Genomic DNA, 72,089 nt, shown 5'->3' with positions numbered 1-72,089 from the left:
GTGGACACACCTCAACACAACTGAGAGACTGAAGAGGTAAGATACAAGCATCTGACTGAGCTGAGGCATCATATACAGTACAGCATAAGACTTTCATTGCTTGACAACCTTGGATTATCCAGCTTGTTTTGGACCTTCAGCATCTACGCACCTCAGGATCTACAAATGTTTTGCTGTACACTGTTTTGGATTTTCATCTTCCGCTTGCTTGCTTGTTTTTATCTTTACCTCAGCATTTCACAGAGGCCATTTCGGTGAGATGGCTTTAGTCTGCTTCCTCATCCTGAACTCCTTTTGGATTGCGGGCCGAGAGGCCCTTACTCTAACTGATTGCGGAATGTTTGGTAGGAGACCAGGTAAAGGACTAACATTTATTCTCATAACATGAAGCGGTTATTTATTTATTTTTACCTTTACTTAAGATAAGCTAATATGTTATTATGTTCTAATTTACTTGGGTCATATTTTTATTAATTGTAAAGTCCACTTGAATGTCATCATCTACAATACTAATAATATTAATATTAATATTTATAAATGCATTCACACACACACACACACACACACACACACACACACACACACACGCGCAAGCCACACACACACACGCACGCACGCACGCACACACACACACAAACACACACACAATTAGTTATTAATATACCGGTAATTATTATGCAATATAATACTCACCCTCAGCATGTCATTGAAATGACCTCACCTGAATGTCATCCTCTCCTAAAGTTATGTTGCATAGCAAATGATCTGATGATGCACTCAGTAACATTACTGTCTGATCCTCTTCAACAGAATATACTGATATATCAGTGTCTTGTGGTACCAACACCATTGAACTGGCCATTCAAATCTGCCCAGCTGTCTACACTGGGTACAATTCGAGCTTGCTGGTGCTGAACCATATTATGGATAACGCGGGCTGCAAAGGAACGCTGGACACTTCAGTGGCTCCTCCGGTGCTGAGATTTCGCTTCCCCATCAGAGAAGGAAATGCCTGTGGTAGTAGGTTCATGGTAAGTCCTGGGGGCATGGCAATGATGTCTCATTGCCATGTTGGGTCTGTCTGTCTGTCTGTCTGTCTGTCTGTCTGTCTGTCTGTCTGTCTTGTGCACACTGCCAGTAGGCCATGGAAGTATCTCCATGCATTTCTTTCCCAGATTTATAGGCTACTTTTTGAAATATTTCTATTTAATAATAATAATAATAATAAAAAAGAAAAAAATGAATGGCAGTCGGATATTCAGGCTGAAACCTTACTCAAATATGGAGTCAAATGTCACAGAAGACTGATATCATAGAATAGCCGCATGAAGTGTGAGATCCACAGAGCCATTCCATTATTAGACCACATCTTGTGCAGTTGAAAATAGTTTAAAATAATGTGACTTCTCCTGTCTCTATTCTGAGGTGAATATTCTGTGACATATAGCTTGTGCAGTTTCCTTGCAGTGAGATTTGGTGTGGAGGGGAAAAAGGTGTGGGCCAAGTATAGAGCCCTGAGGGATCCCGATCAACAAAGTATACAGGCTATAGGGTTTTAGTGCTTAAGAACTTGAATGTGTACTGTTGCTAAGCAGGTACGATGCACATCACTGCACAGTGTCCACTTGGTGTCAGTCTGATGTTCCAGAACTGCATTAACAATCTGTTGTTAATTTCTCAGACCACAAGTGCACCAGGGTCGGGGATTTTCTCGGACTTCTCCAACATCCAGAAAGTCAACGTGAGTGGAGTGGTCAGGTCTTGGGATCCTACCATTGGAAAGATCACCTACAATGCAGAGCTCAAGTACTATTACTCTTGTGCCTACCCACTTGAGTATCTCATTAACAACACCCAGGTGGATGTGTAAGTGTTTTGTTTTGTCTTAATGCATGATATAGAGGGATTGCATATTACGATGCGTTAAGCATGCATACAGTAAATGTCTATCATACTTCCTCAGCATATTTTACTCTCCTATTGAGAGCAGGATATTCATAATGGATTTAATGGCTTGGTTTATAGTGTTGAGATGGATGCATCAGTGTTTTGCTTGATTCATACTTGGTTACGCGACACTGGCACACAACTAAGCCTAAATCACTCTTCTGTCTGCTCTGTATGGACCTTCGCTCACGGTTGCTTCTCTATTCCCTCTCAGGTCAGCCTCCTCCATTGCTTTGAAAGACAACAATGGGAGCTTCATCAGTACTCTGAGCATGGCCTTGTTCGAGGTGAGAAAACACATTCACAGTAGTGCTATCTCAAATGCATGCGCTGACACATAGATTTCTGAGCTGCACAAATTGGCAAACGCCAACGGGTAAGCACCATGAAGAGGAACGTGCTCATATATCTCAGATATTAGGCTCTATCCACTGTTAAGCCTAGAAGTTTTAACATCTGCAAGGGCATTTCAATTACTTTCATATTAATTGCCATGCCTTCTTTGTTTGCCAGGATCTGAATTATACTTCGCCCCTCATAATACCACCTCGGGGTCTTGAACTGCGAACTAAAATCTACGTACAGGTGAAAGCCGCCAATCTGACATCCCAGTAAGAAACGATTCTTTCATGACAGCAATGCATATTTTCATAGGATGATTAGGAAATTGATTTGTAGGTACTTTGCTTGCATGTCTGTATGTGTGTATATAATGTGCATCTATGTCTGTATGAATGCATGTACTGTATGCACCGTATGTATACATCAATATTGTATGTATGCATGCTTGCTTGCACATGCTAGCATTGTATGGACATACACGCATACACTGATACATACTGTAGATATATCAATAGATCATTATTTCAGCATATTGTTGGTTAGTGTGTCCGACAATTAGTTATAGACTTTGATTAGAGGACTCCACCTGTGACCTGGAGTCTCTGACTCGGTGCTGTGGACCTCACTTTTTCTGCACAGGTACCATGTTCTGCTGGACCGGTGCTATGCTTCAGTCTCTCCTCAACCCAACAATTCTACTTTCTTCAATCTCTTTGTCTCGTAAGTCAAACAGCACAGTTGTATAATCACTGTTCTACAAAAGTAACTTATTTCCTCTCGCTTGATCAAGGCTAGATGGCGGTTTCTGCCCGATGGTCACCAGAATTCCACATTAAATTCAAACACTTCCATATCTGTACAGGCTTTGCACTTTTCGTGCAGTAAATACACAGCCACCTCAAGTCAGGGGAGCCTTTATTCTTAAATTCACCTCACTTATTTTCAATCATTAATATACTTTCTGTATCTATCTGTGTGCAAATGAGCACTTGAGGTGAGGTTCGCCTTTTTCCAAAAGGTGCTCCATAGATCAGATGACAACCATGTTGGAGAACGGGGACAGCCAGAGGGCCCGCTTCTTTTTCCCTGCATTCCGCTTCATTGAGCAGCAGAACCAAACGGTCTCCACCTACTACCTTCACTGCATCACCCGACTCTGTGAGCGCACCACCTGTGACACCTTTAAAGTAAGCATGAAACCTTTCACACCAATAACACAGTCAAATCAGTGTTCATTTAACTCAGATTGTACAAATGAATGTCACTGAGGATTTTACCGTGAACCAATCTGTCTCTTTGGCTCTGATTCCACAGCAGTGCAACAACAGGAGGAGAAGGAGGGATGCTGAGACCACTATCATCCACGATGGTATCACTGAGCCATCTTTACTCACGGTACCCATTGCAACCCAGGCAGAGAACAGTATGTCTCCCATCTAAAATTAAACACTACACATCTTCTATTCTGTCCATGTCTGTCTCTCATTTCACTTCACGCCTTTTCTCACTTTCTCTAAATAAAAATAGAGAAATAATCAAATATATTTCAGACTATTTTACAATAATTCAAAAGTAATCATGGATACTGACTTTGAGTATTTCTCACATTTCTTTCTTCTAGCCGCTGTAATCCAGGTTAACGGTAAGTCTATTTTGCATCAATATTATTATTTTAATTATTGTCTCAGCCTGGCCGGATGGCCGAAGGCCATAGGGTCGTGGTTGTTTTCGTGGTAGTGATCCGGGCACCTAGGCATCTGACATCGAATCGAATCCCGATACCGACGACTTTTGCTGCGTGTCACCCTCTATCTCCCTCTCCCCATTTCCTGTCAGCCTGCTGTCCTATCAATAAAGGCATAAAAGACCCAAGAGCCAAAAGCATCCCCCCCCCCGCCCCCCCGCCCCCCAAACAGTATTATTAACTTAATTATTAATGAATGTATTGTCTTCACAAGACATTGGGTGCTTTGTTGCCCTATGTGTGTGATTTTTTTGTCATTCTCCTTTGTGTGCAGACCCCTCTGCTGCCCAGCGTATTCGCAATGGTCAGGCAGTCGGCCTGGGGATCTCAGTGGCTGTCCTCGGTGTGATAGGGCTGATTGCTGTACTGTTGGCTGCAGCCTTCTATCATAAGCTCAAGCGGCTAAGTTAGCATTACTAACATGTCACTAACATGACATGATGAAATATCATGACATGATGAGACAGGGCCACATTTCCATACTGGTGGAGGTATGAATGGGTTTCTCTGAATCAATGTATATGGTTGGTTTTGTATTTTCTCTCTCTCGTTTATTTTGTTGGCTCTCGTTTTTGGAAAGCTAAACCTTTTCACCGCTTGAACATGAAGTTTGAACATTCCACATAAAATATCTAATATAGATATAAAGAAAGAAATGACATTTCAAATCCAGACAGGATGGTCAAGGAGACCAAAAGATGGCTACATACTCCAGTCTAAATGACCTAACTAGCTGCTTTCATCTAAAGAAAAACCAGTGGGTTTGTCAGTGTGTGAGTATTCCAGGAGTATGTCAGGTGCTCATGCTTTTCGCTTGTATATGTAATACAATACATATGAAAAAGCCTGCACTTCTGTGTATGAACCGTGAAGCAGACCGTGAAACAGCTTCACACAGGTGAAGCAGACAGCAGACTACCATTGGCCTACCAACTACTGACTAAAAGTCATAGATTTGCTTTGCCATTTTGAAGGACTTTTGTTCAACCCAGCGCTTTCTTACTTGAATGTTACTGTACATTTTTTGTTTTGTTGTTGCATGTTGTAGTAAGCATGTATTATTAAATTCAAGGTGAAAACTTTTGTAGGCCAATAGCCAATATTCTGTACCTCACATAAGGCACAAAAATGTACAAACCAAAATTCAAACATACAGTATAACCATAATGTCAAGAAGACAATTGGCTACATTTGTTTATTTATTTGCAGAAAGCATCCCAAGCATATTTTGGTCTGATAATTTGACTTGACTTGAAGTTGAACCAATGTATCCAAGTCTGAGATCAACACATTCAGACTTTTAAGAAGTCTCAGGGGATATTTTCATTATATTAAACATTACTTGCAATAATGTATAATTCTATTATGTGGCAATTAACTGTTATGAGAAAGAAATTATATATTTGTCAAGAATGAATGGTTGCTGTTGTTTCTGTTCATGTCTGCATGCATTACCATTATTAAAGCTGGCAGGTTATGGATGGAATATGTTATGTCTATTCATATCTATTCTATTCATCAATAGAAATTCCCCTGCAATATACACTACCTAAATCAATGATATCAATATTCAGACTATCCCACCTTATTACACATTTCACACATGAAAATATCTCAAATTAGATGCTTCCTATAAGAGGAATTATGTTGGTTTTGATTCCAATTAATTACTTTAATGAATTAATTAAATTATTATATTTAATTAAAATTTCAGGAAATTGAACAGAGATGGCAGACCATTTATTCAACTATTCTTACATGAAGAATATAGACTAACTGCATGAATCTATAGGCCTACTGTAAGTACAAGAAAGAAAGAAAGAAAGAACTGAAATGGTCCATGAAAGTGATGTTTTTATTTTTACTCTCCACTAGAGGGTACCTAATCACCATTTTCAATTATGGCTCTTAATGTACATGTATGGTGACTGCATCATGTACAATTCCAAACACCAATCTATCTGCAAAGATGATCAAAATAAGTGACTGACATCACAAACAAGGGAATGAATCAGGAATACATTTGGCCTTCCAATTAGGCCCTTCATAATTGTAAAATAGATGGTAAATACCGGTACATCACATATTCATAAACACATTCACACCCATGGTGGAAACAACCATGCCGGGCACCATCTTGCTCATTGGGAGCAAGGTCATAAGCATGGATCCATGGGGCACCACCCTAATAATCTTTTTACAAAATATGTTCTCTGTACAATTTCTAAGTAAATTTAGTTTAGCTTTCCGAAGAGTAAGACAGCACGTTTTCAAGATTCATGTTACATGTATTCCAAGTGAAGTATAAGAGAGTAAAATCATTGGATTTCGGCTCCTCGACATTAGACCCCATCACCACGACCTGCATGGTGTCGACCTGACTGGAAGTCCATGGATCCAGCCGCGGCGTTGATTCCCCCAGGTCCTGGAGTTTGGTGTCGAGTCTGCAGGAGGGGACTTAGCTAGAGGAGACTATGGTGATGAATACTGAATGGTGTATGAACAGCATCCTCATAATATGAGGATGCTGTTCATGCACAGTTATATTATATAGAGTTCCTCTTCTCCAGGTGGGTGAGGGTGGTTTTGAGTATTGTGGCTATGATGACATCGTCCGTGGATCTCTGTTTATACTGGTAAGCACATTTGGGAGGGTCCGGTCAGGGTGGGAGGTAACATGCTACAGATTAGTCAAGAAAAGCATGCTTTATTTTATTTCATCGTACATGAACAGTGTCGTGCGCTGAAAATAGCAGATCTACAAGCTGACAGGTGCATTCTGCATGACCCAAAGGGAAGTGACATGTCTTCCCCTACCTAAACCCAGTGGCAATCTTTCTTCCCAGCTATTAAAAACAACCTACTTAAAAAAAAGGGATGAAATAATGAACCATAAGGTGGCTCTTCATTATGGTTGTTGTAATTGTATGTTAGATCTCCCCTATTTTATAAGGGCTCTCTCTAATTTAATTAAAACAACAAGGATACGTGTGTGCTCTCATTCTCTCTAATGGACAGTAACCTTTAGATACAGATGGTGGGGCCTCTAAAATGTTAATAGCCTGGACTCTGGAGGAATAGAAGTGAGGCGGGGCTGGGACTCAGTCACTATACTCTCTTTGCATATTTAGGACAACATGTGGGGGACATCATATAAAGTCACATCCTGTAGGTGTTAAGTATCGCATAGTGTAAAACATTTCTGAGGATCCCTTATTAGTAAGTTATTAACTTATTAGTACATTACTAACACTTGGGATTTTATTGTAAATAATATTACTGCTAATATTACTCATATTGATTGATCTTCAATCTATTATACTAAGCATCGTTATTACTGACAGAAAAGAAAACTTTGTCATTCTGTGCAAAATAAATAAAAAACAATCTGCTAGGATGAAATGTTGCTTCAAAGAATATATTTTTTGTCCTCAGTTGAAAGAATGATTGATGATGGAATATTCTTTTTGATCCAAGGTATTTTCATATTAATTTGCATTTAATCCACCTGCAGGCTATACGTTCAATTTAGCAGACGGGACAGTAATTAAATATTCATGGCCCTCTTTTCTGTAATTTAGGTCACAGTGTCTATCATGATACATGTGAATAAACAAAAGATTTGTTTTTTTCTGTCCCCTAGATTATACACGGGCCAATCATAGTAGGTAAACGGCTCTGTCATACATACCTGTAGATAAGATGTGAAGCCATGCCATGTCACATGACAGTTTGCTGTGTGTGTGTGTGTGTGTGTGTGTGTGTGTGTGTGTGTGTGTGTGTGTGTGTGTGCACGCAGTGGTGGAAAGTAACTAAGTAGGCCTAGGCTATATAGGCTACTAAAGTACTGTACTTCTTTGGTATTTGTATTTGAAAATAGACGATTTACAAGCTCACAATGCATGATGCAAGTAACGCATTGTGGTTGATTGTAGATCTGCTATTTTCAAAAGATTTCAAAACATTTGAAAACTTGAAAGGGGACATTCTGCATAATGAGTACTTTTAGTACTTCAAGTGCATTTTGATACCAATACTTTTGTACTTTTACTCAAGTACATTTTTAATTCTGGACTTTTACTTGTAACAGAGTATTTCTATATTGCAGTACTGATATTTTTACTTAAGTAAATGTAGGCTAAGCTTACGACACCCCCTATTGTTTATTTCATTATAATTAATTCCTACTCATGTTCATAGTAGAGTTCATGGGATTACAAGTTAAATAGTTAAAAGGATAAAAGTTCCTGCATGAGTGTATTTAATTTTGTCATTGCTTTATGTAATGTTAGTCTTTTACTACTATAATAGTCAGACAACACATACAGAGCTATAGCTCCACTGCACCATAAGGGGGCACACTCCAGTGAGCGCTACAGGATTCTGTCAGTCAATGAGTAAGGCAATTCATCCTGTATTGTGATGTGAATGAGGATGCAGAAACATGTTTTAATACATTTTGTACCGAACGCTTTTAAGAGGATTTATTCTTTGTTTTGTAATTGTTCTTTTTGGTAGTTAGTTTTAGGATATTTTAGATTAATAAACATTGTATTTTATGGCATTTTAGTAGCCCCTGTACCAGGACAATAAACCCATGTTATATTTTGATCCATGATTCAGTGTCAGTCTCTCTCCGCTTATTTATGGTTTTTGCTCTCTTGCCTGCCTGGTAAAACGTGAACCTGTGTGAGTCATTGAACAAACCGAAGCTAAGAATAATAATGATAAGAGTTTCCGTTTCTCTTCAATTAAATAACGGATGGCGTAGTCCCAGGTTTATTCACTTAATAGGGTTTTACAACATTGATATCTTTCGCACTTTAAACTGTGCAACTCAAATAATTAATGGTTGTATGTCTTACAAAGTAATAACAATAAAGAGTATTCTATTGCCAAAGTACTATGTGACTGATTCGGCCTTGGTCACATTTGTAAAGATGAATGGTAACAACTGAGGAGGTACTTAAAAAACTGAGTGCCCTTCAACCCCACAAGGCCACTGGCCATGACAATATTCCCTCCAAATTTCCCAGAGACTCTGCCATCTCTATAGCTCCTAAACCTCTCCATCAAACAGGGACATGTCCCCCAAGATTTCAAACTGGGCATAGTAACCCCTGCACAAGAAAAGGAGCAAATTAGACCCTGGCAATTACCGCCCTATTTCTATTCTTAGCTCCATCTCGAAAGTGATGGAAAAAATAGTCTATGCACAGGTTGAAAAGTATCTTGCCACAAAATAAATTAATGTATGAATTTCAATCCAGCTTCAGAACATCCCACTCCACTGACACATGCCTCCTCTATTTGAGTGACCACATCAAACACGAGGTGGATGCTGGCAAATACTATGGCATGGTCATGCTGGACCTCCAAAAGGCTTTTGAGCTATGGTGTTCCACAAGGATGCATACTAGGGACTTTACTGTTCCTAATATATGTAAACGACATGACATCAGCTTGTGACTGCAACTTGTTCCTGTTCGCAGATGACTCAGCACTGCTGGTCTCGGACAGGAACAAAACTGCAGGTTGAAAAGGACCTCAGCTCTGAACTCGGTAGAATCTGCACCTGGCTCGCTGATAACAAATTATCTTTACACCTGGGAAAAACTGAATCCATTCTTTTTGGATCAAACAGTAATCTCAGCAAGGCAGATGGCTTCTTGGTTAGAGTGGGTGAAAATATTATCACACGAAAAGATGGGTTCCACCCTGGAGGCAAATCTTTCCGGTGATAAAATGGCCACCAACAGAATCAAAAAAGTCAACCAAATAACAAGATTCCTATACAGGATCTCCTCACTGGTCAACAAAAACACCTTGAAGACCCTAACAGGAGCCCTCGTACAAGGTTTCTTCGACTATGCTGCATGCACCTCTTACCACAGCACCTCAAAGGCCCATAAAACAAAGGCTCCAGACTTCCCAAAACATCCTGGTCAGGTTACTACTGGGCCTCAACCCCCGAACCCACTTTGACAGGCTGGAAAGGCTTAGGGTTGACGACAGAGTACAACATATTGCAATGGGTCTGGTCCACAAGATTCGATATACCACCAAGATACCCATGTACCTGTCTAAATACTTCCTTAATGTCAATTAAGTCCACACCCACAACACCAGAGGGAGTTCAACAAACCATGTGCAACCCAGATCAAACAAGGGACTCAATTTCGCTCCTATGCGACAAAAATGTCGAACGCCCTACCAACTGTCATTAAGACATGTGAATCCCTTGACCCCCGTAAAATCTGAATTCCCCACCGACCCCCTTTTCCCCTCACTGTATATATTTTTTCCCCTTTTTACCTCCTTTATGATGTTATGATGAATTGAAAACAAGAGTAATGCTTTATGGTGTCGTCCACTCACAGTTAACAGTTTTTGTATTGAGTTGTGCTTTAAAAGTACTGTAATTCTGCAAACTGTTAATACTTCAATCAATCAAACCATCCCGTCTCTAGTGGCAATGGTTTTGTCCTCGGTGTTGACTGTCATTACCTTTGTTTTCTTGGCATTGAGCTTGAGGCCGATTGTTCTGCCCTTACTATACGTTTGGTGTACAGTCTGTATGGCTTGGCAGACAGCTAACAAAGTTCCCAATAAAGCTCCAAAAAGCAGTGACTTGGTTTAGGTTCTTTACTGGTGATAACTTAAATTTGTAAAACTGCAATACAGAAAAACAGAAAACACAGACATTTGTGTCAAATACATGCAGTACAATCATAAACCAAAACATTAGTCCTTTTTATGCATCACTTTTAGAAATGATCAAACCAACTTACAAGCATATTGTTTTAAGAGCTAAGAAGTTTAACACAAACTTACAGACTTATCCTGTCCAAGGCCTGAGAGAAAGGGTTAACTCAACATGCAGTGAGTGAGCTCTTGACAGTGTGCTGGCTTGAACTGAACTGACTCTGACCAAACTAATCATCTCATTAACTACCCTGGTGAGGCTGACCAGGTGAGGAGAATTACTAATTAGGCAAAGGAACATTGGTCTCCATTACACCAGAGCCTATATGGCTCTGCATTACACATAAGGCTTAAAGGTAAACTACATAGAAAGTAAACAGCACACCGATCTTCTTGCACTCCTTTTCTACTGCCAGTAGTAGCTCCCTTCCTTTCTCGACTCTATCCGAGATTAGGGCGATGTCGTCCTGTAAAATGAACAAATCAAACCACACTGACATGGACTCGATCATTAAAAAAAAGTACTTTTTCCACCACTGTGTGCACGCACTCACACCAACAGGATATACTGATAGGACAAATATGTTTTTCTTTTAGGCTTTTGCCCCCTGCACACAGTGGTGAAGCTAGCAAGAATGTGAAATCCCTCTAAAAGGATAAGTAATCCTTCCGTGGATGAGCGGCCCCATTCGGCCTGTGTCCCAACACTTGAAATCCTCTCCCTGGGGCTGTTTTCTAGGATTTCTAGATTATCAAAAGTGACCCTTGCAGCTAGCACCAAGTGCAGAAAATCCCACTGGAATTTTTAGATGAAAAGAGCTGACCATCTGAAAGACAGGTATTAAGTGCCATAAATATGTTTCCACCTTCAGTCTGTGCAGAAATTCTTTCCCCGATTTTGGTTTAAGCCTCTCTGAGAGACATGTTATTGTCTCCGCCAGGCGATAGCATGAAACTGTGCACACACACTCCCTGGATGCCATTTCCGAACCCCAAATATTCGGCCGACTTTTGTAAAACACGATTCTGTCCAAAACTCCCGCAAATGCATACAGTATATCTATAGTCATGTGTTCAAGACGGATCTGTCCGATATTTCATATTCCATCCTAATTGGCTAACATTGGCTTCCAAAGTTGGCTTCCGGTTTCGAACAAAATGCCTCAAATCATGAACGCAGAGCATACCTATTTACACGCACCTCGACAGTGGGTGCAGGGCCAATAAGGCAATCATGGAAGGAGCTAGGGCCCGCACACCATTGTTTTGGTAAAGAATTACTTTATTGAATAAACGACAATGTTTCGATCTTAGCAGATCTTCGTCAGGTCAGGTCAGCATACTGCACTGACGAAGATCTATAAGATCGAAACGTTGTCGTTTATTCAATAAAGTAATTCTTTACCAAAAGAATGGTGTGCGGGCCCTACCTCCTTCCTCAAATCATGAAATTTATGTGAATACATCCCACCCTTTTCACATTGGCCTGTTATAGCGCCACCAACAGGTGGATTTTTACTAAATGGAACAAAATGCTGCTGAATAATGAATTTGAACGTCCATCCAAGGTGTAAGAAGAAAATGGCACCTTTTCACATTGGCCTATTATAGCACCACCAGGAGGCACAATAACCTACCTGACCTGGCGGAGACCTGTAGGCCTACTCTGAGGAGCACTTTTTATAGTAATTTTATTTCCAGTCAGGAACTTTTCTCTGCATCTGGGTATTCTTATGTTGTGTCTTGAATAAATTGTCTGGAAAGTGAATAAGGCCATCATCACCTTGTCCCACTTCATCTGGACTTATTTGTCAAGCTGTCTGTCATTCTTTCAACAGGAGGCTACTTGTTAATGATTAATGCGGCACCTCTTAATGTGATGGATGAATCGCCTTCTGCATGATGGGATGGGGTGCATCACCCCATCGCAGCCCTTCCCCCAATGCCCCTACGACTATGCATGGGGATTGGGGAGACCCCGTTTTTACTACCCGATGTCGCACCAATGAGGGGTGGGAGGGGCTGGAAAAAAGAACATCTGGACAAAGAAATACAATTTACAATTTACAATTTAGGCATTTAGCTTAATCCAGAGCGACTTACATTAAGCAAGAACAAAAAAGCATGGGAATACATCACATATATAAAAGCATTTATCATGAAACATGCGTTTTACAAGCTAAGAACGTAACAGTGGAATATCTATATAATGAAACTATACATATAAAGTATACATATATACTATACTATGTTATACATATGTACTATGAAGTGCTATGACTACATACAATGCAATTATAGTGCTGTCTACATAACATGCTATAAGTCTGTATCAAATGCTATCTAAGTCTCCAAAAGTGCTATCTAAGGGGGTAGGGTATAAGTGCTATGGGCCATGATGGAGTCTGAAAAGGTGGTTACGGCGGAAGATTGGGAGTGATGCTGCAGTTCTGACTGCAACGGGAAGTGCATTCCACAGTTTTGGAGCCAGAAGGGAGAAGAGTTTGGGACGTGTGGAGCGTTGTCCTGGAAATACTATTTGAAAAATGGTTGTATAATATGATTGTGGATGTCCTTAAATAAAGAAGAATATAATTAAATGAAAACTTTGGCGAAAACTGAAACGCAACTCGCAACACGAGGATAAAGGAAATGTCCAGTTTCCTAATTCACAACAACTATCACTACTTTGGTGTTGAAACTTAATTTGAATTTCTCTAACTATAAACTTTCACGACAGCAGACTGAGAGCCTACGTACAAATATAATTTATGTAAAGGCTACTACAGTGAAGTTGTTCACGGAAGTTATTGTAGGCTATGTGGGGATTATCTGACAAGGTACCATTTGAGTGGGCAAAACCTTGCATAGGCCTAAATTATACTAAATTGTTTATAGAGTCAATATACCGGTAAGTAAAATAATATAGCCTTTCCATGAGTATCTTTTTATATTTTTCCAAAAAGAATACAAACAGCCAATAGCATATTACAAGTTAATATTAATCTTGAACCTAAAGGCAACTAAAACAATTGTAAAGGTGTTTAAATCTGCATACAGGGCTCTGTAACCCTCTCAACCCTCACTGGTGCGAAATCGGGTAGGAAAAACGGGGACGCTGGGGGCGTAGACACACGGCTTGTGGCCATCCTTGGTAGAACCTAGAACAAAGGCACATTCAATTTAAGCCCCATCAATAATGTACAGGCAGGAGGAGCCCTGTTGCTAAAGTGGCTCTGTTTTCATTGAGGCATAGTGGTGGGATGGCATTGGTTTGGGCTCCTATAGGTTCCCAGGGTGGGACTCTGAATACATTATGGAGTCTCATTATATACCATCCTATAATCATTGAAAAGTAAATCCCTTTGAGAAACATTATTACAGCAAAGTGACAGTAAAGTGTAGGCCTACAGTAACCGTACTCTGGATTTTACAGTGTAGGCCTATAGGCTACATTTATTATACGTTGCATTGCAAGCTTTGCGAAGATGTAACTATCATGTAATATTATGTAAATATCAATAAAATAAGACAGCTGAATTGCCAACTCAATAGGCTAGATATAAAGTTTTCACTGGAGTTTAGATTTTGTTTTTCTCCAAGGCAGCAACAACACAATAGCCATTCTAATGCTGGATTGTCAAGTCAAAAGATGGCAGAGCATAAAGTATTCTGTAGATTCTGTACCATGGGTAAGGGATCAAAATAGCTATCCTTTATTGTGAAGCAATGCTTAGCCCGTCTTGTATCATACGCTAATAGTCTACAGGGGTCACTGAGAACTCAAACAAATTCACAGTCAGCCAGATCCAACCACAATACAAATGCCCTTTGACATCATGACTGAGATGGACAGCTTTGCACCAATCCATCTGTGGCCACTGGGGGACCTGCTGTACGGATCATGTTTCATAATTCATGGAGGAAACCAGACATCCAGAAAGAAGAAACAGACAACCCCAGGCAGAGTGTGGATCGGGTGGAGAGGTACTGTCAGGAAGAACCAACACTTATGTATTAGGTCTTTGACCCAAACAATCCAGGCCACCATACTCTGTGATTTGGCAAAACATCTCAACAGAGTAAAGTACAGTGTCACAAAGTAACAATTAAACAACATACTCTAGAAATAATGCAAAATGAACTCAAAACAATACACTGTAAATTGTAAAACATAACAGAGAACCTGACATGCACTTATGAATCAGCACTGAACTCAGAATCACACACAGTTTACTCTAAATAGTCTCAGGAGCTCAAGACCCAACCAGGCTCAGCTGGTCCTCACAGGTGACTACACTCAATCAGACTCTTGGCCTCAGGTAGAAGGGAGTAGGAGATTGGCTGAGGGGGGATATCATAGAATAGGAGCAAGGCAAGGCAAGGTAGGGGCAGAAGCACACTCAGTGGTAGCCCTAATGCCCTTAATTGGTGCCGTTGCATTAAAGGGGGGAGCAGAGCAGGGACCTTTCCTTTAAAAAATAATGATGCATATCTATCAAAGACCCCCTAAAGATGTCCAAAATGACCTAAAGCAGTATAGAACATGGTGGACCCTATTGTAAACAAGTATGGTGTCGTCCACAGTTAACAGTTTTGTATTGAGTTGTGCTTGAAATGTACTGTAATTCTCCAATCTGTTAATACATCTTTCAATCAATCAATCAATCAAAGCAACCCCCACTACACTATGTACAGTAGGCCTACTTTTTGGCCAGAAAGGGATTTATCTTTTACCGGACGAAAAATACTTTTAGTTACTCCACTGCGCCCTCTACCAATATTGCCAAGAGAAAACCTCATAGACAAGATTTTTCCTTCCGGTGAAAATAAATCCCTTTCTGGCCAAAAGGTACATTTTATACGTGTGGTGGGGGGCTCAGAGTGCGTCCACTGAGGAAAGTATAGGCTTTGTAATGACACAGCCCGTCTGAGGCTGGTCTGCATTTCATGCGAGAGCAGGAAGCAAAGAGTGGCATGCCTTAATGCAGCGGCAGCAAGGGCATTAGGGCTATGGACCAGAGCTAACTCTGTAGTTATGAGTTACATGCAAATATACATGTAGATATGCTGTGACCCGAAACAGACCTCAATAGTTTTTGTTTAGAGTTGTTGAATGCTGGCCGCCCTGTTCTTAACAATGCTGTAAAATATCAGCACTGTTATTAAGACAATTTCCCTGCGGGATAATATAGATATCTATTTATCCATCTATTGTAGTGTAGAATAAAAGAGCCATACTAATCAGCAAACCACATCCATGGATTGGATCCACCCATTCTCACCTAATCACTCTCACCTATGGCTGTGTGTGATACATAATGTTCATTAACTTCTTCATATTTGTACTTTAGTCACTGTGCTTGACCAACATGTATACATACTGGTGAATGCCACAGACGAAAAACAGTCTAAGTCCACACTATTGATCCATAATGTATAAATGATAGATAGGGGTTCAGGACAACGAGGCCTTTTCGTGGAGGGGTCAGAATGAAATGACTGTTTTTCGTCTGTGGTACTCAATATTATCACATTACCTTTTTGAGACTTGGCCTACTACAGATTGTGCCAAAACTGTTTTATTATACTGAATTCCTAGTACAATTATGGCATCGTTTCATACTATGCTTTGCCATGAATTGCATACTCCACAGCATCATCCTGAATACTCTGAATGTGTAAAATAAATAGTCCCATAAGAGTCTGGATTTCGCTGTACATGCTCTATATTTGTTCAATTATTGTGTTGCTCACTACAGTGTAGAATGTCAGTGAACTGTTTTAAAGTATTTTTTTATTTCTCTTTCGGAAAGTGTGATAGCCTACCTCATTTTTAAAGTGAGAACATATGACTTCTTTTCATCACGATTATTCTTAGGTTCTTGTCTTACCCATAAGCTAGAGTTAGATCTCTGGCTAGTGGCTAAACCACAGCCAGGTCATGGTATTACACAGTAACACCTCTGGAGGGCAGGAATGGAATCCTTTGAATAACCAATGAGAAGGGCGTGGGAGAAGGGAGAAGGGAGAAATGTCGTGTGCGTGTGTGTGCGCGCGTGTGTGCATGCGTGCGCAAGCATTCTACAATGAGTTCAATTAGCACTGAGGATTTTATTGTCTACAGTAAATCTATAAGGTGACTCCCTTACTGTGCACATTTGCCAAATATAGCCTGCTCCAAAGGGCTATATGGGTGAATGCTGAAAACCCCCAACCCCAAATTGTGACCCAAGGGGACACAATCATTATTATTCAAATAAAGTGCCAAATGACCTAATGAGAACTAGACAAACTGTTATCATCAAGGACGAATGTAAGACAATTTATGTTCTTCATATTTTCCTTTGCTATACATGCTTGAGCTCAAAATAAATCAATACATCAAATCTGTACTAATCCCACTTAATTTTCTAGTTTGCAATTTTGTTACTAATCTTGGTTGCTAAATGAATGAATAAATCTCACTGCTTGAATGTTTATGGGAGGGCTCCATCTAACCAGAGGCAAAATGATTATTAAAAATGTCTTTCCTTGCTTCCTGTCACATACCCAATTTAAATGCAGCAGGAGTATGAGGTCCCTTTGGGAGTGTAGAAAAGCGAACCCAAAACATATCAGCTCCAGTGCACAGGGATCTCCCATGATGAATTTGTTTGCGAAAAAGGGGTTCATCCTGTTTGGGGGAGTAACATCAGGGATCATCCTGCCATCTTCTTTCCAGCTAAGCTCTCAGAGTGCTGGAGGCAAGGTACATCCCCACTGTTTGATTAATGATTCATAACCTTTTCAGATGTATTTCTCATTTTTGGGGAGCCGTATGTGCACTGTGTTTTGCTCAGAGCTGTTTGGGATGAACAAGGGCATCCTTACAGTCTTCAGTGACTGGGACAACAGTGGTTTGGCTCATTTGGATGATTTATTTAAGGGCAATACCCTACAGCAAATCCATCACATAATTCCTATGTAATGCACTTCTGCATGTAGGAATATATGGGAATAAATATATGGGAATGCTTGACCCTCTGCTTGACACTCACAAGACCAGTCCAAGTCAATTAGGAATGATGCAAGTCGGAAATGAAGCCAGTTATGCAATTCCCATTGTAGGCCTACTTGTTGTACTGTCTGCCTTTTATGCCCATATATGGATATTTCAGTATCTGTGTGTCCCCTATGAGTGCATGGTCAGATAAGCAGTTGTCCAGAACAGTGGATTCGGTTGATATGCCCACAAAGTAGCCTATATTCAATATACTTCAAAATGAGTCATGATGTCATCGTGTTGTTATGATGCTTGGATTCTCCAGCGGCCCGTGGAAAACCATGCATGCGTAGTAAGGGTGTAGCTGTGGCAACCACACATGCGTAGTAAGGGTGAAGCTGTGGCAACCACACATGCGTAGTAAGGGTGAAGCTGTGGCAACCACACATAATAATTGTAATAATAATAATAATAATAGCCTAATTATAATCACAAACCCCCAGAGCAGAGCATAAGATAAAGACATTTCATGAACAACATAACAACTTTCAATGCATGCCATGGCGTTCAAATTCATATATAAGTGTCAGCTAGCATGATGTAGAGTGAACACAGAGAATAGTGACTGCTGGGGAGTCTTAACAGCCCATGTTAAATATTGAAATGATTTAACAGATTGTTTTATGAGGGACACAGTGAAAATGTGTAGAGAAAAAACTAACATCACTGCTCAAAGAGAAACATTTGGCGTTTGTCTGGCATCTGGTTTCTGATGGGGAGGAGATCAAAGGGGGGTGTAGGTGTACACTATACGGCAGTGCAGCCCAGAGCCTTCATGGCTCTGGTGCAGCCCTGCCTAAAGTTCTGACGCCTGATATGTGCTATGGCCAGGGGGGCATAGATGTTTGGTGTCCCATGCGGGAGACCGAGATTCACATCCAACTGGTATACATAATGTGTACACAGTGAGTGACTGTGGCAGATAGACGTTCACCACTTAAAGGTTGATGGACTCACTCACTTCATTCTTGCTCCCAGACCTCAATAAAGTCAACAAAGTTGGCCTTGGCTTATGGGAAGAGACTTGCCATATAGGCTACTGGCCCTTCATTATACCTAAACTTATTTGCCATTTTTTACTATTTGAAAAACATTTTTTCAACTATAGCCGATCTGTACCGACACGTTGTTGAGCTTGTAGATCGGTTATTTGAACTATTTTAAAAGGTTATTCAAAATAGTAAATAAAAATAATAGTAAATAAATAAATAAAAAATTGCAAATAAGTTTAGTGGTGGCGTTTTCCTTTGCCCTGTTTCGCTCTGGTTCTAATCTGTTTGTTTCTGATGTACAGTATCTGATTGCAGGGAAAGAAGCTTTTTTGCAGTCTATTTCCAGTACTGCGAAACCGCTTTCAATGCGGCAGCATCTCAAACGTTCATCGTACAGGGCTTGGATGGGGGAGAGCACATCTGCTGATGCGTTCGGCTGTCCGCACACCCTCTGCAATGCCTTGCGGTGTAGGTCGGTGCAGCTGCCATACCAGGCCGTGAAACAGCCAGTCAGGATGCTCTCTGTGGTGCCTCTGTAGAAAGCTCTTAGAACTTTTGGACCCATGCCAGCTTTCTTCAGTTTTCTGAGAAAGAAGAGGCGTTGTTGTGCTTTCTTCACCACCCACTCTGTACTGCCCAGGTGAGGTCCTCAGTGATGTGCACCCCCAGGAATTTAAACTCTCTGACCCTCTCTACTGCAGCACCTCCAATCTGGATGGGAGAGTGATCTCTGGGAGGCCTCCTGTAGTCGAAGATCAGCTCTTTAGTTTTGTCAATGTTGAGAGCCAGGTTGTTCTCCACTTCTCTCCTGTAGGCTGTTTCAACATCTTTCATGATCAAGCCTGGTGTTGTCTGCCAACTTGACCTCTTGGTTTGAGCTGAAGCCACGCAGTCGTGGGTGTACACTACAGGGAGTAGAGAAGGGGGCTCAGAACACATCCCTGAGGGGCATTCAAACAAGTGGCTAAAATTACTATAGTCCTACTAGACCTATAGTAAATAAGAATAAAGAACCATACAATTATGTAAAAAAAATAGCTAAAATCTATAAAACAAAGAAAGCGGCAAATGGGGGAAAATAATGAATTAACACTCATGTTTTGCTTTCTCTAATAACCTAAAACATGAACCTTGGTTGAAGAAACCAAAGTTTCAACTCTCTCTCTCTCTCTCTCTCTCTCTCTCTCAGCTAAGGGGTCCTATTTATTATTGTTACCAGAAAAGCACTGCTGTAATCATTATGCAAGCGAACATTTGGTGAGAAAAAGGGGTGACGGGGTCCATGCATCACCTGCTGTCTACTGTTGAATTGCACAGAAAACAGATTGCCAATTTGCTGTAGGCTATTTCATCAATGTAACAGGTGCATGTCCAAATAGATCTGCATTTAATACAAACAGGGACTTGTTTTCAATACACATACATTAGCAAGTTTGACTCACTTTATCTATCTATATAAGTGTTTTAATTCTGTGCCCACAAAGGGGTATAGTTACAGAGTTTTTTCTGACCTGCTATGTTTACACCGAGCACAATGCCTACTCCCACACATTGCCCTTGAAATAAATCAATATTTGTTATCGCCATTGCAACGTCTATCCTCCATTGTTCCATTGTTGTTGGGGCCATCTTTTGCCTTGCGAACATTCTGACTCGATATACGTCATTCTTTGGCACCACAGATCTACAAGCTAACAACGCTAACATCTTCTCTGTTTTTCCAGTGTCACTTCCGGGACCCGGTCATATGCCTTCTCCAAATCCACAAAACACACATAGACCGGATATAAATACTCCCAGGCCTTCTCCAAGATCCCTGCAAGAGTTAGCCTCGGTCACAGCCTTACTGCAAGAGTAGTCTTGTGTTACGTTGCCTCTCGCAGCAAATACTTTCGTCATGGCTATGTGAGACTACAGCAAGAGTACAGAGCTGGTCAGTTGTTCCACGACCAGGAAACCATTGACCAAAACTTATGGTGTGATGACAGTTTACACCGGTCAACCACGTCCGGGCGGGATTCAAAACTGCACTACATGTCTGAATGAAGTGAGCTATATAATAACATACACACTAATAGGATGCTACTATCATGATATCATGGACATGGGATTTAGTTTTTATTTAGTTTTCATGGGCATGCTTCCATTTGACCTCCCACGTTGGATAAATAAATTAGACCCTCTAAAATTAATCTCTGTAAATATGTCTCGCTATAGGACTTTAAACTCCCGGTCACAGACAGTGTCCGGACATCTGATACAAATACTGGACTGACAAACTTAATGGAAAAAAGAAAAAAGAAAAACACCCAAATGAAGCGAGGTGAAACGCAAACAAAAGCATTTCTTTCTCCAAAGTCAACATGACAGAATTAACTGCTGGTCTTTGGAACTGCAGGTTTCTGACCATATTTTCCTCACACACACACACACACACACACACATGCACGCACAACGTTGTGCCATCATCGTCACTTAATGTAGCTGGAGCGCTGAAACAGCAGCACACTTACCACACGCTTAATGGTGACAACAGTGTGTAATTTACTTACTATTACTGCGTTTATTAATGTAGTTTGTTTAACAAGTTAGATTGGAGACGTGGCGTCTGACTGGTACAGAATTATATGCCAATAACACATTGAAGCACTTTGGCTTTCTAGGGCAGTAGGCCTATCTTACTTTACAGTGGTATTTCTGCATTAATTAACTGAAGTGTCCTATACCTATTCTGAAGAAAATCCTGGGCACTGACAAGTGACAAGTCTGCCACTGTACACTGGCTCTAGTGTTTTTATTTTTTAAATCAAAGATTTGCTGCGGACACTTTGTCCGTGTACGGACACATTGATGATCCCTGCACACACATGCTTTAAGAACGCTGGTCCGGTCTGGGCCCACAGCCCAGTATTTGTCAGAATTGTATTGAGGGGATGGCCCCTTGAGATATGGACATATAGGTATACACAGTCGGTACAAGTAAAACATTGTATACAGACAGTACAAATACACGATTAATTAATTATATATAGGCTACAGTACAAATACACACAGGCACAGACGTTTCACACGTTTGAAGGTTTTGCGTACACCGCCCTACGTCCTTCGAGATGGTCAAAGGGCTGGCCCCCTCAGATGGTGCAGCTAATGGCTGGTTGATGTAGGTGCTGTTCGTCTCCTCAGGTGATGTTGTGGGTGGAGTTGATATCAAACCGGTTGTATAAGGCATTCAGGTTGTTTGGGAGGGTGGCAGGGGTTTCTCTGTGTATCTGGTTTTTGCTGTAGTGCCTGCCTCGTAATTTGTCACGTTAATTGACAGGACATGAAACTGACACCAGAATGCAGTGTTTTGAGGTTTAGAACAAAGGACTGTAATGAAGACATTTCTCTCCAAGTAACTGCATACAAAGATGGTGATGGAGCTCGGATGTGTCGAAACCAAATGGGCGTGTGAACACCAAATTACATCCCAAATGGAAGTGTGGACACCAATAGCTGATAAAAAATGTACAATGTGCATTTTGTATAGGGTGACAGAAAGTGTTATTGAAAGTGTTAAAAGCAAGTCTTTAAAGACCCTGTAAAGCATTAATAATTTGCATTCTCTGTCACACCACGAATGTGGTATAATCAACCCAGCCAAATTATAATGATACAAATATATTGTGAAAGAAAATGTAAAAATCCCACCCGTGTGAGCCAGATTTTAGTGTTTGTGTTTACACCAACACTCAAAACTGGCCTTTCATTATCAATGGCTTTTATGTTTGTGTTAGTATACAAAGTTTGTGTTTACAAATTACACGCACACGCCCCTCAGTAAAAATAAAAGCGGAATTGCTCTGACCCTGGGGGCTTGTCTCCTGCAGGCACTGAAACCATGCCCATTCATGGGAGAACAGGGATAACATGCTGGTGTGACCCTCCCCCACCCAGTGAAACTGACTGATGACTCATTTGAAAATGGGGTCATCAAGCCATGATTTAGCCCGCCCAAAAATCATAAACTGAAAAATGGTTTAAAACTGTTTAAAGGCCAATTAAGGGTCTAACTCCAATAGCCATTATGCTTCGTATGCATCTTTTTTTTACATACCAGAGCCATTAGCTACTTTTAAACATGAATAATGTGTTTAGATACTTTCCCCTCTAGCATTTAGGGTCTTAACTCTTAATAGAATTAAGAACCAGTCTTGTGGTCAGAGCGTCCGCCCTGAAACTGGAAGGTCAGGGTTCGATCCCATTGTTTGTTTGTTTGTTTGTTTGTTTATTCCCCCGAATGAATCGCGTTTAGTTGCGAAACTTTGCACACACATCACAAGTGGTGAAAAATTAAGTATTTTAATCGTCTCAAAAATGGCCTAATGGCTCAACAGCACCCCCTACAAAACGTTGTGCTTCAAGCCCCACAATAGGGTTTCACCTACATGTATGAAAATCGGTACCCACCTGTATCGTGTCCCAACTTACAAAAAAGTATCTTGACCTTAACCGAACCGGAAGTCGGCCATTTTGAATGTATTGTGGCGTTTTGGCGCAATTTATGCCATTTCCACATTTTCAGCATACACAAAAGACCTTAACAATGAAAAGTTATCAAAATCATGAGTTTGCGGTCTTCACAGATAACTGGTTTAGATGGATTGCTCATGTTTCTACCATAAGACCTGATTTTGTATAAATTCAGTTAAACCTGTTTAACCTGTATATGCACCTGTTTGAGGTACTTATGTATTATGAATGATCATCAATAGAGAAGAGAGGCAGATATCTCCCCTTGTGTGTATTGTACGTATATTGTCTTGTTTTGTTTTCGGTTGTATGTATTGTCAATTGTCAGTCGTTTCGTTTTCATGTATGTTTGATTCAAATTCAATAAAACGTACAAAATCATGAGTTTTCGTAAAATTAGATAGATAGATAGATAGATAGATAGATAGATAGATAGATAGATAGATAGATAGATAGATAGATAGATAGATAGATAGATAGATAGATAGATAGATTCATTGATTCATTGATTCATTGATTCATTGATTCATTGATTGATTTTCAGCTAATTGTCAATAGCCATGGTCACTTTGTTGAGCCAGTCAGTCATTCACTGGTTGTGATTTTCCTTGCTGGAAAATAAATTCACTTGTTTGACAAACATTACATTTACTTACTGTACCTGTTTTAATTGATCAGGGATTTTGTTAATGTTATGTTGCACTTTAACATTATTTAAATAACTATCATGGAATTCAGAAAGCTCTTTCGGTCTGAATTGAATGGCACAGCTTCCTAATCTCCATATGAAATGTATGCAACAAAGGAGAAAATTAGTCCCAAAGAGTAATTGTCTAAAAGATGGGCCATGTCAAATTAGGCACAAGAGAGTGAAAGCGCTAGTTTTAGCATGAGCATATCAGCACCAGTCAAGTGTTGAATTATTCTTATACTTCTCTCACACTAAAACCTTTTTTGACTCAAAGTAATTATAATATGCAGTAACTGCTTATCAAAAATGAATCCCACCGCATTTTCTTAAACGGGGTTGAATCAGCTTCAGCTAGGTATTTCGGGCGCAGCTAGTCCTCTTTGTCATGGGGACACAAAAACGTTGTCAAAGAACAAGAAACTAAATTCTAGTGAATTCATTCCTCTGAGTCAATAGCTATGTTTGAAACTGTACATTTCATTATCAGCCAACGTCAACTTAATGTAACTCTAGTTGAACCATAAACTTGTTGTCCTAGCATACTGTAAAACTGAACATGTAAACATTAGAGACCATCTACAGTTCAAAACATGCCATGGCATTGCTCAACTTTCATGGCACTTACTCTGACCTTGAAATCCAAGAAATTACTTCAAGGAAGTTTCAAGATGGTTTACATTCTTCAGTATTGAGTCCACAATTGTGACAACAAAACTTTAATCCATATTTAACACATATAGGAGGAAAGGAGACAACCGTTTCACTGAAATAACACTGGGCTTTTTATAACATCCCAAGTACTAGTCATCTTTGCAGCTACCACTCAACCGACCCCGTGGTGCACATGATTAGTCGGGATATTTGGCTCAAAAACAGTATTGATTAGGATGCTAACATTAGTTTGTTTGGAGTTGTGCTGCAATGCAGGTGTGGCTAATTAGGTTCTTGTAGGTCACACGTGAAATTAATTCTGTAGCAATCACATTGTTGTTCAGCGCCCAAGGCATTGTGTAGATAGCGTCAGCCTGGTCATTTGAACTAAGCTGCTCCTTCACACTCAAACTGGTATTTCCACAAGAAAAAACCCTGTGGGCTTGAGATACCAAAATCCCCCCAGATTCAAATGTCGCACAACTCCCCTCTCCAGGCTCTCCTCTCCTCCTCCTGCTCTTTCTTGGTGGTATACACCCACCACAACTCCCTATATGTTTAAACACTTGTAATCAGATCTATCTGAGGGAACCGTTGACAGAAGGCTGAACTGGATCCATGCTGTTACCTTGAACAATGACAGGGCTTATGGTGGCATGCAGTCTGGGCCGGCAAGCTAGCTATTCTGCTCACACAGCGACAATAAAAGGATTAAACAAATACCAAACTTTAAAATCATTATTGTGACACACTTTGAGATTGTAGATTGGCTATTTTCAACCAAGAGATGATGTAGAGGTGATAAAGGAGCAGACCAAGTACAGAGTCTGCACCCTGTGGTTCCCGCTAAAGCACTTTGAATGAATGTGCTATATAAATGCACCATTTACTATTTCTTAAGTGGTTATGTGTTGCCAAACTCTTATACTTTCCAAGGTATTCACTTGGGATGTAGGCCTATGAAGAAATCATGTAGCAATTAAAAAAGTGGAACAATTCTGAGTCAGTGTAGTCATCCATGCATAGACTTGGAGCAAAAGTAATATACCGGTATAGTCATTCCTCAAATTTTGTACAAAATGTCAATCCGCTAGAATTACATTTTGGACATTGTCCCAATGTACAGGTATAGTATTTGTATTTGCCTAGTTACCTAACGGTCAACATACTTAACTGAAGGCCATAGCTGAACAACACATCACTAGTTTTGGGACATTCAGGTTTCTATTTTATTTTCTTGCCAATTATTTTTGACAATCAGGCTTTTGATTCAATACATTGTCTCTCTTAGCTGTTTATCATATTATAATAAAATACTGTTCCCAAAACTGAAGATATCATTCTTATGCTCGCAAATCTCTTAAACCCCTCTCTGTTGATAGATTCTTAGAAAAGCACAAGAGAGGAAGTGTTCAAATGTAGTATGCCAAGGATAAAACGGGAAAAGCACAGGTCTAAACTGGTTCTAAGCAATTGCTTTTCAGAAGCTACTTTTTGATGTAATGAGTATGACTCACTCAGACCATAAACGGCACCTGTTAGTTAGTTAGTTAGTTAACATTCCCATCATTTAAATCTGATTCTGGCATCTCTTTGATATTCTTGAGATTTAACTCAAAAAGCTACATCAGGAGATTGTATCTTTCTTTGTCTGATCTATCTTTTTCTCTTTAAAGATTAGGTGGCAAATAGAATGTCAAGAATGCTTTTCACCACTGTGTTGTTGGAAAAACTATATAGAGATAGAATATTTTAACATTCGCCTTTGAAATCAAACACAACTATACATAGACAAGTATTACCGCAACAAGAAAGATTTACTTTCGTATTTGATCATCACAAATACTGTCAAATTATGCTAAAATGTACACCATAATATTAAGCTGTTTGTTGGGGAATCTGGGTAGTGAAACTACATTAATCTAAGCAGACATAAGAATCTACCATTTGTGTTCAATGTGTAAACCTTCACCAGAAGACGCTTAAGTACAATTTAATGCCACACACATTATCATATTAGGTCATAAATAGCTGATGAATGAAATGTTTCAGGCATGGCTGAGGTACAAGATACTAACCACTGACAGATGCGTAGGTTCTTGCCAGTTTATACATAACTTTATGAACACACATATGCCATATATGTTGCAGTGGTAAAGTACCTGCCCACCTCCACAGAGTCTAGTAGTTTGAATCCACCGTGGTGCATCTTGCAGAGTGTCTAAAACAAACACAATTGTCTATGTTTGGGGAGGGAAGCCGGGCGGGGAGGGTGATGTTTGTCACTGCACTTACTCCTACAGGCTGAGGCGTCGCCTGTCAGAGGGGAATGTTGAACGGGAGGGGTAGCTACGTTTTATCAGTGGGGGCACCTCACTGGCAGGTATAAGCCAGTTGTATACAACTGCAGTTGTATACAGCCTGGGAGGAATTAATTAGCATAACGACTAAAATGCTACTCTAAATGTATTTTAATATACATTCATAATAATAATAATAATAATAATAATGATGATGATATCTATCAGCACCTACCAATCAGTCTTGTAGGGAAGTGTCAAATTCTGGATCAATCAGGATGGAGTGCTGAAGGGCCCCTTACTTATGTAATGTAATGTAATGCCATGACAAACAATATCAACCTTGACGAAATAAATGGCATTTGTCTGCCTAATGGTTTGATGATAACTCAACAGAGTTCTATTGACTCACTCAATAAAAGACACCTGAGACCATGGCTGAACGCCAAAAATGAGATCTACCGTGTTGTTCCTGTAAGTGTAAGGATTATAGTTGAGGGGCTATACAGAGAAATTTTAAATCAATAAAACATGCACTTCACAGAAAGAATGGTAACCTCGCATTGAATACATGCTGCTTGCACAATCAATCAGATTAACTAATGAAAGAGTTATTGATCGAAAGTGTGGCTGCTGCGCGACACTGTTGAGGCTGACCATTAAAAGTGGTACTTCTTCTCTCTTTGCCACTTTGAAAATGTCACGGTCATTCTGCTCACTGCTCCTTATTGGTGGACTAACAAAGTCTGCAGGAGACAATCCATTCAGCCATCCCCTATGTGCAACTCAAGGGAACGGGGATCTTATTTTCTATCAAACCTGGAGAAGAGCCATATTCACCTGCTGTCGTTTAAATACAATGGGGAAAAATGGAAATACAAAATGCACTGTTGTGGTGTGGACACCCTTGTTATGAACTGCTGAATGGTCAATTCTCGTTATGCATGTAGACAATTGTGTAAAAATCACACCCGTGTGAAGTGAGGGGCACTCTTATCTTTGCTCAGACACATATGACGCAAATTCTCCATTCATAGCTGATTTGCTCGTCCACATATGACGTAAATTCTCCATTCATTGTCAATGGGAATTTAATGTTTGTGTAAGACAAAAATCTACACTAATCGCTGAAGCGCCCCTCAAAAATTGGCTTAAGGTAGGACTGGCGGGTGGGCGGCACATAGTCACCATTATGTCACTATGACTCGTCCATAACCATATAAGGACTTCCCAATGCAGCTACGCCCAAATATGGAGTGTGTTGTCTAAACTCAATGTGTTGCCAATGGCATCAGACGCAAACAAATGAGTCAGCTATGTGGGCACAAAATGAGGCATGTACTGTGGGTATATACTGACGACATCAGAGATCTCCATATATGGGCATAAAAGTGAGAAAGACTGACAGATACAGAGATCTCCATATATGAGAATATTGGTCAGATCGGCGGTGCGTAGAACTCTATGCCCAGGGCTTTTTTTTCTCCGCCCTGTGGCAGATTCGTCTGGTTTCCAGGCTAAATCATTCTGACATGCACTGAATATTAAGTGGTGAATATTTCTATATGCATTCTGGGATGTCACTATGTGTGCTTTTATTTCCCCAAATCCACAGCAATATAAAGGTTGTTTGTATCTATCCTCAGCTGTAGCAGTGTCACAGTCTCACAAGATGTCAAAATAAGAAAAAAAATTATTTCATCAAAGAAAAGACTGTGGGAGCTGTACAGCACCACGATATGACATGTTACTTGTATTATTCCTTCTGTGTTCGCTTCCCCCAGAAATGGGAGCTGACTGCTCTCCAATGAATACCACATCCACCTAATATGACTTTATACAGTCTTGTTCTGAAGGAAAACATAATAGTTACTTCTCTACATTTACCTATCAAAGGAATAACCTGTTCGAACAGTTTAATATAGATAGTAAGCTAAGAATTGGTTTTGATATCACATCAGTGAGCTGGATGCAATATAAATAATATATGTAAACGACATGACATCAGCTTGTGACTGCAACTTGTTCCTGTTCGCAGATGACTCAGCTCTGGTCTCAGACAGGAACAAACTGCAGGTTGAAAAAGCCCTCAGCTCTGAACTCGGTAGAATCTGCACCTGGCTCGCTGATAACAAACTATCTATCTTTACACCTGGGAAAAACTGAATCCATTCTGTTTGGATCAAATAGTAATCTCAGCAGGGCAGATGGCTTCTTGGTTAGAGTGGGTGACAATATTATCACACGAAAAGATGAAATTACCTACCTAGGTTCCATCCTGGAGGCAAATCTTTCCGGTGATAAAATGGCCACCAACATAATCAAAAAGTCAACCAAAGAACAAGATTCCTTTACAGGATCTCCTCACTGGTCAACAAAAACACCTTGAAAACCCTAACAGGAGCCCTTGTACAAGGTTTCTTCGACTATGCATGCACCTCTTGGTACCACAGCACCTCAAAGGCCCTTAAAACAAGTCTCCAGACTTCCCAAAACAAACTGGCCAGGCTACTACTGGGCCTCACCCCCCGAACCCACCTCACCCCTGCTCACTTTGACAGGCTGGAATGGCTTAGGGTTAACGACAGAGTACAGCATCTTGCAATGGGTCTGGTCCACAAGAACCTAACACACACACAAACACACACACACGCACATATTAACTGTATATATGGTGATTTCGGGTGTGCCAGTACAGTACAGTGACAGTACAGTACAGTAAAGTAGAAGGTACAGTAGAGGGACCCCCACACAGTAACTCTGTAATTTCTCAACCGTTTCGGGCGCAGGCGGCTTGCCGGAATCGGGCCTGCACCATGGGTGTGTTCCTGATGATCTTGAATTATCTGCTGATCCAAGCTAACACTCTTATTAGCAGAATGTTTTTGAGTGGTGTAAACCACTCCTACAACTGGCTTTTGTGTGCAGAAAAAAATGAGCATGGTTGCTATGTTCAAAATAATTTCTGACGTAATTAAATCACACCCGGGTGAACTGGATGACCGTAGCAACCATGGTCATTTTCTCTGCACAAAAAAAGCCAGTTGTGAAATCACATCCGGGTGTGATTTCATTACGTCAGACCACAGCTGATCATGCTATATAAAACCTTACACCACTCAGTTCACACGGGTGTGATTTTTGTTTTGTAATTGAATACCAAACTCTAAGACTTGGTCGCCATTCTGTCTCAATAATTTTGACCCACATGCAATTCTTATCAAATCAAAATGTATTGATAGTTTTCACAGATCTGACATCAAATCAAAGTCTGTTTTCCAAGTGTATTAACAGACAGCTGTATGTTGAAATGCTTGACATGTTCTATGAGTCAATAGTAATTATACCTGGTGTCAAAGTGTTGCACTGTGTTCAATTTGAGTCACTGACATGTCCCTGTGTGTGCTATGATGATGAGTATCATTATCACAGCACACACAGGGACATGTGTCAGTGACTCAAATGAGTGATACACAATTTCAAAAGTGAGTGTACAAACCTGTTTTAAGGGAACATGAAGGACTTCGGCCTCCTGTTTGTCTTTGCACAATAGGTCAGTGACATAAAAACACAGACAAAAAAAATAACTTTATGGGAGACGAAGTGCATGTTGTTCTTACAGTAGGCTTACGGTATTTGGTCTACATACAGTGTGCGTGTGTGTGTGTGTGTGTGTGTGTGTGTGTGTGTGTGTGTGTGTGTGTGTGTGTGTGTGTGTGTGTGTGTGTGTGTGTGTGTGTGTGTGTGTGTGTGTACACATGTGCGTGTGCGTGTGCGTGCGATGGACAGACCGAGAGAGAATGACAAAGCAAGACAGACAGAATAATGTGGTGACGAGTGTGTTAGTGGGGGGGCAACATAGAAGAGCCAATGGTGCATAGAAGGGGGTTTACAAAAGACGGGGGGTGGATGTTGGGCGGAGTTGCGGAGAGTTGCCTACGCCCTCGTTCGCTGGTGGTGCCCCTCTCTCTCATCTACCTGTTCACTCACTGCCACAGACTACAACACAGACTGTGAAGCACGTTGCCTAAGGAGAACCAAAAGATAACTAACTGAATTCGTTCCACCGAGATATTAAAGTTCGAAGGAACGGTAAAGTATATTAAAGACAACAACAACTAAAAGGATCGCTGCTCCAACGTCTGCTGAAAATCATTTAAACTGAGAGAAGCATCTGAGACACTTGCGAGGATGCACTTGTTGTCTGCCAGCTGCGTGGGTGCCCTCATCATCGCTGTTATCTGCCAAGGTAGGCTTTGTCTTCATAACCATTCTGAATCATATTTATTTTGTTTTAATTGTGTGTAGGCTACTTTTGTGCAAAAATATAACGGTTTTGCTGCAAAACAATACATTTATGAAACTTAATTGCGTGCCATTCTGTAACCATGTTCATTTATTTAGAGCATTTTGTTTTAGTTTTTTGTGTGTTTTTTTGTATAGAAAAACAATCAATATATGGTACGAAACCACTCATGGGTGTGTATCTCGTTAATTAGCTTAAAGTAACGGTACGAGACGAGATGAGTTATAGCCTAATTATTCCATTTCCCACTATAAAAAAACGCAAGCGGAGTTTGAACATTCACAACGAGTGTTTATAAATCGAATATTTAACACGAGATAAAATATGTTACTCGTGCCACCTGTCTGTCTCTGGCCCCCAGAGAGAAGACAGGTTTCCTTTCGATAGTCATCACACGTGCTATGCTGTGATTCTGTACGGTGGTTCTTTTCTGACTTTAAATGGAGCACAGATTGAGAGGGAACTGCGGGAGAGATTCAGTTGGGGGTTTCAGTTTCCATTTGGAATATAAGACTTTAGCCTGAGGTATAGGCCTACTTCTAAGTTCGTATAGTGTTTAGCTGTTAGTAATAGCTGTTTTTCCCCATAGTAATATGCCTATATCTATCAGACCTCTATAATGGCTGATGGCTCTCTAGAGTTTGTATGATTTGTGACTTGAAAATAGGTCTGTGATGATTTCTAATCATTGGTATTTAAATGTATTTTGCATGGACTGTGCATTGCTGTTGCAGTCACGAAAACATTATTTTCAGGCCAATGTGTAAGAGTAGCCTATACCTATGCTACTTAGCTCGACCATTGAGCTGCTCACCACTCCCATTAGAATGCTCTTATTTATTTTAGAGCATCACTTGTCCCCTGACTGACACCTCATTATATGACAGTGGTGCCTGTCATTGTAAATGAACACAGTGCCTGCCACACCTGTCACTCAAGCTCAGACATTGTAATAGGAAACAAGAATGTAATTTTTATGAGTTTTACGGTGCTGTTATGCTGGAGTGTTGCCCTGTGAGATGGTAGAAATTCAGTAGGATAATGAGGACAGATTTTACGGCCTTAACACCAGCACACGAGTAGGCTATTCAGGGTGTGCTTGCTTACAAAAGAGATGGCCAGTTACAGTCACCAGCCCTCATATTTGAGTCACCATTGCTTATCTAATTAAGTTGCTGAAAACAATAACACAAACATTATGTTTTTTTTAATTCAATTGAATAGTGCTGTCTTGTGTGGTTTATTGGTGGAGATTCACAATGTAAGCTGTATCACATGGTTAAAAAAGAAGAAGATGCCTTTTATCTCATTCTCTAAAAAGCAACAGCTCCTCAGGCTTTAAACACTGAAGACTGACCCTTGGGCAAGCCTGATAGTATTGAAAAACCAGGCCTTGGCTGAAAGGCTTTGAGAACAAATAGTCTGGAAAGATGCATCTGGTTTTTGTTCCCTCCTTACTCCCCTCCCCCACCATCACCCCTCCTGAATAGACAGCACTCAGTGTCACAGCTGGTATTTCCCGTCAAGTGAGCGCGGGGCTCTCTCCTTCTGCTAATGGATTAAACTGGCCTCCGTGCTCTGATGAGGGCAGGGTCACCCGCGTTCACCTGAGATAGATTGAGCATCCCTTCTTTTCATCTGTAACTAGCTCCTGTCCAGGCTTGACATGTGGTTGTTGTTGTAATAATAATGCACAGGATGGAAGGGCTTATTTGTATGCTTGGTTTGCATGTGGGATTTGTACGATGGTGTGTGCCTGCGCATGCCTTGTCTTGTCTTGTTTGTAGTCATGCTTCTCTTGATGTTTTAAAGATGTTTGTGGTTGTCATGACACAACAAAAACATGATTGATTTCTTTTCACTTTGAAAGTATTGTATCTCTGCATGCAATATAGCCGCATCCCAATGCAAAGCACGAAATGCTGCATCCGTGTTTGGGGCTGTCAAGTAAATTCTACATCATGAAAACAGAACAAAATGTCTGTATTTTCAGTTGTTAGCAGACAAGCAGCCTATTCTTGTTCTAGGTAATTCAGATGCTTTTAATAAATGGCCAGGTGCAATTTCAAATAAATCAGTGAAATTACATTAAGATATCTGTAAACACACAGAAGTGCGTATGAAGGTCAATAGGTCAAGTTCATTATAGATTATGTTATCATACACCTATGGTTATTGATTAGATTGTATTGTATTTTGATTCTAAGTCTCATTTTTGGGTCTTTTAGGGTCCCTTCTTATTATCAACAAGGATATAACACCCATACAAACTGGAAATAATTGCACTTCACTTTGCCTAAACACTTTTGACAAACGTCAGGGACAACAACATTCCACCGAGTTCAGTGTCAGTGACTTATATTATTTAATTATATATTGAATGTTGATTAGGTTGATCAGCTGATTAGGACAGAGAGTGAGCTTTAGGTGAATGAGCCCACATTTTGTGTGCTGTTCAAGGCTTAATCAGACTAAATCAGACTAAATCAGACTAATATATAGACTTCAAGACTTGATATAAAACATTAAACTATAAAAGTAAAAGTGTCTGTGGTAGAAAATATGAGTTTGATTTATATCTGCCCCACAAAGTGGCAAAAATAAATCAACAAACAAATCTGGTATGCAGATACTTATTGGCTTTATCTATTGTAACATTTAAAAACGTAAGAACTTGAGTTCTTATCTCCAGTATTTACACTGTCCTGCCATGTATTTACATTGTAATATCTGACTGGGAAAAAAAATCAAAAAATAGCCTAGCCTAGCCTAACTGGGCCAATCTCTGAAGGAACAAATGGTACAAATCAACATAGTGCTGGTTGAGCAATATAACAGGCTAGATTTAGAAAGAGCCTAACGTTATAGACTGCTTTATTAGGTATTCCATGCCTTTACCCCTGGGGTTAAGATTAATGGTGTCATATGGGGTAATGGTCCCAGCATGAGACAGGAACAGGTGGATATAGTGGTGCCTTTCTCGAGCCTTGTGATGAGGGACAGTGTTAATGATTCCTATCTGTTTTCAGTTATTAGCAGACAAGAAGTATGTTCTTGTTCTATGCAATTAAGATAAGTGCTGCTAGAAGGGACATGATATATTCAACCTTTTCATAGCGCTTTTTTTTTACACAATATTGCTATTACCACGAGTCACGGGTAAGAGCGACAATGTCTGCCTCCGATAACACAATAAATCATCCAAGATTAGTTAACCATGGTCTAATATCACTATATACATCTTTAACTGGATTACTTTAATGAATAATAATAAATAAAATGTGGGAGAATATAATTGATTAAAACTATATATATGTTTTGAGCTTATTGTGTCTTTGCTAAGATCAGTGAAACAGCAGTAAGGGAATTAATATTCCCATGATATGCACATACAGTGCATAGATTTGATTTGCTGTTCCAAGAGAAAATACAATTTCTCGTGTCGTGAAATATCTTTTTGTCCACATCATCATGTGACAATGCGTTACTCTGGGAATCAGTGTAATTGCAGCAATTAAACACCCTACATTTCACTTGAATTTTGGTGATTGGCTTGTCCTGCTATCAAGTAAGGCTGGGAGATAGCTAGGCTACATATGTCTTTATAATCACGACTAGAATTGCCTGTTCTATCATTACAATTTTCATTCATGTTAAGATATGCATCTGGTATGACTTTCTGCTCATTTGAAATTACTTTCTTGACTAAAGATTCTAGCTTCTGGCTTTCTCTTCCCCATTGTTTGTTTCCCTCCATTTCTCTCTTATTCAAATACAGCATCTTTGCAATGCCATGCAAAATAAGGCTTTGTCATCCAAAGGGTGGACCCCCAAAAAGTTGCAATGTATCAACGAAGTGAAAGGCATGACAACAGGGTAGAGTTGGCCGTGCCCTATGCAGTAGCAATCCCTTTTTTATGCGGAAATTCCCCCATTGAAATGCATGAACATATCTTTAGTTTTGGTGAAATCGGTCAACCCTTGTATTTGGGACAACAGTGAGGTTGTTTCTCTCTTTTGTCATTAATACAACCCCTGGCTTTCACTGGGTTCCTGGGGACTGTATTGTGAAGCAAGTTCTTTTTAAACAAATGTCTTTAGATAGTGATTTCTTCTTTCTGCTCTTCTCTTTGTCATGAATATGGAGGAGCATGCACCCCTAGGAGAGGGCATAATATATCCACTGCTTGTCCTCACACTTAACATGCGCAACCCTACAGTAGCAGAAGTGTCTCTCCCATGAGAAAAACTAACAGTCACACCTATCTTCCTCTATCTTTGTTAGATTTTTTTCAATTGTAGTAGTCGTTACTCTGCTTTAATTAATAGTGTGACAGCAAGCCATTAATTGTGGTGGCAATATGACCCCTGGGACTTCTATTCCAGTGGAAAAATGCTTTGTGACACATGCGCATGAAAATAAAAAGAGAAGAGGGGCGGATGCTTAAGTTGGTCTTTGTTCTTATGAGTCATAGTAATGAATTTCTCTTTTCATTACAATGAGCCATCTATTTGAAAAGAGACAATACAGTAATGGGGTCCCATCACTGGGAGCCCATATTACCCCATGGGAGCCTCAGTGGCAAGGTCTCTTTCTGACCAATAAAAAGGTCAACTGTCACACCCATAAAATTTAAGCCTACACTCCCCATAAAGCCATTATTTCTACCTATTTACAAGAGCAGAATAGGTTTGGCTTGCTATTTTGTCAGCCCCCTTTTTTTAACTTGGCTTTTTAATTTATGGTAGACTGTTGAATTGACATGGCTTTTGTTCAAAAGGTGAGAAATTCAAACCTTATGAAACGATATGCAATTTCTTCATTCCATTGATTCCTGAATGGACCTCTGTTAGGCCAAAGGGTGTTTGACTGGAATCTCTATTCACTGAAACCCTGTTTTGCAATGCTTCCGTCATCAGTCTTCTTTCTGTAGCCGTTTGCCTTCAGGGCTCAACAGAACAGTTTTGTGTCTGCATTTGACCTCAGTATCCTCTGGTCATTTTAAAAGCTGCTTCTTTGTGTTCTACTGATGCCCCTCATCCATCCTTTGGACAATGCAGCAGGCTGCGCTCAGTGGTGCCTGAAGCCATCTATGATTCCTTGCTTCGACTGTTGAACTTGTTGGAGGAGACACAAGTTCTCATTCAGAGAGTGCTTGACTCACTTTCATAAGGCACACTCAATCTTATACATTTTTGCTGTTATGTCATACTCAGGTCTATTTGCTCTTATGTCATACCGTAAGAGTAAAATGCCTGCCATCGTACCATGTAAATAAGTATGGTCAATTTCTGAAGTTAAAGTTGTATGAAGCATGTTCATAGATGGACAATCTTTGGCCGAATTGGTTTGGGAGGTGGTGGTTTAGAAACTAACCTTGAAGCGTTCTGAGAGGTTCAAAAGTTACTTCTGAGGAAACAGGTGCCATGTCTCATACCTCAGAGACCTTCTGATGTTTTCTAAAGAGGTAGATTTATTACCTTGATTTAAAGGTGTCCCTGACTGGAGTTCAAAAAGCTGCATAATGTTTAGATTTTGCCCGTTGCATATTCACAGAGGCCATGAACCCAGAGACTGGAATGTACAGTATGATAATAACAGGTTAAAGAAGACTTTTGCCATTCTTTGAAGCTGTTCTGAATTTTTCTTACTAAATGATATACTTCATACAAAACAGTTGTCCTTTTGAGCTCAAAACATTGTCACGTTACATCTCAGAGCAGCTAGGTATGAAGGACATACCCCATAATGGGATGAATACATTGTAATGTATAGTGCTATTTGTAGCAAAAGGCCGATGCACACCTCAAAAGGCTAGTGACAGGTGCGTAGGGCAATAGAGCATATATTGAAAAGGGTATCTTTGAAAAACAAAGAAGAGCTCCCGCACACTGTCAGACACGTTTGCCAAAAATGTTGCTCTTTATTGGGTCAACGTTTCTGTCGCTTAGACCTTCATCAGGACAGACCAGGACAGGTCTCTGACAGTGTGCGGGACCTCTTCTTTGTTTTTCAAAGATACCCTTTTTAATGTAGTGCTCTTAAAAATGTCTTACAGGGCCGTCACTGATTAGGAAGAATTTAAGAAATGTAATTCTCACAACTTAATATGGTATTGTATTATTATTAACAACTACTAAGGTGTCTGCACTGGTATCTATGTGGAATCTATTCATATTCAAAGACGTCATTTTACACTGTAATTATGCTGCTGGAAACATCTCCAGGCGTAGCCAAAGCTGATCAGAGACACTCACCACCCCAGCCACAACCTGATCATGCTGATGCGGTCAGGCAGGCAATACCGCTATATCAAAAAACAAACTTAACGACAAAAAGAACAGCTTCCATGACAAGACCATTAAGCAACTCAACTGGTCCTGAATGTCACCATGACAGTCTTGGTGTCACATGTCCATCCATGTATGATTGTAAATACGGTATATAACCGTGAAGTGTGAACACATAATATACTCCTTTCCGCTCACATTATGATATCTGATGAGTGATATATCTTACTTTCACAAGAGACTGTGTGCAATATCTAGTTTATTTGATTAAACACAATATGTATATTAAATATAGCCTACTATAAGTTATATTATAGTAAGTATACATTTACCATAACAATACTTTTATACAGTGATATTGTTTTGTTATTTTCTGCAGTGGAAGCTTGAATGGAAAATAATTTCACACCTGTACTGTAAACTTGTGATGTGACAATACATGACAGTAAGTTAAAGATGATTATTAGCTTGTGGATGTGTGAGGTATTTATCACCAGTTGGTGATCTGCTAACTATTCTACTGTTCCACTGTCAGGCTTGTAATTAGGGTGAGACTCTCAAGTAGCCCTGAAATGACATTTTCCCTCCATTTCTTTTAAGCAGAATCTCTTGGCATCATCAGATAATGGAGTGGTAATAAAACAGAGCAGGAATGCCATTTTATAGTAGACTCATAAACACATTCTGCTACCTGGGCACTTGTAAAATAAATGTTGGTATTATCTTTTTTAATGCAAGCCTAGTGTATAGATGGGTGTGTTACAGTATATGCGCCAACCATTTTTATTTGGAGTGATTTCCATTATCCATGATTAGATTATTCAGTTTTCACTGCTCATTTTTATCACACAACAAATATAATATAAAATATAATTTCTTAATATAGTGATTGTGATTTAATTGAACTCACTGCAAGAAATGTCACAGATAAATGTAAGATTGGTTTTGTCTCTGTGGGGGGTAAAATTAATGATGGTAACGTTATGGCATTTCCAGGCATTTTCTTAGGACATCTTAAGATGACTTATCTGGTGCTTGAGGGCAGGCTGAAGCATGTTCACCTATAAACCCAGCTGGCACCACACAAATGCTAATGACTTCTCCAGTAATCTCTTTCAGCCATCAGACATCACTCAGTGTATTGCTTAATGTGTGTTTTTTTTTAAATTATTTTAAATATATGTATTTCTATTTACAGACACTACTCAGCCACACGCATGCACGCACGCACGCACGTACGTGCATGCACACACACATGCATGCACGCACGCGCGCGCACGCACGTGCGCGCACGCGCGCGCGCACGCACGCACGCACGCACGCACGCACGCACGCACGCACGCACGCACACACACACACACACACATTATTATGTAATGCATTTATTGTATTGTATCAGCAGTTATGAAATAGATCATTCCTTCATTGAAAGTGTCAAGTGATGACAACAGTGTCAGCACATTTCTTTAGAAGTTACTCTGAAAAGTTTGCTGACTGTCTGGTAATGATGAAGGCGGTATTCTGCACAGAATGTTCCTGTGGAACATTTTGGTCCCAAGATCACTATGGCCACATCCAATTTGGCAGTATAAAAAAGATTGTTCTGATACATATTCATGCAAGCTCTTTCTTTACACAAATTCATCTTTCAAAATCTTAAACAATGCCTGTGGTGAGAGTTCAGGCTAGTTAAAGCTAGGAAAAGAAAAGGGGGAAAAAAAGTTCACAGATCGTATTCAATAATATGAAGTTATGCAGAATATGTTGTTTAAACAGGACATACATCATTATTTGTGTTTGTCCTTGATTTATTACCAACAACAATCACAGCCTCTTGATAATACAAACCACGGTGTTAGCCTTATTGGAATGGGAGAACCAAGGCCTATCCTGTCTCACAGTGAAGGGGTTAGAAGGTCAGCCTTGTTATGACTGCACAAGCAGCACAACAACAAACTGATCTCTTTGCACAACTAATGTGAAAACATCAGTGCAAGACTATGGTAATTACTGGAGATGGAAGCAATGCCATCTGTTGGACAAATGAGGATTTGTCCCTATTTGTCTAGGCATACATTATGTAGACAGTAAAGAGTAAAGTAGTCCATTATTATTTTGGATTGGGAAAATATTAGTCAGCTTCAGTTCATACACCATTTAATGAAGCACTTTCAGATCAATAGAAGGACGCTGTTTTGTTTACCCACAGAAAAAAACGATGAGACTCAGACCACTACATAATTTCTCTCTCCACATTGTTGGTCACGATTGCAGGCTGCTTGCCCATTATGTACTAAAGGCTCCATTTACCCTAAACAGAGTCGTGTGTTATGGCAAGTTTGATTGGTATCTGTCTGCAACCACAATATAACTATACAGATAGGATAAAAGTGGGCCCTCTGGGACCTGCGGAATGCAATGTTCAAAGCTTTTGTTTTGTGGGAGTTTAAAGTGGGGGTAGGGATAACAATGCAGGGCGCATCTACAGGGAGGGAATGCCTCAAGTTGTGACCCAGAGGCAGATCAGGTACTTCAAACCAAGGGTTGAAGTTGTAAATAGCAAAATCAAATCATTAGTCATCATCTCGGCTGTTTTAAAGCACAATTATGTGTGTGTGTGTGTGTGTATGTGTGTATGTGTGTGTGTGTGTGTGTGTGTGTGTGTGTGTGTGTGTGCGCGCGTGCTTACATGCGTGCGTGAGTGTGCGTGCGTGCGTGCGTGCGTGCGTGCGTGCGTGCGTGTGTGCGTGCGTGCGTGTGTGTGTTGTACCTGTCACGTTTCTCTCCTTGGAGCCGGCATGCTTTGAAGGGCCCTCGTAACAAACCTGAACTGAATGGGAAAACAATTTCCAGTCTACCATCAGTGGGATGACACTGACTGACCTCAGAAATTGTTCAATTTCTGCTTTGCTTGCATGTTTGGCGGCTCCTTGGACAAGGGAGGACAGGTAGTTTTATGGGTAAAGACAAACGGACACCTCCTGTCTGATGCAATTCCTTTTGGAGAGACATGTCGAAAAGAGTAATGCTTTGATGTCAAGAATGTATTGTAGCCTATACTTCAGGGACATTCTGAAGCTGCTTCACAATTCTGATGAACAGGCACAAATATATTGGTGACATGTAGATTAGACACTTATAAACTTAAAAATGCTATGGCCTTATCTGCCTGCCTGCCTGCCTGCCTGCTTGCCTGCCTGTCTGTCTGTCTGTCTGTCTGTCTGTTACTAGGATATCTCGAGCAGTTATGAACAGATTTGCACCAAACCTGTTGGAGATGTTCGCCCTGGGTGAAACAAGAGATTATTAACTTGTCATGCCAATTGTCCGAACGGGGGAGTGACAGTGGGCAGACAAACCTTAATTTGAATACATTGACTTACAGTAAATGTGTTAAAAGCACAGGTTGTACATTTTAAGTTCAAACTATATCATTTTCACCAGCAAGCTCTACCCCTCAAGAATCAATGTTTAGGAATCATTCAGGTACTTTATTTATTTTAAGAAAAATACCTGACATCCCAGGTGTAAATGAAACAAAATGTAACCTACTGTTGAACTTCAGAATCTCCAGAATATTGGAAACTGGAACAGAGACTGCAGGATGGTATTTATAGAATACAAGCTGTCATTCATGGGAACCCTGCCTGCATTTGTCCTCAAATATATTCTTGAGTAGTCTCCAACAGAGTTGTAGTATAAACACACTCAAGTTGCTAGTGTAAAAAAAAGTTAAAAAAAAACATAAATATATTTCATTTAAAAGTCCAGATACTGTACATTTTTTATTCCACCATAATATTTACAGCAGAAAATAATTTACCTTTTTGGTCTTAATCTTAAGTAATGGCAATGGCATGAACTCCAGTTGTGTTACATGTATTACATGTGTGTTATTTACACCAATTAGGTTAATTTGTGTAATGTCTGTGTAGCATGGTAATCACTGTGGAATCAATGCAAAGCTTTGCCACTTTCAATAGGCAGGAATTATTCACCCAGTACGGTGCTGCCCCCCCCCCCCCCCCCCCCCCCCTAGTACTTTTTTGTATGTTTTAAAATAGTAAAAAAAATATAATTTTGGGGCTAAATTAAGTATAGGCTAAGTATGTCCTATTGAAATGTATGTATCTGAATAACATGGTCAAGACAACATTAGGCTTGCATAGCCTTTAGGATATATGTTGAGTTTTGCGAAAGTACATTTAATTGCTTCCTGTACAATACTGTGCATAACCCACATAGACCACTGTGTGAGGTAATCCAGGCTCTTACGGAGGCAGCAGGCAGGGTGAAGTCACTGCCAAAGCCAGGAGCTTTGAATTTGATTAGGAGTTAATGGACCAATGGGGAGCAGTATGGCCGTGCTTTGTTAATGGCCTAATGTTAGGCTTAATGGCAGGCCGTTAATGGGAGATGCTGGTAGATATCATTGCTGTTGGAAGAAACCTTGTATCTCATATTTTAACAGTTTTAATGTTTTTTTTTCATAAATGAATGCCCCAAAAAATTACAATCTACAAGCTCTCAATGCGTCGCAATGTTTTGCGCTGTGAGTCTTGTGAAAAAATAGCCACGATGCTGAAAGTTTATTTAAGAAACCAACGTTTTGACCTGTAAGGTCTTCTTCAGGGAATCAAGTGAGTCTTGTGACCTGCTATTTTCACTATTTTTGAAACATCTGAATAAATTTGAATAAATGTATTCTGTTTTGGGGTTTTGTAGATATTTAACAAATAATAACTCCATTGGAGCCATTGGATCGCAGGTTATTTTTTTTCCATTTCCTGAAAAGTTAATGTTTTGGACATACATGGTTTCTGCTGGACAGCGGCGATATATAGGCTCAGGACTGTATGTTCTCTCCCAACTTGCTTACAGGCATTTCTTAACCACTCCTCCCCTAGGGTCGCCTGGCCTACGCCCCTCAAATACATAATTCACAACATAATGGACGTGATTTCTGAGTGCACTTATAGCCACTATCCCTCCAGAAGGCTGCTGTCTGTAAAAGCAGTCGGTTGCCGTACCCTTACATCGGCTGAAGCAATTTATGACATTTTAAGAGGTTTTCAGGGAAGTAATTTGTTTGAATGTATAGAAGAGCAGATTTGAAAGACTAATGATCATGCCACAAGATCAATTTCAGGCTAACCTTATGACCAGTCAATTTAGAGTTACCATTACTGTCCTCATAATATATGCATCATCTCTTCCTGACTGCTAATGACATTTGCATAACAAACTCACCTTCTAATATTTTCCACCATGTCCACTTTAAAGTGAACACATTGTGGTGTCAGTGTCAGCAGCTTTAAAGTAAACCCTATGTTTTGTGATGAAGTGCAGAATGCAAAGAAAGACAGTAGAATATCATTTATTAAAATAAATTGCTTGGCCATTAAAATCTTATCTTAATGAGATATTAAATATATTGGTAAAATTACTGCATCTTTGTACTGCTCTGTGTTATTTCAGAGCTTCGGTGTTGTTGGGAGCAGTTAACAGCAAATTTTGTTTATTTTGTTCTTATGTTCTATCATTGAATGTGACTGTGTGCATGGCTTTCTCGGCAGAAAGCGGTAGAATGAATTACAAACAAACTGCACAGACTGCTGTGTTGTTTTCTTCATTAAGAAATGTTCTTGGAGTCTGGACCCTGTGGAAGGTTTATGTCTATACTTTTCTGCAGTCAGACGAGTTTTCTTTTTTAAATGCATAGGTTTGTTGTGAATCAGAATAAACTTTATTGTTATATTACAGTTTTACAGGTGTAAAACAGTAGGTGCAATTAGTTTTTTTAATTGAGTGAAACAAAGCAGTTGAAGTGGTACACTCATATCTCTGATGCAACTGTGTTGACATACCAATGTTTAATACCAAACTTGCAAATTGGCTTCACTGTTCATTCAGACACCTAATTCGTCCAAGTGTGCCCCTTTGTATCAGTTTGAATCCCCCTGAGACAAAACAATTGAACAGTCTCGTCGCTCTGTCCTTGTTGAGTCCTGCTCTCCTTTGTTTCCTGAGTCTCGCACATCCCCTGAAAGAGCGGTAGAAACAGAAATCTAATCCTAAATCTACAAGCCTGAACAGGTATGGAAGCCTCTTCAGGACATGTCTTACATCAAGGAACACTGAGCCACTATTTCCGCCATGAGGCCACAATAGAAGTCTGACAGGTGGGACTGCAGGCTATGTTTTAACTACTGCTGTTGTCTGGAGGAGGAGTGGCTGTGGGAGCAGTTAAGAGCAGGTTTATATTTGCGGATGTGTTTGGCTGTGTTTTACCACTTTACCATTCCTGTAAAATATAAAAATGAAGAAAAAGAGGCGGTAAAAGGAATTCATATTGAATATTGATTTGAATTCAGAGCTCAGGGTGGGTTTTCATTATGGGAAGAAAAATAACTCTCTTCCATCAGTGATGGAAGAGTGTGTTAATATACCACATGAAGACTCTATTTTCTATTTTGACATAATGGAAAAGAGGAAGAGCCATTGTGCATAATTATATCCACTTAAAAATATGGTTTCAACACTATAGTTAGCTTTCACTCTTTTAGCTTTCATCCTCCACAGACTAATTAACCAAACCCTTGGCTCAGAGTAGTTTTAGAAAAAGTAAGTTTAAGCCTATGTTTTCCTGCCCATTTGGGTTGTCTTTGCTCTGGAGTGTTTAATTATTGACTTAGCTGCACTGACAAAGTCCACACAGCTGGGGCACAATTCCAACCGCAGAGAAAGACTAGCCAGATAAATTTGCCTACATCTCCAATTCAGATGTGATTTATTTGTGCACAACAAGTTCAGTCCATGGCTACCATTTATACTGGCATAATGGAGTGTGATCATATTAATGCATGTTCTCATTATTATTATTATTTTATGTCACACAATCTTTCTAACATTTCACTTTCATGCTGTGACAAAACGTACAATTTATTGCACACAGATCATGCAAGATAATGGGCTGTCTCTAACCTTAGGGGTGCACACGCTTATCCGACATGCGCAAATCACCCGTTGCTCCCGACATGCGTTGATCTGACATGCGTTGCTCCTCTAAAGTTCTATTGCTCGTCAACATTTCGATCTTATTCGATCTTCATCAGGACAAATGTCATCATCTCTGAGTTTCTTGTCATGCTACTATCCTATTTAAAGTGAAAACTGACCAAAAGATAAATAAATAAGCACCATTAATAATAATAAACTACTGTGTTAATGAATTAATTTATACAGAACTGTAGAATATGAAGCCATGGGGAGTGAAGCTTGCATAGAAATAAATTATACTCAGATCTGTCATATGCATATTGGCAGGTGGGGACTGCATTCAGCGAGAAATGAAGAGCAAAAATTATCAGCTGGGAGATGGTGCTCCCATGGCATAGCCTTGGTGGATTGCAGAACAGAAAGACTCCTGTCTGAAACGGATGTTGTAATTATGCTCTCAGTTATCCATCAGTGAGATGATTATAGGCCCTCCCAAGAGAGAAAGACAGATAGACATAGTTAGGTATAGGCACAGAGACAGGCAATCGGCCAGAGAGACAGAGAGATAGACAGGCAATCAGCCAGAGAGACAGAGAGATAGACAGGCAATCAGCCAGAGAGACAGAGAGACATAGACAGGCAATCAGCCAGAGACACAGAGAGATAGACAGGCAATCGGACAGAGAGACAGAGAGACATAGACAGGCAATCAGCCAGAGACACAGAGAGATAGACAGGCAATCGGCCAGAGAGACAGAGAGATAGACAGGCAATCAGCCAGAGACACAGAGAGAGAGACAGGCAATCAGCCAGAGAGCCAGAGAGACATAGACAGGCAATCACCCAAGAGACAGAGACAGATCCCAAGAGACAGAGACAGATCCCAAGAGACAGAGACAGATCCCAAGAGACAGAGACAAACACACAGAGAAATGGAGAGACATAGACGGGAAACGGCGATGATAGACAGGAGAAATGTGTCTGTATAAGCCTTGCCCTTGATTGTGACCTTGGCCTTTTACCTTTTCAACCCATAAGTTAATAACCACCAATTTTCATGAAAAGCCCTTCCATTCCAACCCAGTCTAATGAAATTCTGCCAGACACATATTTTGCTAACAGACAAGCGGAATTGGGTGACATAACCTCCATCCAACTCCATTGTCGGACTAGCAGTTCCAAACACCCCAGTTCTCAACAACAACTTGTATTGAAATGGAAATATGGTCTCAAATGTCAAGCAGTGTGAGTTATAGGCTTATGCACATTGCCATGGCAATATCTTAAATTAACACCATTCAAACTTACAAATTGTATTAGCTTGTGTCTCTAGTTTCTATGCTAATCAAGCCTCTCGCCTATCTGCACCTGGCTGGACCCATCACCAATCTTTTGCATATGAACTGACCAAATAATTCTGCCAAAGCAAAGGAACCTAACTGAAATGTATTTATGCAGACATATTTCCTAAATCTCAACATACCTAGGAGGAAGTAAGTTTGCAAATGAAACACAGCCATACATTGTAAATATCCAGGTATTTGCATTAGATTATTTGTATTATCTTCTTTCTTGTATCATGGGGATTGGGGTCCACCATGTATTGCACAGCCTTTACTTTTATATTTAATCATGGAAATGGGTGTGTTGCACAGAGACAGGAGAGAGAAAGAGAACACAGATGATTTCCCCTGTGGGCTTTGGAGCTGTTTTCTCCCATCCCTCCTTGGGGATACAAGGTACCTTAATCAGGAACATGAAGTGATCTTCTTTGGTGCTTTAGCCTTTCCCACTCTCCTATTAAGTAATGCCATAGCAAGCTGGAAGCAGTACAAGCTCATTTTGCATGCATTTCGAGGATTTGACTTTGACTATAGTTGATGACATCACACCAAACATTCATCACCTGAGCCTAAAGGGTCTATTTGTAACGCTGTAGATGTAACACAAAGTGTGTGTACTACATAGCTGTGTGCCAATGTGTTGTGAGCTTGTAGATCTGCTATATTTCATGTGTTGTCTTTTCTTATCTTGCTCAACATCCTCAACAGACTGTGTAATCATTGGTTCTCAATTTGATATAGCCTACAATAGATTACCAGAGAAAGACCTGATTGGTACACAGGAGACTGAGCACTGTTCAGTGCTCAGTCTCCTGTGTACCAATCAGGTCTGAAGTATTCTCATTTGTCTGTATATGACATTTAAGTAAAAATTAAGTGACGGTAAAGTCAGAAGTTGTCAAAAGTATGGTTAGGTGATATCAAGCAATCTCTATACTGATATTACAGAAAACAATAGTAAAAGAAAATTGTGCACTTCCATTTAAACAAGATTTATATTTATGGCACAGGCACACAGAGCAGATAAATGAACCTCTCATCTTCTGCTCACTCTAATAACCTCATGACAGCCATTTTAATGCTGATGAACTATCATGAAGAGAGAGTATACAAGCGCTCAAACTTTATTCTTTCCTACCATGATCTCCTGCCATGATCTCCTGCTATGACCCCCCCCCCCCCACCCCTCTCTCTACTTCTCTTTCTTGTATTTCTTGGGGAAAAAATGACACGATGGGAACTATGCACACAAACATTCTATATTGTCACTATAGAAGCATTATAGGTTGCTGCCGTTGGTTTGGGTGGTTTGTATTACTTATTAGACTTCAGGTTTGAATACAAAGAGACCAATTTAGTGTCCTCCTCGCTACTGTGCTTCTCTGCAAGCCTTTATTTGCTGTTTTGTTCAATATATTATAACCATAATTTATGGATTACACACTCGGACTGCTGATGAGCTTTGCTTGGATAGGACCACAGTTATGTTACTTTGCAGTATCTTAATCCAGCCAGGTGTTCTCAACCTTTCTGGCTGAGGACCTGTAAATGCTTTGGCCATGTCTCGAGTCCCTGACCAGGGGCTTCTTGAAAGGTTACAGTTTGCGGTTCTATTTACAGTATTCTTTAACGTCAGGCTAATGCCTGGCCGCACTCACACATTAGCTCGCAGCATGTGTCCGCCCCATACACACCCATTAATCTCCCCCTCCCATGAATGGGTGTGTATTGGGCGGACGCGCGCTGCACACAAATGTGTGGCCTCAGACATGTACAAGAGCGCATTCAGTGGAAAAGTCAGTGTTAAACGTGTATTTTTGAGTCAGAAGGTTGTCATGGCTATGGTTAACAGGCTGAGCCCCAGTGACAACGTCAATTTGGTTTTAATTTATCTTTTTTCCTCTCACTTTCAGTGACCAGTTTGGAAACTGTCATCGGCGAATATGGGGAAACACTTGAGGTGCTATGCAACAATGGAGATGCAAATCCAACTGGCCTTTTGATCACTAAATGGAAATACGTAAGTTATTAATTTCTTCATTAATTTATTTGGGGCGAGACAGGTGGTAACTGATACAGTATACCTTGCTATACCTTGTCTGAAACATACAGTCTCTATCTATCTACAATAGAAAATGCAACTGTTCTTACTCATTAACCTACAGTTTAGACTCGAGTTTGCCACTATACTTTTACAGTTTTTCGAACTTAGCCAGCCGAAGAGTAACAAAATGTACAAACTTGATTATTCCACAGGACAAAGGAGAGGGTGTTTCAGGTGACCTAATTGTCAAGCCACAAGACCAGAATGCCTCAGTCATCGCCACTGACAGCTACAAAAGCCGTGTGAGCTTGTCCGGAAACGCCAGTCTACTCATCTCTGAAGTCACCCTCGATGACCAGAAGACTTTCACCTGCATGCTGGTTTCTGGAGAGAATATCAGAGAATACCCTGTTTCTGTGCAGATCCACAGTGAGTAAACAGAACATTAACATATTCTATATTAATTTCTACTCTTAATTTTATTGTCTCCACCAGGCCGAAAGCATGGGGAGAGAGTATGTTTTGCACTCCGTCCGTGTGTGAGTCTGTGTGTGTCCGTCCGTCTGTTAACAGCTAATCTCCGGCACCGTTAACCCGGTCGATGCACACACACTCCCTGGATGCCAACGATGAACCTCTGCCCCAAATTTTCCAGAACGGCCTGTTATAGCACAACCAGGAGGCCGACTTTTGTAAAACACATTTTTTGATATTACTCCTCCAGATTGCAGCATGCAATTTACTTGAAATCTTTCACAGACTTTTCTACTAGGCTGAGGAATATATCCCACCCTTTTCACATTGGCCTGTTATAGCGCCACCAACAGGTGGAGTTTTGCAAAACACATTTTTGGAACAAAATGCCTCAAATCATCCAATTGTCATCGAAGGCATAAGAAGAAATGGCACCTTTTTCACATTGTCCTATTATAGCGCCACCAACCTCACCTGCCCTGGTGGAGACCTGTGCCCCGATGGGCAACAGTTGTTACTGTTTTTTTTGTTTTTTTTTGTCATGAATGTAATTGCACGAATAGTTGATGATATGCATGAATCAGTATAAATAATGAATAGGATGTTACCGGCAGTTTCCCGGCAGTTGCTGCGTGAAGCGGTGACCACGAGATGGATCGGCAGTGGAGTGACATAATCCCCCGGCACATGCCGCCCCTCCCCCCGGCAGCGCCGCGGCTGTTACCAGCAGTTTACTGGCAGTTGCAGCGGCGGAGCTGCCGGTCCTCCCCCCGGCAGTGTCTCATGCCGTTGTCGGATTATGCACTCGCTGCTTCTGGTGTATCTATGTGAAGCGCTTTGAATGAAAGCACTATATAAATGCACCATTTATTGATACTATTTTCAATTTGTATTGCAGAGGCTCCATCCAAGCTGGAGATTGCTGACAAAGCTGAAGAACTAGAGATTGGCAAACTAGTTACGGTAAGATAATAGATAATGATATAATTGCTTATACCTACATTATTCTAAGCAGGAAACCATCAGGGGGGAGTTAAGGCTTCACGAGGCGGAATGATGACTTCTTTGATGTGATTCTCATGAATTAGTTAACAGCAGTATCATCCCACCCCCATATGCCCCCCCCCCCCCCCCAAACCCCACCCGACCCAACCCCCCACGCACGCACGCACGCACGCACGCACGCACGCACGCACGCACGCACACACACACACACACTCTCTCTCTCTAATTAACAGACCCAAAGGAGAGGAGATGCTTTAGTAATGCTTTAGGCATTTCATGGTCTATTGCTTAGTAAAGGAGAGTCCTCGAATTCTATTAATGAACTGAAAGACCTCATTTGGACAGCTGTTTGATTGATTAAAAGGGGCTTAGAGTTATGCTAAAGTTATTCTTTTACATATAAAAAGCAGCTCTCTGGTGGGTAGCTTAGTCAGTAGAGCGAAAGGTCCTGGCCACCACCAACTCAGTATGAGTAGCGCAGCTTGGGTAAGTTGTGTGTTGCACCTCAGCAATCCATCTCCCAGTGGTCCCAGCGCATTGAAAAAGAGAACCTCATTCTTGGCCGATATCAACATTAAGCCACTCTGACAGTCCGACCTTACGTAAATGTATGTATTTTCCATTTTTTCACTATTGTTTCTCTTCTCATTACCTATTCTGCAGTTGGGGCAGTGCCGTGCAGAAGATACCTATCCAGCTGTAAATATTACATGGTTTAAAAACAAGCTACCTCTGGTGGCTGATGGCAAAGGTGTGTATTTCAACCTTATTTATCATTGTAAAGAACTGAACATCTGAGCGAGGTATAACAAATTGGCATTTGACAAGTTTTTGAAGAAATAATATTGTGCTGTTCCAGGCAGACTGTGCTAGGCTTCAGCTATGGATTGCAGTTCCCTTAGTCTGCAGTCAATATGTTGTTCTCATTATACCATTGCTCAATAGAATTGTTACACCTACAGTATGTGTCTGTCCTGTCAAAAGTAGACCAATCACAGCTCATGCAGCAACGTGCACTCGACCCCGGCCTTGAAAGCTTGAACAGTCTGGGAAATATCTGCCAAAGTCAAAGTGAAACTCATGATGAGCATGAAAGTTGGATCATAGTTGAAAATATATGCATTTCCTCATTTTTTGACTGGACCATCGTTATTAGACTCTACAATGCCATATGTATTAATGAGTGCTGTTTGCTTTCGCTTTAGACATCATAATCAATGATTCAGTGCAAGTGGACCCCGAAACCGGCCTGTCAACAACTTCCTCCACACTACAGTACACTGCGGAGAAGGCAGACACAGATGCCCAGTTCACCTGTGTTACCCTGCTCTCTGTGGGAAAAGAGAAAGTCTCTGCTCCAGCGACATTTGCCGTCACCTGTAAGTACACAACTTCTATCCCAACGGCTAAACCCTAGTGTTAATTGATTGAACAGTGTACAAAGAAGAGTGTACAACTGGAGTCTGACTCGTCTGAGTTCAGTCAACACTATGGATTTTACTGTCTAATGACTGCTCTCTGCTGTCCCTCCACAGATCCCACCGAACACATTAGTCTCCAGGTAATGTCTGAAGGGCCTGTTACAGAGGGAGACAACGTGACCCTGAAGTGCACGGCAGATGGAAACCCAGCTCCTACCAGCTTTAACTTTCACATTAAGGTAAGAGATCAACTTTATTCTTCATCTAAAGCTCAAGCAGGTTATAATAACAACAATACACCTCTAAAACGGTAACAACATTGGTTCTCTGTTAATGAAAGCTAAGCTATACTGTGTGATGGCTGACATATACCACTCTGACTTCAAAGGGAGAGTTGGTGAAAGTGGAGAATTCAAACACCTACACGTTGACCGGAGTCACTCGTGATGCCACTGGTGAATACAAGTGCTCTCTTACTGCCGATGCTAAGATTGAAGCCTCAGAGAACATCACAGTCAACTGTAAGTAGTACTGAGTGTTGTTTATTACGTGAATCAAAGATTGGAACGCACTTGGCAAACAATGAATGTAAACATATTCATTGTACTACTGCATTCATTGCCAGTACTAAAACTTTATTCTTTACTAGTCTTATACTTGTTGCCATACATTGTTTCTTTTTTTCTTTTTTTAGTTAGAGTATATACATTTTGGTAAAGCAGTGTTAACAGTGAAACTGTGGTTCAGTTGTGCTTGGGTGATGATGTATTGGACCGGGAGGTTGTAATTTCTACTGCAGGAGTGCTGTAAATGTTTTCCGCAAGGTTCTTAAACAGTCTTTTAATGATGCTGTACTCTCTTTTAGACCTAGAAATGAATTTAAGCCCCTCTGGGAAGATTGTGAAGAGAGCTGGTGAGACCTTGGCTGTGATCCTGCATATTGATGCATCTGAAGTAGCAACGGTGTCCTGGACAAAGGTAAGACTCCTATGTGTAAATCAAAGCACATAATGCAAGTCATAAAGTGTGACAAAGTGTCCCGATATTGGAAAATAATCCCGGCGTTCACTATTCTGGACACATTGTCCTGCATTACCACTGAAAAGAAAGAGAGCCTGTTGTTTACATTTCTTTATACTTTCATGATTGAGGAAAGCAGTAAACAAAAGCTGTGTTGTCAGGTTACTACTTTCTTAGTCTAGTCCAACAAATGGTTGCTACAGGTTGTTTACTGTTACATACAATTGAATATTTCAGGAGTATTGATTTAATATTTACTAGTATTGATAACCAATATTAACAGACATCCACCATCCAAGTATTTTTGGTGGCCATTGTATATACGGTATATGTACAGTATATTTGTGGGTCTAATCTGTTGAAAGTTCTAATTTTTGTATTTTTTAAATTTCATTAGGATAACATTAAGCTTGATGGGGAACCCAAATTTGACGAAGTGGCTTATTCTAACTCTGGTCGCTATGAGTGTGAAGTGACCATCGGAGCTATCAGCCAAAAAGGATCTTTTGAGCTTATTGTCGAAGGTAAGGAATGAGATGCTCCCTAGTCATCTATGATGTAGCATACTTTGTCAGTACTCCAACCACCTTGGGAGGATGCAAAGCTTTTCATACATAAAGTAATAACCTACTAACTAGTCCACAGTCATTCATTCATTCATTCATTCATTCATTCATTCATTCATTCATTCATTCAATTCATTCATTCATTCATCCATTAATTCATTCATTCATTCATTCATTCATTCATTCATTCGTTCGTTTGTATATTGTTGTTTGTTAATGTTGTTCAGTTGAAGTTGAATTGTAATTTGAATCAAGCTTTAGTCTGATGTAGCGTACTGTTGCTCAAGTGGCATGTCGATCTGTCTTCTTGTAGGTGGTGCAGTTATCAAACAGTTGTACAAGCGCTTTGGGGAAGATAAGCAGCATAAGGTCCTTTACTGTGAAGCTGAGGGCTCCCCAAAGCCTGTTGTTACCTGGAGCATCAATGGAACATCGGTAAGCAAATGCTCATCTAAGCACCCCCTAAGAAAACCTTAAATGATCCCTATGACAAAGGTTTCCAACTCTATTGGTCATAGTTATGTTTTCTTTTTTCCTTTACATTTTTGTAGGAAGAACACATTTTAGTGAAATCCAATGCCACATTACCCATAGTATTCAGCTTTAGATGCTGTTACTATTTATAGCAGATAAATGAACTTCAAGTTTGTCACAAGTTAGTTCTCTAACAACATTTCAAGAGTTCTTGAAATTGTTCTGTGAAGGACATCTTAAGCTCAATCCATGTCCCATCTTCAAGCTAACTAGTAACAACTGGCTAAGTTGTTAGCATGAAGATCATTTCTTGTCGGACACTGTTGTGCACGGCTGCACGCATGCGTGCATGTGTGCGTGGACGGATGGTAATGTATGCGTATAAATGTGTACTATTTTCTAATTCAGAATAAATGAATGTACACATGATTAATGCACCCTGAATTGCATTTACAGGGTCAGTCAGTGCATGGTTAACTATATTTTAAAAAGAAAAAGAAAACCTGCATCTTTCTGTGTGATGTAGTGTTCTTTAAAGATTATTCAAAGACATTCAGATCAAATTAAAAGCCAAGTTGTTTACAATGCAAACACATCATCTTCTATTTAGAAGTAGAAATGTTGTTTGCAATTTTCCTTTGTCTACAGTTTTTCCCACTGGCCTTCATCACAAAGGGATACACTCCCCTGAGCCAATGTAAATCTACACTATCCCCTAGTGGGGTGTTGTGGAATAACATTGTATACTACTACCCTGCTTATAAGGGACAACTTAAACATCTTAAAATTACTTAAAATTAGATGTTTTTAAAAGGTTATGTGGACATTGCTGCTAGATGTACACTGTACTGCCAGTACTCAAATTATAATATTGGCCTATAAATGAACATTTGAATGACATTGTATAAACTTGATTGTGGAAGATATTATAATTTCAAGAACATGCCAGGACTCGAGCTCAACTGAACAAATCAAATATTCCAACCTGTGCTTTTCTTTCACCATTTTTAGGCTGATGAGACCCCTTTCATCAATGGGAAGATTACACATACACTCAATGTGGTGCCTACTGCCAATCTCACCGTCTCTTGTTATGTGTACAATGAGCATGGACAAGACTCTAAGGACATAAAGGTGTCAGCCTGTAAGTACAGTGTGGTAGTATGGACCGAAGATCACTGCATCCGTCTGCATGGTGTCTTGACAAAACAGTAATATTTTGACATTTTAAAATTGAATCATGGAATTTTCCTCATATGTTTCCTGCATGCAATCATTTTGGGTACACTCCGTTCTTCAATACAGTATCGCTCTCAGTCTCTGCTGTCTTTCACGCCTGTGTGTAGGACAGCATTTTCCATTCATCTTCCTTCACAATTCATCTTTATATCGGGATGCTGGGCTCTATCCTTTCTCTCTTTGAATCACATTCTTTATGTGCATGCAGGAACAGTCTATAATTTAGTGTAGAGATTCTCATATAGCTTGCAGTTAAACAGTTGTCTGACCAGCAACTGTGTCTCTTCGGTTGGACGTTAATGTTATTTCATATCTGATTTCAGTATTTGAGGAGGTGAGAATGGATAAACAAGGTGAGTTGTAGTGGTCTTCTTACTTGTATGAAAAGGGGCGTAAAGGAGGAGATGTTAGAATTCAGTATGAACAAGCGTCTCATTATTTATGTTGTATGGTTCTCAGTTGAACCCCACCTAGAATAGCCTATCACCACAGTGTCTTTGAACAGTTTGGTATAGGTACTACAGCAGTTGTTTATACATTGCTTTGAAGTATGAAATTACTATACAGCACAGTAGAGTAAGGGGAGTTGAGCTACCAGCATCCTGACAAAATCTCTATATGTTGTCCATATTCCCACTGATAATGAATGAAATAATATATCTTGAGAGATATTTGTTATTAACCACTTTAACCCTTTATATTTTGTTCAAAGTCAAATATTAACCATGACAAGTTGTGAGCTTATAGATCGGCTATTTTTGAATGTTTTCTTCCAAATGTTTGCCCATTATTACATGCCCAGAATCGGAACACTAAGGTTCATGCGGTTAAAGATATAAAGGACATTAACAGCACTAGTATGCCCATTCATTCATGCATTTATTTATTTATGCATATTATTGTTTCTATTCATTTCCCATGATAAATCTCCATTGGAAGGGTTGGGGTATGATGCTGAAAACTCTCTGATGTTTCTATCATATTGTGTTACAGACCAACCATCGGATGACAGTGACCAAACCAAGGTGGTGGTTGGAGTTGTTGTCGGCCTTCTCGTTGCCACTGTGATTGTGGGCTTGGCATACTGGGTTTACACGAAGAAATACAAGTAAGAATCCAAATTAATCAATTCACAAATACATTTGTTTACAGTATACAGTATAACAAGTTTTCAGTGTTGTATACATCTGTGTGAACATAAAGGGCCCGATTCACTAAGGAAATTTACACCCAGGTGTAAATAAAATGACTAAAGGAGGGTGTGTTTTCCATAAGCAAAAACCAACGTGCAATTCACGGAGGGGTGCGTACTGCGTATGTCCCTCATATGTGTGAATCACGGCCGGGTGTATTTTACTTATGGCAGTTGTCGTAAAATCACAGGCGCATTATTGTTCAAGTTCATTTGCATTGCCCCATTTCATGCCACATAAGGCAACAGGAAATATCTAATGTCAGGTGAAAAACGTCATAACCTGCAAAACGCACAGATCTCCAAGATTACAATACGGTGCTCCGCGATGCACCGCATGAACTTGTATATCAGCTTATTTTGGCAAGCGAGTCCCTCTCGCAATGGATAAATGACGGAACATTATAAAGTAAAGACTACTCTCACGTATAATGAGAAAGAAGTTAATTTATATAGAGCTCAACCTCATGACCAAAGGCTAATAAAACTTGGAATGGACATTATATAAGCCCAATTGCTACTAAACAATCGCGAACTTACCGTAGCCGAGGTAAAAGGATGATGCTGGAATATCCGATCGTTTTGATCAGAGCTTTATTGATTACTGAGGTGATTCTGTCCTTTGGATACTCATCATCCACTGTCCCACTAGCCTACATCGAGTAATGGACATGGCATGATTTCGAAGAAAAAGAAAGGGCCGTAATAATCCATAACAGAGCTTTATTGATTACTGAGGGGGAAATATTTTGGCTTAATCACGTTCCTGTCGGAAAAGATAGATTTCATCCACCGTTTCCTCATGAAATGTTAGGACTTATGTATTGTATGTGGCATTCATGTGATCAATATACAGTAGCCTACATTATTATACATTAATAGCATGACACAATGGGGGTGCATCTGCCCAGTGTGCAGCGACATAAGGCATGATAGTCGGAGGAGAGCTGGCTCGAGAGCTGGCTTAAAACTTTGGCTGAGTTGGCCGACACTTGCAAACATGCTGACCTAATAATTCAATAATGTGGGCCGCAGGCTGTGGGGGTATATAAATGTCCTCGAAGTGACTCTTTCAACAAGCATTGAACTGAGCAGAACTGGGACTATTAATTGATCTTAATACATAACACATATACGCAAGCTTTGATCCCTGGTAAATCACCCTGTGGAACTGACGTGAGATTGAGCGGACCGTGTGCCCAAATTCACAGCCCCCAAAAAATTACGAATCCCACACCTAACGTAGGAATGGTCGGAAATGCCGGTATGCTCAATATATGAGCGTAAATTGCTTAGTGAATATGGCCCAAAGTGATGGATTTCCATCAAGTGAACTTAAACATTTTCACATCCAGAAATGTAACTTATGTGATTTGTGAAAAAAAAAAAAAGGCAAGGAACCTGGAAGACTAATGAGAAGGAAGATGGATCATCTGAGGAGGAGAAGAAGCTGGAGGAGAAAGTGGAGGAGAACAGCCAAAAAGCCGAGGAGGTGTAAAGTACCAGGAGTCAGCCAATAGGAATGTGAAAGGTAATGTCGAACACTAGTTCTCAAACCCTTTCTTGTCAAGGACCCCCAAATTGATTTGTATTTGGCTGCGGACCCCCATTTGAAAATGCTTTGTGCCAGGGAGGAAAGCCTGTTATTCCTTCTAAAACTAGCCATGTGATTTGGTTTAGAAAAAAGGAGAAACAAAATAATAATTGTGGTTAAATTTCGGTGTGACCGTGCCCTTAAATGGTTTCCTAAAATGTTTTCTTTTTTCTTTCCCCTACAGTGAACAATTGGAAACAAGAAGCTTTTGCACACTCCTGTGCAGCTCTGTTGAAAATGGGCATACGTTATGAATGGAGATGATTTAGATTTGGATTCAGGGACAATTTCCGCACCCAACACCACATCCAAAAGGTCCCCCTTTCTGAAAAATGAAGGGATATGTGATATACATAACTTGTCTGCACTACTGATACATGCATACATACCAACATGCTTGTTATAAAATATGGTTTCACATTTGCTTGAAGGAATGTGGGAAAATGAAAAAGAAATGCAAGTTTTCTTTTTCCTTTTTTACTTTTTTTTCTCCCGTTGCTGCTAGTAGAATTGCTACTGGACCAGTTGCCTTTGCTGTAAGGATGTATGGCTTCCATTGGCCTATATCTGTCTGTAACCCATAGTGCAGTAGGGTTTTTTGTTTGTTTTTTGTTTTACATCCCTCACAATTGTTACATCTTAGTAATGTGTTACTTCTTGTTGGTTATTCATACAGTATGTCACATTACCACCTATACCTTAAAAGCCCTCACTGTTTTCGGCTATGTTTTGCCTATCCATGAGATGTTGAAATTGAGATGGAATTTGTGAAAGAGCTAAGGGCCGATTCATACTCCTATTTTACCGCTGTTTCGGCGCTGTAGTGCCGAAATGATTTCGGCTCGTCAGAAATTTTCAGTAGCACCAAAGAGCCGACTTTAGGACGGTACCCGAACCTCAAATTACGTCACATTGTAGGCTCTACAGAGCCAAACCGACTTTTATTCGGCTCTAAAATAGGAGTATGAATCGGCCCTAAGGGTATACACTCTTTAGTTGTAGAGGGTCATATGATTTACGGGTTTTCAGGCATGTGTCCCCTGGCCTTATAGGAAGTAGGAGATGTGCCACAGAAATTCTTTGGATGTTATATGATTTTATGTTTGTTCGTACAACATCATCGTATCAGGATCGATTTTACAGGTACTGAATTCACTGTGTGTTACACCATGTAGCTTTGATATAGCCATTACTGTAAATGACAGGTATATTCTCAAAATAAATAAATAATAATAATAATAAAATAAAGCATAACAAACCATTTTAGTAGCATTAAGAAATGTTTATGAATTGACTGTATGTTATTGTCAGCCAACACTGCTTCCAGTGATTGAAGATGAAGCTTGATAGCTTAAGAAGTTAATTTGAAAATAGATTTGCAATATAGACAGGTTCACGTATTCTTTTGAAAATATACCTGTTAAGTACATGTTTCAGTTTGCAATGTGATCTATGGTTTATGTTTTCTTTGTGTACAATCAGATGTTAAATACTCAGCTGGACACTTCAATTTTGGCAAGGGTTATCCGTGAGCATTTATGAAATCTCAAAAGCCTATATCACACCTGGATGTAATTGTAAACAATGTGACTTTATTTTTGTCTTTGCTATTTATACTGTTCAATATTATAAATAAACTGTCAAACAATGTCTTAGGTTAAAACAATTGGTAACAATTACTGACTTTATAGAAACAAGTTTCGGAGTCATTTGTAGGGCACTCAGCTTCTGGTTGATTTCCAATTCAATGTGTGATATCTTTAGATTGACAAGCTGCCGATTATTCCCTACATTGTATAAACTAATTAAATTGGAAGTATGACCAAAGAGTGAATATTACCATGCAAGTATTGTAAATATCTGGCATTTGTTTTTGTACTTTTGTTTAAAATAAAGTGTACATTTCAGAACATTATGTCAACAGAATGTTTTTCAGTCGTGAAACTGTGATATTTCCTTCTTTATTTTATGTTTTGATTCACATAAGTCTTAAAATGAGCTCATTGTCATTGACAGACATGGGAGGATTATAGATGCATATGTTATGCCCTCTGAAGCCATGAATGGTTTGTTTACATCCTTTTATTTTTTCCAAGAATTAAACCAAGGCAAACTATAGAATGTGCAATTATTTCAACAATAAATAATGAGTGCTGTATCTGATGGATTTGCATTACATTATTTGTGTAATGTAATGCAGGTGTGGGCAACTTTGATGATGGAGAGGGCCACTATTGTGCCACACTCACTCCAAGGGGCCACATTGCATATTACTGTTGTAGCAAATACAGTATAGATAGACGATCTACAAGTGCAAAATGCATTGCCGTGTTTTGAGCTTGTAGATCGACAAAAATAGCCAATCTACAAACTCAAAACACGTCGCACTGTGCCGCATTTTGAGCTTGTAGATAAGCTATTTTTGCTATATTTGAATTGAAATCCTGAATGTTTTTTTTGTTGCTATTTTTGAGTAACATTTTTATTTAATTTCAAATGCCTTTCAAATGCCTTTAGTTATGTTAACTTTATGAACTAAATACAAATACATTGGACATAAAAAAAACTAACATTTTAATACTACTATAGCTACTAATATTGACTGAAGTAATTTAAGCGAGTCATGTTTGCATGTTTAGAATTGTAACAGCTGAAATCAATAATATATCAGTATTCTGATAGCCAACCTGAGGGCCAAATTAAGTGAAGGTGGGGGCCGCATGTGGCCCCTGGGCGGCGGCCCAGGTTGCCCATTTATATTGTTTTGTGCATTTAAAAAAATATCGATCTATCTAGATTACTGCAAATACATGGCTAGTATGTATAACGGGGGAATTACATTACACACTGGGGGCAGCGCTAGCCTAAAGGTTAGATATATGGGGGCATGTGGCCAAAAGGTTCCCGGTTCGATCTCCCAGACCAGCAAGGAAAATACGGGTGGAGAAGTGACTCACCAAACAAAATAATAATAATAATAATAATAATAATAATAATAATAATAATAATAATAATAATAATAATAATAATAATAATAATTATTATTATTATTATTATTATTATTATCTTGTGGTTGTTATTCTTTGTTTTTTATGTTTCGTCCAAATGTTGATTGTTTTGTATGCTTGTCAGTGGACCAAGCCTGGGGACTTTTTTTAATCAATACTGTTAGAAGTGATAAATGAAATGTCATACCACAAAACAAAACAAAACAAAACAAAACAAAAAACAGTTCATTTTTACTTTCAAGGTAATAAGGTATGAACCCTGGATAAATGCTGACATTTTAAGAGCCATTAAAATGCCAGAAATGCCACTTTCACAAAGTGGTGATTGAGCAGGCTTTTAAGAAATTCAAAACCCATATAAATAAGGTCTAATAAAGAAGGCACAGGCTATGATAAAAGAATATCAGAGAACAGGTCAAACTCACAACATGAAAGTGTCTGAAACAGACACTTTCATGTTGTGAAATAAGCATACTTGTAAGCACAAAATGTAGATAATTTCCTAAATATGTTGTAGTAAACACCATAGCAAACAAGCTATAGTAGATATTTGATGCTTTTTCCTTTCCTGTTATGTCTGAGGAAAAACTCAAGACCATTAATACTCAAGATCGATTCCAGAACCTCCTCTGTACTCTGAGTCTAAATGGCTCAGAGTTGATGAGAGTGACCCAAATCAAGATGTGCATGGTGCATAGGATTTTGAGTAATTTAGCTCCATATGTAGCCTAATTATTTCCTGTCAGATTTAAGAGGAACATTGGACAATTGTGCATTCACGCGCACAGCGTGTGAATGCTGTGCGCGACCTTAAGAGTAACAGTTCCTATGTTTCTTTTAAATCTTCCCTAAAGGGATGGTTAAGGGGGAGCAGCATGGGTCTATTGGTCAAAATTGTTTGAAATACATGCTACAGTTGTTAGGTGTTTATATATTTATTGTATTGTTTTGTACTGCCCTAGCTCCCCCACCTGTATTCCTCAGGTATTTAACCCCTGCAGCCATGCTGGCGATGTCAATTTGTTTTGGTCAAAATTCCATTTTTGTCATGGACATACAAAATTAGTGGACTGGACAATAATATAATCAGAAACAAAAAGAGCTAGCCCTGAATGACCATAACAGGTCTGTAACTCTAAGTGTTAAAATGGAATCAAACATTTGGTTCCATTTGTATAACACACTCAGTTATGGGGGTCCTTCCAAATAAAACATTTGACAACCGCTAGTGCTAGTGGACTCCAAATGTGCCATAGTGTCATAGTAAATCAGTGTCATACATATTCTGAAGAAAACCTGGAGACTGAGACTGCCATGGACACAGTCACATACTGTGGAAAGCATACCTGCACACTTTGCACACAAGGACATTTTTCTATGAGTGTTTGGCTTGACATGGACAATGGACAAGGACACTGTTTGCACCAAGGGTACATGGACTTAAGTGCAAATACAAACACAACATACACATCACATCATGCAACACAACATAATTGGCACATACATATGAAAGGCCGCAATGGAAATAAGCCAATTGAGAACCACTGAATAAATGTAGTTTAATTGAAATTACTGTAAAAACACCTAAGCTGTATGTTTTTGTACAAACAGATGAGCAATGTACCAAGATTACAAGATTATAAAAAAAAATACAAATAAAACAAGTCAAAGCAATTGAAATACAACTTCAGGCTTCACTGCTTTTACCAGGCACATAAAGCAACAAAAAATATGTTCTACTGCCATCCTCTGGTCAAACAAGCAGAGTGAATGGTACAATCAGGTATGCAGAATATAAATCATTTATTTTTTGTAGGCATAATCATATTTCAGATACATTAATTTATATAGTTGATAACAAATACTCTATGTCTGTGACAATATCCATTTGTTTACAAGAATGATACGTTCTTCTCAAGTGTCATCTTTAGCATGATTTCTTAGACATGAGCAGCAAAGGAGTTTACTGGTTATGTCGAGAACACTCTTGTTTTTTTATCTTCTTACTACCACTTATTTTATGCAGACAGAAGGAAAAGTTAAAAGTATATATTTCATGGACTGAAGGATTTTCAATTTCAATTATTTTTTTATTTTTATGGGATTGATGGGAGTCTGTGAGACGAGAAAGCACAAAAAATCAGGGGAAGAAGTCCCTGAATGCCAAATTAGTGACATGAATTGATGGGACATAAATGCATACAAATTAGAGGGAGAGGAGAAGTGAGGAGAAGAGTAGGAGAGATGAGCTTGGTGAGCCAAGAGCCAAGAATAGCAGCCTAGCTAAGGCCTTGACCCAGGCAAGCCAATGAGTTGCAATAGAGAAGGTCCTGAGCATGCAGTGCAATAGCCTATATCTGATATTGTTGTTACGTGACTTTTGTTTGATTCTTCATTATATCTTTCTATATTGTAACTTCAAATAATTGGAGCTTGGACAGAAAATATTTCACCACTCCTTTACATAAGTAAACTTGTGGTGTCATATTTTTTAACGTCCGGTTTATTACATTTTAGAAGTTTTTTTTTTATAACAAATGCAGAAACAGCCTGAGAAAGATAAACAGAGTAACAAAAACAAAAGAATACAAAAATACAAAAATTCAGGTTCAGTCGGGGGTACGAGTGTAAAGCGGTCAACATGCGATAGAAAAGGCTGCCATACTTTACTGAATTTGGCTTTTGTGAGCTTCCCATTTAATTCATTAACATGGTTCAAATGGAGTTTGAAGTTACACTGGGTTTGTATAGGACGAGGGCGTGTCTGATTGATATAATTAATTGATTACTATGAAAACCTGAAAAACCTGTACATCCGTCCGTCCGTCAGTCAGGTCACGCCTCCATATATGGTTGTCAGTCTATTACGCCTCGTGACATCATGCGCCTCCATATATGGTTGTCAGTCCATTACGCCTCATGACATCACGCCTCGTCACACCACCATATAACGTATGGCCGTCAGTCCATCACGCCTCATGACACGCTCCATATATGGCCGTCTCCATATATGAAAATCACGACACTGACCTCATCAAACCCTGGATAACCATACAAGACTGGATCATCACCTAGATCTGCATACTGTATATGGAGCCGGCCAGCAATCTACATCTGACCTCAAACCTCAAACCCTTAGTATTAGTGCAGCCGCGCCCGGCAGCCGGCGAAATCTAGAGTTCTCAACAGGTGCGAAAATTAAGGCCCGGCCCTACCTGGGCCCTCATCAAACCCTGAGTGTACAGGGTTTGATGAGGGCCCACTTCCCCTGCTGCCACCCCTAGATCTCCACCATTATGGAGCTGACCTGTTCTGACATTCCATATGTTGATCTGACCTCATCAAACCCTGTACACTCAAGACACACTCCATATATATGGCCAGTACAGAATTAATTCCATATGCCCCATGCCAAAGCGCCAGCAATTGTCCAGCAGTCTGCCATCACCCAGGCGGATGCGGATACTGGTACTGGTACTAAATCAAGCCACTTGCCCAAATGTGTCCAAAATGTGCTGACCTCATCACATTTGTCATGACGTCTATGGCCGTTTTTAGCCCAAGGAGTGCATTTTGTGCAAAACTAATGCTTGGAATGTATTCAGAGTCATCGGCACGATTAACCACCAACATAAAACATTAAGAGCAGGGAGATAGATATACAATAAAACCCCCATGGGGAGCATAAATAACAGAGCCCACCGGTGGTGCTGGGGTGGTGGTAGGAGAAAACATCACATACAACCAGGAACCATATGCAGAGGAAGGCAGGAAGAGCATGCAGTCTAGTGAGCTTAAGTAGCCCGCTCAATTGGTCAGCTGACTGCCGCATCGGCGAATGACGTGTGGGAATTGCACACGCTTATACGCCCACATAGTAATGCAGGATGTTAACCCCTTGAGTATAGTATGCGCCTTTGAGCATGGCATGAACCCCCTCGAGTTTGTCTGACTGAACTAACTCTGCAGGCTACGTCTCATTTGTTCACAGACAAGAGAGACCAAAACATAATAACCTCCAACCTCTACTGCCTTTTGTGCAAATAAATATAAAATATCAAAAAGAAACAAAATATGTATCAAGAGAGTGTGTATGTATACGTGTGTGTGTGTGTGTGTGTGTGTGTGTGTGTGTGTGTGTGTGTGTGTGTGTGTGTGTGTGTGTGTGTGTGTGCGCGCGTGTGTGTCTATGTGTGTGTGTGTGTGTGTGTGTGTGTGTGTGTGCGTGCGTGCGTGCGTTCGTGCGTTCGTGCGTGCGTGTCAATGTTTTTCAGTCTCTTGTTGTCTAGTTATAAAATATGCATGAAATGTATGGGAATGCTATGGGTCATGCGGCTGCCTCCTCTATTTGAGCGACCACATCAAACACGAGGTGGATGCTGGCAAATACTGCGGCATGGTCATGCTGGACCACCTCCAAAAGGCTTTTGACACTGTGAACCACTCCATACTGGTTAACAAACTAAAAGCAATTGGTTTTGATAGCACATCAGTGAGCTGGAAGCAATCCTACATGGAGGGGAGATAACAGATGGTGGAGGTGAATGGAACTCTGTCCCCCCCCCCCCTCCCAGTGAGCTGTGGCGTTCCACAAGGAAGCATACTAGGGACTACTGTTCCTAATGTAAACGACATGAAATCAGCTTGTGACTGCAACTTGTTCCTGTTCGCAGATGACTCGGCACTGCTGGTCTCGGACAGGAACAAACTGCATGTTGAAAAAGCCCTACTATCTTTACACCTGGGAAAAACTGAATCCATTCTCTTAGGATCAAATAATAATCTCAGCAAGGCAAATGGCTTCTTTGTTAGAGTGGGTGACAATGTTATCACACGAAAAGATGAAATTACCTACCTAGGTTCCATCCTGGAGGCAAATCTTTCCGGTGATAAAATGGCCACCAACGTAATCAAAAAAGTCAACCAAAGAACAAGATTCCTATATAGGATCTCCTCACTGGTCAACAAAAACACCCTGAAGACCCTAACAGGAGCCCTCGTACAAGGTTTCTTCGACTATGCATGCACCTCTTGATACCACAGCACATCAAAGGCCCTTAAAACAAGGCTCCAGACTTCCCAAAACAAACTGGTCAGGCTACTACTTGGCCTCACTCCACCTCACCCCTGCCCACATTGATAGGCTGGAACGGCTTAGGGTTGACGACAGAGTACAGCATCTTGCAATGGGTCTGGTCCACAATATTCGATACACCACCAAGATACCCATTCCTGTCTAAATACTTCCTTAATGTCAACAAAGTCCACACCCATAACACCAGAGGGATTTCAACAAACCATGTGCAAACCAGATTCGGCACAATTAAGGGACTTAATTATTTTCGCTCCTATGCCACAACCATGTGGAACGCCCTACCAACAGTCATTAAGACATGCGAATCCCTTGACTCCTTCAAAACCGCTCTCAAAGGGCACCTACGGACGGCTGCAATTCGAAACTGGCCCCTTAATCCCCCAGACCCCCACCCACCCCTCTTTCCCCTCACTGTATGTTTTTATATTTGTACGTCTTTAAATGTTATGATGAATTGAACATGGTGGACCCTATTGCAAACAAGTGTAATGCTTTATGCTTTATGGTGTCGTCCACAGTTAACAGTTTTGTATTGAGTTGTGCTTGATATGTACTGTAATTCTCCAATCTGTCAATAAATACTTCAGGGGCGCCCAGTGGCCTAGGTGGTCCAGGCGCATGCCACATATAGGCTCTGGCCTGACAGCGTGTCGCGTGTTCAAGTCCCGTTCATGACGACCAGCTTGCTGCGTGTCTCTCCTCTTCGCTCTCCCTCTTTCCTGTCAATCTTGACTTGAAACTATCAATAAAGGCAGAAAAGCCAAAAACAAATCTTTAAAAAAAGAATAATAATAAATAAATACTTCAATACAATCAATCAATCAATCAATCAATCAATCAATCAAATTATGCCTACATGAATTAGATAGGTCAGTGTACCAATGTAAATGAGTGCATGTAGTAAGACTGACATGGCCATCTAGTGGTTGCATTGAAACAGAACAGGTTAAACTTGCATTATGTGGGCCAGAAATGATATAAGGGTGGAAATGTACAATCATGTGTGGCAGGGCTCAGCGTCTGCTCATCACCCTGTGTATTTCTTATTCAGTTGCTAGAGGCTGTACAGAATGTAGCTACTGATTTTTTAGCCCTTTTCACCATATGTGACTCTTTTTGATACAGAGACAGTCATGGCGGCAACTGTTCAGTTTATCCTGTTTATCCAAAATGAGTTAATAGCACAGGCAGACTCGTCACATACCAAATTGCTATGATTCCCTGCTTTCACATGACATAAAAAAAATAAATGCAATGACTTAGCCTCGGTCAGAAACAACATATTATGTGGCCCTTAAGGTCCTCAGTGATGTCTAAACTTGAAGTCACAAACCGTGGAGACTGTGACATTGTTGATAGTTGGCCTTCTGTAGTCGATGATCATCTCCTTGGTCTTTTTTAGTGTTAAGGGCAAGGTTATTACCATGACACCGCTGTTAGTGATCTGCCCTGTAGGCCCTCTTGTCATCATTGATGATCAGGCCCATCATCACTGTCGGCATACTTGATGATGACGTTGGAGCTGTGCATGTCCACGCAGTCGTGTGAGTACAGGGAATAGAGGAGAGGCTCAGTACAGGCCCATAGTTCCCATGTATCTTGAGGGTATAGTGGTTCTAGGTTTTCTGTCATTGCAATGAAGAAATTAAGACAGAACATTATGTCATCTCGTTCCCAGTTTTAGAAAACCCTATCGGAAGTACAGGAAGTACAGGGGTATCTTGTCCAGCCTAACTGGAACTACTGCCGAAAGTAACCAGAAATACAGTACACAGTACAGGGATGCCCCTGTACTGTGTACTGTATTTCTGGTTACTTTCGGCAGTCGTTCTTGTCCAGCGTATCACACTGATGACTACTACTGCATCAACCACATAAATGCAACATCCTTGATTTAGTCTAGTATTTTAGTTATGTCGTATCTCTTCCCTTTCTACGTCTACGATGTCCTGTTCAAATTAAACACAAATCCCATACAAATTATATTAACAAAATAGGAATGGACAAATTCCAGCAGATGATTAAATGATTGAGCTGACAAAAGAAGCTCTTCATTTCTAAAACAGAAACAGGTGGAACAGCCTGTTCTGAACAGGTGAATATATTTTTCAAACATAAAAAATAAATAAATAAAATCTCTCTTACATTAGAACTCGACCGGTCTAGCTCTAGCGCCACGCCACGCCATACAGGTGGCTAGTTGTCCAGGTGCCCACTTGTCCAGTTGCCCACTCGTCGATCCAGTTGCCTACTCGTCCAGGTGCCACTCGTCCAGGTGCCCAGTTGTCCAGTTGCCCACTCGTCCAGGTGCCCAGATGTCCCGGTGCCCACTCGTCCAGTTGAACACTCGTCCAGGTGGCCATTCGTCCAGGTGGCCATTTGTCCAGGTGGCCATTAGTCCATGTGCCCACTCGTCCAGGTGGCCATTTGTCCAGGTGCCCACTCGTCCAGGTGGCCATTTGTCCAGGTGCCCACTCGTCCAGGTGGCCATTTGTCCAGGTGCCCACTCGTCCAGGTGCCCACTCGCCCAGGTGACCATTCGTCCAGGTGGCCACTCGTCCAGGTGGCCATTCGTCCAGGTGCCCACTCATCCAGGTGGCCATTTGTCCAAGTGCCAACTCGTCCAGATGCCCACTCGTCCAGGTGCCCACTCGTCCAGGTGCCCACTCATCCAGGTGGCCACTCGTCCAGGTGGCCATTTGTCCAAGTGCCCACTCGTCCAGGTGCCCATTCGTCCAGGTGGCCACTCGTACAGGTGCCCACTCGTCCAGGTGCCCACTCCTCCCTTTGATCTGGAGAGGGAAGTCTGGAGCACTCTGGTGGAACTGTTGCCCCCGCGACCCGACTACGGATAAGCAGTTGAAGATGGATGGATGGATGGATGGGTAAAACAGTAAAATAAAAATAATAATAAAAAACACAATGCATATATATATTTCTTTTTTGAATGAAATAAGAAAATGATAACGACAACAATGTGATCATTGATCTTCCACCTGAAGTTCAAAAAGGAGTAGGAAGAAGTAAAGACTACCCCTTCTTATAATATTCACCATATCTCTATAAGTAATTACAATAATCATATAATGATTTCTGCATCCATATATATACAATATATATATATATATACACACACACACACACACACACACACACACACACACACACACACACACACACACACACACACACACACACACACACACACACACACACACACACACACACACACACACACACACACACACACACACACACACACACACACACACACACACACACACACACACACAATTCCACAAATTGACCTCAGATTCATGGTAGTGTGGACAAGAAGTTTCCTCAAATTAAGCTCACCTCTTAAATTATAACCCCCCTCTCTGTCAAAAAACATGTTTTGTATGTTCACCGGTTTAATCTATTTCTTGCTTTAAACATGACTTGTGGTGTTTTGAACTTGACCATATATGAATGTCAATGCATTTAACTGTAGAAAAAGAGTTTGTGTGTTCCTGATATGTGACATTTTTCACAATCCTTATTGCTCTCTTTTGTATTATGACCGATGGTTTTAAGTTACTTTTGTAGGTATTACCCCAGATCTCCACACAATAATTAAGATATGGCCAAACCAGTGAACAATACAGAATGTACAATGCCCCTTGATTTAGAATGAGTTTTGATTTCCCCAGTATAGAGACACTTCTTGCCATCTCTTGGGGTGCCGGACTATTGGTTGTCGGACTATTGGCTGTTGGACTGTTACACATGTGGGACTATTGGCATGGGGGACTATTTGTGTGCCGTACTGTACCATACTGTACCGTACTGTACTATAGGCTACCATACTGTACTGTGTGGTACTATACTGTACCATACTGCACTGTACTGTACCATACTCGTACTATACTGTGCTGTACTGTACTGTCGGCATTTAAACTTGTAGCACTGCATGTGTACTCACCCAATAATAATTCCTAAGACTTGGAGTCAGACATTGTCCTCTAGTTTCATATCCAAATAGGAAAACTTCCTTTGGGAACAGTCAATGTTTGGGAAGCACAAACGTATGGGGCACACAATTGGCAGGTGTGTTGCGATTGTTGTGGGGTAATTGATCACCACCTATTTTGTGTGTCCCATACATTTGTGCTTCCTAAAGGAAGTTTTGATATGTTCAGTCCTGCACTCATTCCAGGACCCCCGCCGTAGAGAATGTCATCCATGTGCAGCTCGTGGAAAAGTGGAGATATTTGACTAAATACACGTTTTCTGCCAGAACTTTCAAATGAATATGACGAGGTCAGTCTGCTAACTTGCGCGGATAGGACCGATCTATGGCTGTGTATTTGGAATACATGATGAAATGGATGTAAGATCAGACATTCTAGGGATATTAACTTTTAAACTGAGAATATTCATCTTATATTTAAACATGTATTCACCAAACAAACTTACAGTTAGTTGATTTAAAATGTATTTGTGTGTGCTCGTGCTCCGGACAAGTGACTTTTGCGTCCGGACAAGTGAATGGAAAATGTACTTGTCCGAAGTACAAGTGCCTCAAAAATGTGTGTCAAGCCCTGAGCTGTACCATACTGTACTGTACCGCACTGTACCGTACTGTACTGTGCCATACTTATGGTATTGTGTACTGTAATGTAATGTACTGTACCATACCATAATGTACCTGTACCATACTGTACTGTACTGTACTGTACTGTACTGTACTGTACTGTACTGTACTGTACTGTACCGCACTGTACCGTACTGTACTGTACTGTGCCATACTTATGGTATTGTGTACTGTAATGTACTGTACCATACCATACTATAATGTACCATACTGTACTGTACTGTACTGTACTGTACTGTACTGTACTGTACTGTACTGTACTGTACTGTACTGTACTGTACTGTACTGTACCATTTTCATTTCATTTTCAATTGAGTGCTATAGCGCCAATGGTTGTGGGCTTTGCGTCTCACTGTTTGGCATAGCTATCTACCATATTGCCAAGTTTCGCGAAAACCAACTGCACGGTTAAGCCAGAACTGCAATCTTTGGTGGAAGAAGAAGAAGGAGAAAGAGAAAGAGAAAGAGAAAGAGAAAGAGAAAGAGAAAGAGAAGGAGAAGGAGAAGGAGAAGGATAAGAAGAAGAAGAAGAAGAAGAAGAAGAAGAAGAAGAAGAAGAAGAAGAAGAAGAAGAAGAAGAAGAAGAAGAAGAAGAAGAAGAAGAAGAAGAAGAAGAAGAAGAAGAAGAAGAAGAAGAAGAAGAAATACAAATAGGGGGGCCTCTTAACAAAACAAAATAATTAATTAAAAAGGACATGAATCAGACTCAGAGATGTTGTCATCCTTACAGCATATGACCTAAGACTCATAAATGGCTGGGGTAAGATTCATATTTAATCAGTCAATGAGTCATTGCAGAACTGCAGACTCACTCCCAATCTTCCTCCGTAGTCTGAAAACCCACCTTCAGAGACTCCATTTTAGCCTGTAGCATTTGCCATAGCACTTGCCTAGCCTTGAGGACCTTACAGGCGGCAAAGGCTCAACTTATGTAACTAGTATTTTATGTAGACATAGCACTCTATAGTCTATACGCATTGTTACATTATAGATATTCCACTTTTAGGTTCTTAGTTTACAGTACGTATTATTCTTGATGACTTTTGTATGTAGGCCTATTTGATGTATTACCATGTTTTTGTTCTTGCTTAGTGCTTACTGTAAATCACTCTGGATTAAGGCTAAATGCCTAAAATTTCAATTTAATTTAGGCAATTTGCAGTACACACTACAGTACACTATCAAAAATGTAAAAAGGGCAATGTAGAAACTTAAAAAGGAGTTTAACGACCTAAACCCCAGCATCCATATTATGGTGGGGAAAAGAAATCTTTCGCAGAAAATAAATCACTTTGTGAGCATTGTGAGATTGTTGATCTGCTATTTAGACAATCTAGTTTTGGCTAAGATATTTCATGTAGAAAAATTGAAAATATGTATTAGTTATTATATTAGTTCAATTACTTTTCACTAGATATTCTGGTTAATAATATTCACAATAACGATTTGTGCCATGACCCCGCTTAAAGCAGAACTCATGTATCTTTCCTCTACTACCCTGGAGGGTTGTAGTTATGGTAGTTAGTGGTAGTGGTTATACTTCCAGCAACCAAAGCAAGCTGTGTCTTGGTTGGACACAAACTTTGACACAATCCTGTTTCTGGATTGGGTCCAAACCCGTGGCCGTGATTAATTTTCATCGAGGGCCATATTTTGACTAGGGTACCAGGCTGGGGGCCGAGTCCAAATTCTTCCGCGGGCCGCAAGGGGGCGCTCCGCGGGCCGCAAATGGCCCGCGGGCCGCCTATTGGGGAACCCTGCCCTAGGACAAGGGCTTTACAAGAGCTTTGCTTTTTTTAACACTGAGTACGCCAAAACCGGCAAAACGTAGGGTTAAATTAGTACCCTAGCCTGCCAAACCCGGAACCTCCGTTTTCCAGGGTTTATATTCTTGAATCCATGTTTTTATCCGATCAAATCGTTAGCTACCGTTCCTTAGCACAACAGTTCAAGTGGGACAGTGGCCACGGCCATTTTGAAGATGCACGCGCATTCACTTGCATTCTAAGCCCTGCATTCAAAGCCATGTATCTCAGAAACGACATTGAGGGGCCGTTTCTGGGGAAGACAAGGGTTTTCAACGGCCGACAGCAGGCGCTGTGATACTCGCGGTCGGGTTTTCCCCCACCGACCGAGAGAACAACAACCGGTGATGACACCACACACAGAATTTTGTCATTGTAACATGCGATTACGGATATTTGGCTCTTCAAATTTAGTGTTACGCGCGATAAAACCTTGGCAATGCGCTGGCGGCGGGAATTGTGTATAGTGCTACCAGGACGCTGACTTATGTAAAAAATTGTAATATATACACTTCAGTGATCAAGACATATGTTTGATCTTTCATATTCCATGCTGATTGGCTAAGATTGTCTACAGTTTGCAAGAGTGTCCCGTTTTTAACAAAATGCCGCAAATCATGAACGCAGCGGCCAATCGTGGTGAAACTT

General features: G+C 40.3%; 2 protein-coding genes across 2 annotated transcripts; both read left to right on the top strand.

Moving 5' to 3' along the window:
• Positions 1 to 259: 259 nt before the first annotated feature.
• Positions 260 to 4,444, top strand: LOC306932015 (zona pellucida-like domain-containing protein 1; the record flags this gene model as incomplete). Its single annotated transcript, XM_079513720.1, has 10 exons — positions 260 to 356; positions 811 to 1,031; positions 1,682 to 1,866; positions 2,162 to 2,234; positions 2,461 to 2,558; positions 2,929 to 3,009; positions 3,308 to 3,476; positions 3,604 to 3,712; positions 3,911 to 3,931; positions 4,308 to 4,444. 10 exons carry the CDS (start codon positions 260 to 262, stop codon positions 4,442 to 4,444), a joined length of 1,191 nt encoding a protein of 396 aa, XP_079369846.1.
• Positions 4,445 to 30,902: 26,458 nt separating this feature from the next.
• On the top strand, positions 30,903 to 57,726 carry LOC306932330 (CD166 antigen homolog A-like). The gene is made up of 16 exons (XM_079514085.1): positions 30,903 to 31,178; positions 47,782 to 47,888; positions 48,125 to 48,341; positions 49,285 to 49,349; positions 50,055 to 50,142; positions 50,597 to 50,770; positions 50,927 to 51,051; positions 51,201 to 51,333; positions 51,678 to 51,790; positions 52,230 to 52,356; positions 52,712 to 52,833; positions 53,884 to 54,016; positions 54,435 to 54,464; positions 55,105 to 55,219; positions 56,696 to 56,834; positions 57,082 to 57,726. Exons 1-15 carry the CDS (start codon positions 31,121 to 31,123, stop codon positions 56,799 to 56,801), a joined length of 1,713 nt encoding a protein of 570 aa, XP_079370211.1. The 5' UTR covers positions 30,903 to 31,120; the 3' UTR covers positions 56,802 to 56,834; positions 57,082 to 57,726.
• The last annotated feature ends 14,363 nt before the right edge of the window (positions 57,727 to 72,089 follow it).

Source organism: Electrona antarctica (genome assembly GCF_951216825.1).
Source record: "Electrona antarctica genome assembly, chromosome: 11".
Taxonomy (NCBI): domain Eukaryota; kingdom Metazoa; phylum Chordata; class Actinopteri; order Myctophiformes; family Myctophidae; genus Electrona; species Electrona antarctica.
This window is presented reverse-complemented; position numbering and strand designations above follow the sequence as displayed.

What these genes read in the sequence shown, in the direction of transcription:
- LOC306932330 (XM_079514085.1), top strand. Translation starts at nt 31,121, where the DNA reads ATGCACTTGTTGTCTGCCAGCTGCGTGGGTGCCCTCATCATCGCTGTT. An exon ending in TGATCACTAAATGGAAATAC is followed by an intron (nt 47,889 to 48,124) that starts GTAAGTTATTAA and finishes ATTATTCCACAG; the next exon opens with GACAAAGGAGAGGGTGTTTC. An exon ending in GGAGCATCAATGGAACATCG is followed by an intron (nt 52,834 to 53,883) that starts GTAAGCAAATGC and finishes CACCATTTTTAG; the next exon opens with GCTGATGAGACCCCTTTCAT.